At 36.1% G+C, this 51,668-nt stretch overlaps 1 protein-coding gene and 1 long non-coding RNA gene across 3 annotated transcripts; one reads left to right on the top strand and one right to left on the bottom strand.

The window, feature by feature from the left end:
* The first annotated feature begins 11,564 nt into the window (after window positions 1-11,564).
* On the top strand, window positions 11,565-14,076 carry LOC309483503. The gene is made up of 2 exons (XR_014200576.1): window positions 11,565-12,271; window positions 13,280-14,076. It is a non-coding gene; the product is annotated as an uncharacterized lncRNA (long non-coding RNA).
* A 1,544-nt stretch (window positions 14,077-15,620) lies between these two features.
* On the bottom strand, window positions 15,621-37,363 carry plekho1b (pleckstrin homology domain containing, family O member 1b). Of its 2 annotated transcripts, XM_082149351.1 has the most exons (7): window positions 36,968-37,363; window positions 35,569-35,715; window positions 35,310-35,414; window positions 26,019-26,159; window positions 23,265-23,369; window positions 18,771-18,872; window positions 15,621-18,021 (listed from the first exon to the last, which is right to left on the bottom strand). In XM_082149351.1, the coding sequence occupies exons 1-7, from the start codon at window positions 36,992-36,994 to the stop codon at window positions 17,338-17,340; spliced, it is 1,311 nt and encodes a 436-aa protein (XP_082005477.1). In that variant the 5' UTR covers window positions 36,995-37,363; the 3' UTR covers window positions 15,621-17,337. The 2 variants fall into 2 exon arrangements, with proteins under 2 accessions (XP_082005477.1, XP_082005478.1); XM_082149352.1 differs by lacking the exon at window positions 35,310-35,414 and having other exon boundaries at window positions 36,968-37,361.
* Window positions 37,364-51,668: the final 14,305 nt, after the last annotated feature.

Raw genomic sequence — 51,668 nt, forward strand, 5'->3', positions numbered from 1 at the left:
CTGCTAAATGATTAAATGTAAATAATAACAACATCTGTCTCTTATCCAGTTCTCAGTGATTTTAGCTTGCATATTTGTGTTCTTAAATGATTATTTTAGTACTTCATGAAGAATTTGTTAAATATATAAATAAAGTTCACACTTGGAGTTGGAAGTTGCAGACATGTAAATCAAACCAGCATATATTACAAATGATTTATTTCAAAAATTTTTGCAAAAGTGTGAGAATAAAGGTTACATTTGTTAGAAAAGCTCCTCAGATAATGAATAGACCCAATAAATCATATAAAACAAAACAGTATGCAATGAAATGATAATTTCAAGTTAGATATAAAAGTTTCAACCACACAGATGTTTAGTATAAAAGTTTCAACCACACAGATGTTTAGTATAAGGATGTTTTTTTTTTTTTTTTTTGTTGTTTTAAAGCTCCAGACTTTAATTCAGTGAAAAAGTCAATACTGATGCCACAGCGTGCAGACAGTGAAAGGATGTTCCGGTTCTTCCTCTTAGATAACATCCACTGCATAATATCTTTGAAATATAAAACAAAACATGTTATTGTGACACTGACATGTAGCACGATCATAAATTATCACACAGTTGTGCCTCTCTAGACTATTATGATATACTAACAGTGAAGAACGGTGCAATCAATAGAGATTTCCTAAATCCCAGCTTTGACTAAATATAGACTTTGTGCATGAACAATGCATTTCTTACTCCAGGTTGTGAATGTTCTGTAAAACGTCATAAAGGAGAGATGAATTTTGAAGTGACCTTGTGATTTGGCTGTTTCAACTTACTTTTGTTCGGTCCGTTGTCGACTGTCATTTTCATGTTTGCTAGCAGATCAGCAGCACCATCAATCCTACTAATATTCCATAGTGTCTATACACTGACACTGAATCCTAAAAAACAGCAAGAGTTCATTAAGGAGTCAGTAAGAATATTTTCTCCCAGTCAAGACAGTTTGCTCTTTGATTTCCTATTTGGCCTGCAGCATTCTTGGTAAATCAAAGCCATCAAGCAGTTGCGAGATATTCTAAAGTTTCTACCTCATCTTTCCTGTCATCCTTCCTTTTATGTGTCTGTTTAATTATTAATTCCTTCACTTTATGCAGTGACAGCAATAGCCAAATTAGTTCTATTTATTTCAATTGTCACAAGTACTTAATAGAGAGTGTATGACACTTTACCGTATTCCCTTGATTTCTTGGATTTCGAGTATCGAGTAGAATTTCAAATATATCATAATTAACAGTTTCGGTGACATCTGAAATGGAAACAAGCCATAAAAAACAGTTACATTTACAGCAATACACATATTTTGCGATTTTTTGCAACCTCTGATAACATTACACATTTTCTAGAAAAAAAAGACAATTTTATCCATTGGGAAATGTACAAGTTGTACAACTGGATCGAGCCAGACCAAATGTGAGTTCGCTAAAACAGCGTCTAAATATTGGTTAACAACATTATGCGTAGTTTTTATTACACATACCTCTGGAATGCTCGATTCTGATTGGTCAAAATTGTGGCATTGAGTGGTCAGATAGCCTATTTCATAATATTTGCCGTCTTCCATGGCAACGTTGTTTTTCATCCCATACTTTGTATCTCGAATCACACCGTGGACTCTCACTCTCAGATCGTATTGAAAATGACCTCAGAAGACTTCAGGAATATAATGGTAACTTACTGTACATATAGTAGTCGAAGGTAGAGTTATAGTCGTAGTCTGGTGTTGGTGTCACATCTTCATCGTCTTCACTGCTAAATGCAGTACCTGAGAGGATTTGACAAAATGATTTAATATTTCATTGGGATGTCTATCAGAAGAGCTTTAATTCTTTCTAATGCCTTTCTGATTCTTTTGAATGAATCATACAACAATAAGCATGTAAGGGATAATGTACAGTTACGCTGTACGCCCACGCAGTAGATTGTTTGAAAGGGGGCAGTTATATCATTGAGATACTATTATAGTTTTTATTATTTTTTGATTAATAAAATATTTTGAATTGTTTTTGTTTTCATAATTTTTCATACATTTTGATTAAAGTTTTAGTAAATTTGATGTGTGTTTTTTGTTATTTTTATCAGTTTTTGTGTTTTTAGTACATCAAGTTAAACTAATTGAAAATGAAAATGTTGCATTGGCAACTAGCTGACAAAATAGCTTTAAGGTTATTTTAATATATCTTATTTTAGTTAAAAGTGTAAAATAATAAAATAATAAAAACATCTTTGAATTTGAATGATGTTATTGCCGTTGTAACTTTCTTAATTAAAACTAGTTGAGTGTTGAGTAACTATTATTCATTGTGTTGATTGATAATATCATCTTTAACTTCATATCATCTTTAACTTCAGCAGCCAAGAATGGGAAATGTATGATTTGTCTGGGCTTGTGTTCCAGTGGTGCAATTATTCATTCCTCAGTATGATGTGTTCACTGAGAGAATGAGAGTCAGATAACAAAACAGCCAGAAGAAAGATGATCCAAACCTGTTTTAGTCCTGTTTTGGCCTAAGATGAATATCAAATGAACCTTTCTATTTGTATGGACTTTTCTGTGCTAATGAACACTTGTGTCCTTCTAATTTCAACATTCTTTCTTTCATTTATTGATGATTTTCCATTTTTAAGCATGCCATTGCAAGTCCATTTTTGTCGGATTCCATCACTCTCAACCATGCACAATGATTCAATCAAAAAGAAAATGTTTATTTCTTTATGCAATTTAAGTAGGAATGTGAAGCGATTAAAAGTTTTAATTGCATGATGTGCTGATTAATTAATCGAATTAATCGAATATCCAATTTGGCTGAGAAATTATATTATGTTAAAGTCATTATTGTGTTAAATTAGAAAAGCATCAAATATACATTACAAAAAGTAGCTTTAGAAATAAATATTTTATTTGATTCAACTTAAAATATATATTACACATAAACATTCATGATTTTTTTCAGAAGCTGAACAACGTAGGCCTGGGGCAGGTGCGTTAAATTATTATAAAACGTTACTTCTCCATAACTAATAAATGCATTAAAACGACAGCCCTAATTTCAAGTTGTCTGTAATTTCATAAAGACTGCATTATTCCTGGAAAGACAAATACCACAAAAGTTGAATGGGTTTTGTTATTGCAACATTAATGGTACTGGCCTTTACAGAATAGACCTCTTCATAACATCTGTCAAAAACAAATGAGACTGGCCTTGGCAAACTATCTATCGATTTGGCAGGCTCATTTTTGCCTACATTTTACAACAGGCAGAAACACGATATAGATGTGCTCTAACCTTAAAGAAGACTAAACAACAATTTCTTCCCCCCTAAAATCCTGTCCTTTCCTCCCTCCCTCGCTTTCTTTTGTTAATGAGACACACTACCTTGGGCTATAGTTTGTTGAGTGTAAGATGAACCCAGTGTGGATATGTTTCTTCATGTTTTCTTGGTTAAATCATGGTTATGCAATTTACTTAAAAAACTGTCTGCCTTTATAACATCATTTAAAGGAATAGTTAGAAAGAATTCTGTCATCATTAACTCACCCTCATGTCACTCCAAATTCACCATTCACATTTATTTAATTATTTTTATTTTATATTTTATTTTATTTACAAAACTTCTTTCAGAAAGTCATACAGGTTTGGAATAATGGATAAACACAATGATATAGTGTGTGTGTGTGTGTGTGTGTGTGTGTGTGTGTGTGTGTGTGTGTGTGTGTGTGTGTGTGTGTGTGTGTGTGTGTGTGTGTGTGTGTGTGTGTGTGTGTGTGTGTGTGTGTGTGTGTGTGTGTGTGTGTGTGTGTGTGTGTGTGTGTGTGTGTGTGTTTATGCTTAGGCTCTCTTGAGTGCTGTTGGCATATTGGCTTCAGTGCTATTCTGGATGTTAAACAGGGTTTAAGCCTTCTCAAATTCTTTCGGATGAAGATAATGTCCGCAATATTGCGGTGGAAATTCCCAGCAAAATAATGCCATCTATGTGAACCATGCCAGTCATGCCCCCCCCACCACAGATAAGGCCCAATGCTGGCTCGCTTGTGATGCCCTCTGATGGGCATCAACGCAAACTAAATCTACGGTAAATTTTTTGATCACATCAGTGGCAACTGTAGCATATAACTGCTCATATAAATAAAAATATTTAATTTATTGTTTATGCAGCAATGTTCAAAAGTTTTGGGTAAGTAAGATTTCAGTAAGGTTTTTTAAAAAGCTCACCAAGGCTGCATTTATTTGATCAAAAATATTCAAAAATATTATTAACATTTAAAATGACTGATTTCTATCTTAATATATTTTAAATGTAATTTATTCCTGTCATGGAAAAGCTGAATTTTCAGTCTTCAGTGTCACATGATCCTTCTGAAATCATTTGGTGCTCAAGAAACATTTCTTCTTTTAGTTATCATTGTAAACAGTTGTGCTGCTTCATTTTTTTGTGGGAAATGTGACACTTTTTTTAGGATCCTTAAAGGATTAGTTCACTTCCAAATGAAAATTCGGTCATAATTTACTCACCCTCAAGTCGTTTCAAACCTGTATGCATTTCTTTCTTCTGATGAATACAAAAGAAGATATTTTGAAGAATGTCGGTAACCAAACATGGACCCCATTGACTTCCATAGTATTTTTTTTTTTCCTACTATGGAAGTCAACTGTCTGGTTACCCACAGTCTTCAAAATATCTTCCTTTGTGTTCAGCAGAAGAAAGAAATTCATACAGGTTTGAAACAACATTTCTCAGTCATGACTGACATAAATAATGTGTTCTTGGCTAACCACATGTTTTCAGATCACCCTGTCACATGTTGTTCCTCAAATTGCCAAGAGAAACAGTAAAACAGCATAAAAGCATTCTGACATTTCTTCGGTGGCCTACTTTTCTGCTAAATAAACCCAAGTTAAGGCAAATAAAAACAAATAAAGTTGAAGAGCTACAAAGGGAAAGACACATTTTCCTGTGCGGAAGAAATGTATAGACACAATGGCATCTTATAATATGCATGAATGTCTGTGACAGGTTAAGGGGGGTCCGTTTTTTACTTACCCCAGTTCAGGGGCAGCAGCAAAGCCCCAGTCAGCCAGAGAAAGAGCAGCCGTGTGAACATGCTGGAGGAGAGAGGAGAACTGAGTGCTTTGTCTCTTACTATCTATATATATGAGCGTGTGCTGAAGTGAAACAGAGTGGGAGACAAGACTGGGAAGGGCTTAAAACAGTTACATGAAAACTCCTGTTTAACAGTACAGTATTGCTACAAGGGTCATTCGCTTTCAGTTGCATAACATTTCAGGCCAAAAGTGTTAATTTATTTTCTTTGCTATTTTCCCTTCAAGTATGAAGAGCATAGGCCCTATTTTAAAATTCTTTATAGATGACTTAAGGTTAAAATAATGTCCATTGGTTTAGTTTTTATGTTCTTTATTGTTATAGTCTTAAGAGCTTTTGTAGCAAGCAACCACTAAAAGAATATGAAGCTATGAGTTTCGCATACAGACAAATCCAGACATGCTCTAGACATTTATCGGCAGTTTCAATTTGACATGTTTCGCTTGATTTAAATGAGCTTTCAGACTTTTATGGACTGAACGTTACTGTTTTAACACAAACATTAGATTCACCCATTGGAATGAAAACAAATGATTCTGGGAAGGTAAGATAGCTTACTCGGGTGGCTTATGTATTACTTTGTAAGGATTGTTTTCACAATCTCACAAAAGATAAACACTTCTAATTTTCCTTTATATTCTATTTTTAAAAGGATTTGGTTACGTTTTAAATGTAAGAAGATTTTTTCTTATTCCCGTTTTATCATCGCCACTTTCCCAAATACAACTGTGTTCAAATGTGGATGCAATCTAGCCTATTTGTTTTTCAAGTTTCATAGCTGTGAGCAGTTACACGGTGAACCTGTTAGCCAAATCATGATGCATCCGAGGAATTATTACGGAATAAGTTCTGACAAGTATCTGGAAGTCACCACTTTCCCTTGCCAACCACGACTTCAGGTGGTGATCGATTAGGCCTACATTTAAATACGGCAAACAACCAAAACTGTCATTCTGACTGAACAGGTTTCATATGTTGAGTACACTTTGTTCTTTAGCCCCAAGGACAGGATTCTGTTATGCAAGTTATAAAAACAATGTTCAAATGTGCTAATCAAAAATAATCAGGTGAATTCAAATTCTGAAGTGTCTACCATTTCTAAAAACATGTCTGTGTTGGCTTGTCAAGGAAGAATCTTTCCACAAGATGGCGCTAAATACTACAATTTAATGCAGAAACAGCTAAAACACCCTCTGTAGTTTCCTCAAGCTCCCCCAAATGTTTTAATCAGACAACAATATAAGAAAATAGGATATATAAGAAAATGTTTAATGTCTTTGCTTTGTTCATTATTATTAACAAATGGACAGGATTGCTTTCAATGAATCGTTCGCACGTTATCAAAACGGTCTGAATCGATTCGTGAATGATTCACTTTTGCGAGTCAATTGCATCAATGAATCAGTGACCGGTTATCAAAATAATCTGAATCGATTCGGGAATGATTTATTCTTACGAGTCGATTGCTTTAAATTAATTGGGTTCACGGGTAATCAAGGTTCGGACAAAAAATTACCCAAAAAGAACATACAACAACTGCAAGCACGTCCAGTAAGTTACTGCAGGTAAAACATTTCCCAGCCAGAAGAAAATTAAAAAACTAACAGTAAATGGCGTGCTATTGAAGCAGGTAATCATTCAGTGCACACACAGCATCAGTAATGTTGTTTATTTTTCGGGTTTTAATTTTATTGGTGATGTTTAAAACACGAATTTGGTCAAATTACATCTGGTTATTTTTAATATTCCATATTTTTACAATTATGAAGTTGTGTGTTGCAGTAACTAGCTGCTAGCTGTTATACTTGTTTTTGACTTTAGCTAATATTATTTTTTCTCTGTAGCTTGCACCATCACTGTCCAAGTGGCAATTGTTCTGTTTTCAGAAGTAGCACGGCTTTGAAGTACTTAATCTGTATGAATAATAATGCTTTTGCATGAATACAATACTTTGACATAGTAAACCAGTTGTTGTCAACAAGGCATAACTTAAACTAAACTCATTGCAGGGCCAATAAACTGTCAGATTTGGCTGTCAAAGTTCGAATGCTGGCTCCTCATTTACAGACTATCAATCTTCCTGTTTTATATCATATAATAAGGGATGTGTAGGGCTGGCTGTTAAGCAGTCAATGTATTTATAACATCTCTCAAAATGGGCCTGTAACGTTACTATTAAAGATAAACATGTATTTAATGATGTGGAAGTATCCTCATACATCTTTTACCATATACAAAAAGACAGAAGTATAAGCATATGATGTCCTAGTGTCACCGCCAGTGTTGGGGAAAGTAACTTTTAAAAGCAATTTGTTACAATATGTTTTACTCCCTTAAAAAGTAGTCTAACTAACAAGTGGTGCTCACTGTAATGGAGCCAAATATCACCTAGCTCCCCCTCTCTGGACATCATCTTAATGGGTGGAGCTTGACCTAATTAGGTTTAGATCCTGCGTCCGAATTTGCCTACTTATACTATGCCCTAAAACAAAGTATGTACTCTTTTTGTGAAGAAAAAGTACTACTTTTGTTTTGAGTGTGCAGTAGAAGAGTAGACAAGCTTTGGGACATACTATCACGTCATAAAATTGCGTCTTTAAAGGGCCCCTATTATGCTATTTTAAAGTTTCCTAATGTTGTTTTGGAGTCTCCTACAACGTTTACATGCATCAAAGGTAAAAAAAAAAAAAAAAAAACTGTTTAATTTCCTTTCCTACTCTGCTCTGATTGGCCAGACAGCTCAGTCTGTTGTGATTGGCCTACCGTGTACAGCGCGTCGAAAACAAAAACGCCCATTACCAAAACAACGCCAGCCAGTGTTGCCAGATGTACGATAATTATCTTATTTGTACGATAATTTTGACCTCTGTACGATGTACGATCAATAATGGAAAAAATCCTATAATGGACGATAATTTCATACGATAATCCCCCCCCCCCCCCCGTTGGAGATTTCTTGACTGTCTGTCATTTTCATTATGTATTTTGTACAGGTTTGACTCGTGTACGATCATTTTCTTCCAAATACGATAATTTTGAGCTTCTGGTACGATACTTGAACATTTCCAATCTGGCAACACTGACGCCAGCTGTCCTGAGGCTTCCTACACTGTAAACTAAACACAGTAACGAACAATGACTTCGATTTGACCAGATCAATGCAAGCGCGAGTGCGATGATGAAACATTGGAAGAACTATTCATTCAACCCGAACCTCCATCGCAAGGACGACTCGACTGTTTCTCAGTATTACACTACACAGTACACTACTCAGTTTGAGGTACATTATGAGATGTTGCAACTGTAATTCCTCACCATCCGCATTAACAAGTGCATGTCCATCAACAAACCGATTATTTTACTTGTACTATTTTATTTACCGAGTATTTTTCTAATATATTGCGGTGAACATGTGGAAACTGTAACAGTGCATGTATGCAACATTAGATGAGCTCTAGAGTGAATGATCTGTTGTAACATAAACGTTGGTAAAACAAATATTTCCTCAAAGTAGTGAGAATGACAGACAAACTGCATTAATAGACACAGTTATAGGTAACCGTGGTCCACAACTGATTAGCAGAAGTATTTCAGTAAGACAGTGATAACGTGAATTAGCCAAGACCTACACAATATAGGCTAAAACTCAAAGTTTTTTGAACACCATCTTTCAAGCGGTTTGTGAATCCTGCATCGAACTCCGAGATTTGAGAAGCAGTAAAAGAAAGGGAACACAGCAAAAGTTTAGGATTATACTGCTGTGATATCGTGGTGAAGATGAATTTTAACCACTGATTCTTCACATGCTCGTCCTTGGGCAGTGAAAAAAAACTGGCTTTACCTTCACATTATAGAGCACTGCGCCATCTTCTTAACATGATGCTGTCCAGTATCCACAGGAATCAGCTGCAGGTTTGAGGTTCAAGTCTTCCCTGGTGTCTGCGCGCGCAGTAAGTGGGCGGGCAATATGCTAATGTTTCGTCTTGACGTCACAACGAAACGGCTTATGATTCGTTTGAAAAACAATTAATTTAATTGACTCCGAGTCGACTCTTACTATTGAAAGACAATGGGTCTCATTCATGAAACATTCGTAAATATATGAGTAAATATGCGAGTGATTTGCGCGTAAAGAGACATTCCCGAAAATTCTTCTCCTGATTCACAAATACTTCGTAAACGTCAGATTTGATAGTGAAATGTGTGTGTGGGTTAATGAATTCCAATCAGTCATAAATGGGACACGCGTGCACGTTCATTCTCTCAATTACCATAAATCCCGCCCATTAAAACCGACTGACAACTATATATGGGCATTATATAATGACACGAAACGAAGGATTTCATATGTCTTCTCAAAAACGAATGAAGAAGATAAATTTCTCAGATGCAGAAGTTTTATTATCAGAAGTTCATTCAAAACGCCACATTTTATTTTCAAGCGTACATAGTGGCGTATCAGGTCCTAAAAAAAATTATTTTTTAGGTAATAATGCTTTTACCTAAATGCTTTAGGTAAAAATGCTTGGCAGATGCAGTTAATGGAGTTTCATCTGTTAATCGAACAGTCCCAGAAGTGAAAAGAAAATGGTTCGACATGAAGCTTGACTGCAACACTTGTGACTTGCGGACTTAAAAATGAATAAACAGCTTGAATATAAAAAAATTAAAAAAGACTTGCGGACTTGTGTTCCGTTTGCAGATGCCATTACTGGCTCTCGTAATAAAAGTAAAAAGAAAACGTATGTAATTACTATATATAATATTTTTTCAAAATGCTGTGTAAATATGTACCCGATTAAGGTGAATTAAAATGCAGCCTTATTAATGAGCAAAACGTTCGGATGTTAAACGCACTATTTACGCGTGGCTGGGAGCAGGTGTAGATTTCTTTCGTACCAACTAACATTTGGAAAATACGAACATTTTAATGAATCCGAAAATTTACGCCAGAACCACTTTACACACGATTTACACAAAAATTCGTTCTGCTCGTGTTTCATGAATGAGACCCAATAACTTTATATACGGTGCACTTTCAGATTTAAAACTTTGCAGGATGTCATTCACTTAGAGCTATGTTATACACACTACATGAAAGGTCATTTTCAAAAATCCATAATAGGGGCCCTTTAACCGATGCTCTGTCGCATAGTCACGTGCATCCTGTCACCGTAAACTGGCCTGTCAATCATCCTCCACCACATTATTTTTATTTTATATATTTTTTTCTACCGTATTGGAGAGAAAAAAAGTAGCACGTTGATCTGACTGCCAGTTGTGGGTCTTTCATGTGGAGATCTTTCCTCATATTTTTGCATAATGATGGATTTAAAAGTTAGTGGACAAACTGATCTTTATAAAAGTTCACGTTGTTGAGACTGAATTATAACACGGATAAGATTAAATAAATATTTTATCAGGTTAAATGTTGATTATTAGTTACCCAAACCCCTTTATTTAACCTCTCTAGTCTCTACTTAACCGTAGGTTGCACACATCCGCCATGTTTGTAGTTTTTTAAACATTTTTTATTCGTGTTTGTAGTTCTGACCATAAACCTCCTCCAAATCGCAGTGGGTTGTGAGCAATATTAGCCGTTATTATACTCTTTTCAACTTACTATCCTTTGTTTAGGACATCTCTCATACTATTTGGATAGTATGCACATTGGGATGCAGGGAGAGGTAGGGTCTCAAATAATTTTTCATAGATGAATATAATAATAAACGACCTCTAATGTGGACAAAAAAGCATCATAATTGCTTTGACGTTATCTCCTCTTTCTGTGTGTTGATGTCCTCCTCCAGCAGCCCCCTGTAGTGTATGGGAACATATGGACAAGCTCAACAGCTGTGGGGTTCAGCCCTACAGGACCCTTGAGATTAATTATTGCTTGGTACCACCAATGTATCCCTTCCCATGGAAGTCGCCATGGAAACCCTTCTCGCCAGATTCAAAGTGCTTTTTTGCATTGCTTGATTAGCTGTGTTTTAGAACATGTTAGCTGTTATCTAGCTGGTCTGAGAAGGTCATTAGCAGGTCCAAGCTGATTTTTGGAACATGTTTGATGGTCATCAAGCTATTGGAGCAACTAAGGACCAGTTTAGACCAGCTAGAAACCAGCTACCAAACTTTAAAAAAATAAACTACTAGTTTAAGCTGAATTTTAGATCTGTAAACTGCTTTCACAAATCTATAACAGGAGTAGTTTGGAATACGTTGCATCAGCACAGCATGAGATATTTGTCTGAGACAGTGTTATTTTAATATTAGATATACAGCATATATAAATGTCTATAATTTAATTTCCGTGTTATTTTTTATTTTTTTATTTTTTTACTATTTATCAAATTAAACTAAATGGAATAGAAAAATCTTGTTTTGACAACTATAGTTGAAATAAAATAACTAGTTAACTAAGCTTTTTCAGTTAATGTTTATTATGTATGGTTTTAGTTAATAACCCCGGTCTGAGATGAAGCACTCCTGGGGCTCATCCTTCAGCTTCAGACAGCCTGATTAGGAAGATCCTGGTAACACCTTCTCATTTCTGTTCGGGGTGTGAGGAATGCATTGACACCTCTTGACACAGTCCTAACCAGGTGGAACGTTTCTATACTGCCATGGCAACACGCCCTACTTGGCTCATAACCAATCAGTGGCTTCTCCTGTCTCCTGTCAGTCAGACTGCTTACGTTTCAGGCCACATGCGGTTTGGCACACGCAGCACCTGCTGAGTTTTGTTGTGTTCTTACAGCTCCCTCAGTACAGTGTATTTGCACCAATTGATTTATTTCAGTGTAAATGTGCAAACCACACACTGACACAGAATATTTATGGTTCATTTGACAATAGTATTTAATTATTAATTTAATGAATAATAAATAAATATTCAATTAAAGTTTAATTTAATATATAATTGATTCATTTCTAGGTTGGCTTGAATACAAGAATAGTCTAGAATATATTTATGGATTAAAAATATGCATTTGGAGTGAATTTATTCCTTATAGTGTGATAGACTGATATGCCTTTTGAGATGAAAACTCTGCCCATTTCTGATGAACAATTCTTGCTAATTTAATGATGGCAAATGAGACAAGAGGTCGACCAATAGTGGATTTTTACCGATAACTAGGTTGGTCTGATAACTATGGAAGCTTGTTTCCGCCACTGAATAATAAATAAATAATAATAATTGCGACTTTTTATCTCACAATTCTGAGTTTTTTTCTCACAATTGCGATATATCAAGTCAGAATTGTGAAATTTTTTCTCAGAATTGCGAGATATGAAGTCAGAATTGTGAGAAATAAAGTCGCAATTCTGAAAAATAAAGTCGCAATTGCGAGATATAAAGTCAGAATTGCGAGATATAAAGTCAGAATTCTGAGAAATAAAGTCGCAATTGCGAGATATAAAGTCAGAATTGCGAGATATAAAGTCAGAATTCTGAGAAATAAAGTCGCAATTGTGAGATATAGCCTAAAGTCGCAATTCTGAGAAATAAAGTCGCAATTGCGACATATAAAGTCAGAATTCTGAGAAAAAAAGTCAGAATTGTGAGATATAAAGTCAGAATTGCGAGATATAAAGTCAGAATTGTGAGATATAAACTATTCTAAAAAAAAAAAAAAAAAGTCCCGTCTTTTTTTCCCCTTAGAATTGTTTATATCTCACTATTGTGAGTTTATATCTCACAATTCTGAGAAAAGATGTCAGAATTGCGAGATATAAACTCGCAATTGCGTGTTATAAAGTCAGAATTGCGTGATATAAAGTCGCAATTGTGAGAAAAAAGTCAAAAAGTCGTAGACTTTATAACACTCAATTCTGACTTTATAGGCCTATCTCGCAATTCTGACTTTATAACACGCAATTGCGACTATTTCACGCAATTCTGACTTTATATCTCGCAATTCTGACTTTATAACACGTAATTGCGACTTTATTTCACGCAATTCTGACTTTATATCTCGCAATTCTGACTTTATAACACGTAATTGCGACTTTATTTCACGCAATTCTGACTTTATATCTCGCAATTCTGAGAAATAAAGTCAGAATTGTGAGCTGTAAACTCGCAATTGTGAGATAAAAAGTCGCAATTATCTTTTAAAATGTTTTATTCTGTGGCGGAAACAAGCTTCCATAGATAACTGATTAATCAACAAATAGTTTTTAAACTGGATACTGAATGAAACCAAACATAACATGTAAAATAGTGCTGAACTTTATTACAAAAATTGCAAAACAGCACTGAACCATGAAAATGTACTGTCCTTTTAAAATATAAAAAATTATATATGAATTATACCTTGATCATTAATGTTAGTTCATAGTGCATTAATTAATATTAAGAAATACAGCTTTAAAATGTAAAAATGTATTAGTAAATGTTGAAATTAACAAACAATACTTTTATCAACCTTAGTTAATGTTACATATGGACTCTTACGTTACCATTTCATATAAATCCAAAAAGTCATGCTTAAAGATAGCCATCTTTAAATATCTACACAAAGGCCACAGCATTGAAATGTACCTATGTATAGTGTATGTGTTTTATGTTTCTGTCGGCTACATGAGCGAGGATACAATTTGCTTACTCTCGTCACTAGTCTCGTGTGTCAAAACAAACTCCACGAGGCGTCAGTGATAGTTTTTATTTCGTCTCTAGAGGCCGCTCTCGTACTGTATAATGACAACAGACTCTTCTCAGCCGTCCAGCAATGGACGCAACCTGGAAAAACTAAATAGAAATTTTGCTATGATATGAACACTCAGAATTCAGGGACGTTACATGAGGATCACTTTAATTGCACAAGTGGTTGTGTCTCAAGTACATCAGAGATTCGCCGGTCCTGAGCTTACAAACACCCACAGGGTTCTGCTCTCTCTTCACACTGCAAACTGACCCCCATTTACAATTAGCTACAGAAATGTGAAATAATGTACAGAGAGATTTACAGTTTTCCATATAAATGTGATTAGCTAGAGCAGAAAAGACAATTGAGTATCTAAGTTGTTTACCAGCAGCTTGTAATGATTTGTCCATCTGAGAGATTGTGTGTTTGTGAGGATGATGGAATTGAAAAATTCCAAAAACATTCAGATTTTCTTCTGTATAAATGTGCATTTCAAACCTTAAAATAGCCAGAGTCTGTCATTTGAAGTAGGTAAAATCGATTGTCCGTTCCTTTCTGATTGCATAAGTCCTTTTTCCAGTGGCAGTCTAGCACTGACGCACTAGCTTACACAAATTCAACATCCCTATGCAAAATTACTAGTCTGACCACAATTACACAGTCAAGAACCAAATGAGAGGTTTTCCTCTTCATTCACATTCACATTTTATCAAAGGTCTGCAGAAAAATAGAGACAGCAGATGAACAATGTTATGGCATACATAAAGAGTTCAAAAAAGCATGAAGGAAACATCAGCTCTAGGCAGTCACATGGTTTATGATGTCAACATAAAGTAAACGTGTCATAAATGAGAAATTTAATGTATGACGATCAAAGTACAGGAGCAATTTGGCTGGGTTTCTGTTATCCTTTGCATTAGGATCTATGGGATATGGGAAAGATGTCAGGATCGGTTTTGATGTAATCTAATATGAGCCCTGCTGATCAGATGACCTGACAGATACCTGACAGATGCTCTGTTAATTAGATTCACCTTCCGCTGGCACTGTCAGAAAAATCAGATCATAACACAGCCAGCTGACCAAACAAAACCAGTTCATCTGATTAAACCTGAAAAGATCACTCAACATAGCTCTGTTTGAGATACGAATGAATGTATGAGGTACAGAAAACCTTTGGCATCTGTGTGGCGATAATATGATAAGAATAGAACTTAAAATGTGAGGGGTAGTGAATAAAACCTTTGAGTCATTCACCTGTACTTTTTTAAAAAGCTAAGGACTGCCATAGGCTTTGTGCTTTATTACCTTTGGAAATGGAGATTTACAGTTGTTATTTTTTAGGTTTTTTTTCTGACAAGATTCCAGAAGCGAGGAATGTCCGGTCGAGTTGCGTTTCCAGGGAAGTGTTTTTTTAAATCAAGCGTTTTAAAAGCAAAAACTCTCCTCGATGTCTTTCTCTACAAAAAAGCACTTTACAATAAAATGTACAAAAAAATATAACACTGTTTATAATCAAGTCTTCGTAACAGAACAGGTTGACCTGTACCCATAGAATTGTGCAAACACATTTATTTAGCTACTAACTGTAAAACAAGGTGTTTTATACTGGCAAGACATACCCTTTGGTCGTTTAACGCAATACCGTACTGCACACTGCCAGTGAATCCTGATACCAGTGGATTATTTCAAGCTTATATGTAGGGGAATCTCATGAAACATACCCAAGTCACATTTTAAGCCAAAATTAAGAGAGAGAAAATAAATTATATTTTGCATAAATAAAATGAATACAAGACTTTTTGTCTTCATGCCAATTATGAACATTTTCCAACAAACAATTGAATAACAATAAAATAAAAAATATCAGCATAAATGGATGCATTATGATGTTTGAAGGGATAGTTCACCCAAAAATTATAATTGTGTCATTAATTACACACCCATGTTGCAATTACACATACATGTTGTCAACACTTGCATTCATCTGCGGAACACAAATTAAGATATTTTTAATGAAATCTGAAAGTTTTCTGTCCCTCCATTGAAAGTCTATTAACCCAAAACTCTTGATGGTTCAAATTGTTCATAAAGAAATTGCAAAAGAAATCCGTATGATTTGAGCAGTTTAATCCAAGTCTCCTTAAGAGACTCGGTCGCTTTATATGATGAACAGATTTAATTTAGGCTTTTATTCACATATAAACATTGATCAGTCAACATGCATAGAGCACTCAAATATGGCAAAAGGAAGCTCAATCGTACTTGACAATTTGTTGCATTACGGTAATGAGAATTGGGTGGGGATATGCGCACATATTGGGGGGGATGATTAATTGTCATAAAAATAAAGTCACAATACAAAAAATAAGCTTAATTTTCCTTTAAGCATAATATAATTTCTTGTTTCTTTCAAAGAAATTTTGGAGAGAAATGTGACGCGTTCATGTTCTTGACTGGTTTCGTGAGATTCACCCATGCAACCTTGCATAGTTCCCCAAAGACAAAAATCAAAGCAAAGCAAAATAAAATCATGCTTCAAAAGCTTCTCTTGAGGTGCAGGCAACTTGTTGGCGAACTTTTCGAAAATTTTAATATACAAGCGTTCAGAGTCTTTGAAATGCAGTTTGCATGTGCCCTTATGAAAATACGCTAAGGCAGCTTTTGATTTTGAAAGATACCAACATTTTCGGAAATACCACTTAGGTGTAAAGACTTGGAGCTACACGACCCATATTTCCCTGCCTACAGTAGATTGTCTGTTCTGCCTCTTAGGTTTGAAAAGATAGCTTGCCAGTGTCACTCTCGTTTTACAGCATTCTCCATAGTGCAAATGTGTAATTATTATTAATCGTTTCCTTTACTGCATGGAGTCTCGTCTTTAATGGCAGCTGTTTCTTCCTCCACTTTCCGCAGCAACTCTGGCACCAGACGTCATCTGTGTTCATGTTCATGGCTTTGTTCACAATTGGAGCCCATCTGATGGGATACAGAGCACCGCCGGACACAGCACATGTTCCACTATCCGTGAGCTTTCCGCCAATCGCCTTTGGCTGCACCCTGATTGCATCTTATTATGAGCAATGGTTTGTGTTAACAGCAGAGCAAGTATGCTGGGAATTATTATTATTATTATTACGTACAAAAATGACCCAGGGAGTAAAATAGACCTGGGGGTCTGTGACCATTTTGAAACAAAGCTCCTCCAGTGTAACATTCACATTGTGATAGGCTAGTGATGACAACAACATCACCGCCATCTGGTGCTTCTTCACCCTGTCTCGAGACCGCTTGGTGACTCCGTGGTTTTACTATCCCTGTTGACATCACTGTGAAAAATGATACTGCAGGGTATAGCGCAACAGCTTGTGTTTGGTAAAACCACCGGTCCCTCGTACTTTTGTTCTGACGCTGATATTAGGGAGTGGAAGCTCTTTAACGATTCATACATACACGTATAGCTCATGTTATTTGATTCCAGCGATACTAAAGCAGTCAACAAGAAGAGTCCATTGAAAAACGACGCCATTAAACCGTTAGAGGACTTTCCGTGTCCTCACATCATGCTTTTCCGGTGGTTTGCTTGTTGAGGGCTGTTTAGTTTGCCGTTCTGTGAAGGACTGAGTGGGGCGGAGTCAAGCTGCTTGTATAAAGCTCTGAGTTCTTTCACTTCTTCCAGTACGTCACGAGCCTGACCCCAAGTGGACGCTGCTTCCTCCAGAAGCCGCTCCGCCTCTATCCGTTGAACCTCTGGGCTGGAGCTCTTTCCAGCCGGCGATCCCTTCCCCTTGCCCTGTGCCCGCACCTCTGTCAGCAGTTCTTGAGTTCTCTCCAGCTTCTGGGTGATGAGGTCCTGGAGCTGGCTGATGGGCTGCACTGGCGCTGAAGTCGAGCAGTGTGGAAGGGCCCGCGTCTCGCAGTGCGTGAGGATCTCGTCCATGGAAGCACAGCGGTTCTTCTCGGATGTAGGCGTTTTTTTGCGGAGTTGCGGCGTCCGATGGTTTTCCGACCAGTCAAAGGCGCTCTCGCTTTTCCGCGGCAGACTCTGGGACTTTCCGGGGGTCTCGTTACATGTTGAGAGCTTCAAGGTGTCTGGGTTGGAGCGCTGGGAATCTAGGGTATGCTGAGAAGCGGCTTTATCGAGGGTATCCTCATGAGAGTCCTGACCCTGCTCTGCAAGGACGTCTTCTTCCTGGATGAGGTCAAGTGTCAGCATGCCATCCGAGTTTGTGGTAGAAGCCTGAAAAGGGTGGGGAGATTTTAGACAAAAGTCTTTCTGTAGGTTAAATGCAAAAATGTTACCGCTTCATTCATTGTGATGGCATTTGAAATTACATTTTAAGATGAAGTACTTCATGCTGCTTATGTTCTCAGAGTTTAGAGTTTAGCAGGGCTCAACAAGAAGAAGATGTAAAATGATTAATCTGACTGACACAGATGATGTATATATAAAAAATTCCACTATGTATTTGTAATAGTCTTGGGTACATCAGTAAAAATGGGTTTAAAATTACAAAACGATTATTAATCTTTTACTATATATGCATTGTTTTGCAGCAAAAGTAATTATAATTTATGTATAATTCTCAGCTATTATTGCCAATTTTATTTGTAAAGAAAGTTTAACATTTGATGAAAAAAAATCTATATTTTATAATATATATCATTATAATAAATGTAAAATATAAGCATTTTGAATAATAAATAAATAAAAATCAGATTTTCTAAAAAAAATTAAAATAATTGTATTGGGGCTAGTGAAAATGTTGGCAGAGCAAGTAGACATCTGAACCACTGGCCTGACCTGGAAAGCAGAAAAAAATCCATACAGTTGGGCCCTAAATTGTCTTAGAAATTGATAGCATAAAGTAGAAAGTATTTCATCACTGGAAAAAAAAAGGTACATACTATTATGGATCATTATACCCTTTTCCCAGCAGGCTGTTTATGTTTTAATGAGGTGACATTCAAAGCGAATGGACTGCTTACCACAGCCATGAGGTGCCCGCGGGTGGGCAGACGGCGTGTGTGAGGTATCTTAGCTCTGTCACGCGTCGGATGGGCCAACAAGCTGTCCTCTTCCACCGTCACCTAAAGGGGTCAGACAAAAAGCACTGGAATAAAGCCCAACTGAATAAATCAGTCACATGGAAACTATCAGCAGCTACATATTTCACACAAGCCTGCAGGAGGAGCAGAATTATGTCTGTTTATTATTTGTTTGTGATGTACAAATAATGATACATGACCACTTGGGAAGAGTGGATGAATGTTTGAGTTCTGGGCAAAATGCTTGTCCAAGCTAGAGGGAATAATCTGAGAATCTGTTACACTGAAAAATAACAACATGCATCAAACGTGTCGACACAAGTCTGTTGTTTACGAGAAAGCTTAAGCTGTAAATGTTAACAACCAAGACTTTGTGTTCTGAGATGGCTTGTGTTTGTTGGCCAATGGAGTGTATGTCTAATCTCACTGTGTTTGGTCAGGAACACAATGAAAGGGTAGTACACAACGAAACAAAATATTTGTTTAGAAGATTACCTTTGTTTCTTAGCATCTCTAGCATCTTGTTTCTTCATCTAGCAACAGCATGGTGACTGCTTCATGCACCCTACCCTACTTGTGGTGGTGAGTTTCGCGAAGTTAAGCTCAGGAATATATAAAATCTAGTATATATTTGTGCATGGTGATGTTTGTGGCTAGTTAAAGCATATTCTCATTGTCTAGTAGGCACTAAACCTGCCTACACATTTCCCACACTTGCAGCTTGCAGCAGTGCTTGGCAACGGATAAGCAGTGCATTGATTTTCTGAAATTAGAAAAACCAAACCATCCAGATCAGAAAAAGAACATGTCTGATGTTGAGAAAACAACTGTGAGTGACGCATCCAGCAGTGGAACCTGCTTCTTTCAGTTCCACGACCACAAATAATCGATGTGTGCCAGTTGACATTATAAGTGAAATCATCACAAATTAAGTATTATCGAAACACATAAAAATCAAATAGAGTCGAAAGCTTGTCAATTGGAATCGAACTGACTGAATAGATACCCAGCCTTGGTAAAAAATAGAAAGTGCAAAAGACCTTTTTATTGTTGTTTGTTCTGTTTTGTTTTTTTTTCTGTTGTTTTAAAGGGATAGTTCACTCAAAAATGAAAATTCTGTCTTTACTCTCCCTCATGTTGTTCCAAACCCGTAAGAATTTGATCATCTTCGGAACACAAATGAAGATATTTTTCATGAAATCGGAGTCTTTTCTGTCACTCCGTTGACAGATACGCAACTACCACATTGATGCTTCATAAATTCATGAAGAGATCGTAAAGCTAATCCGTATCAATTGAGCGTTTAGTCCAATTTTCGATCGTTTGAGCTTCTGCAAAAAACAAATTTGTGCTCGTGCGTCAAGCAGTTTCGTTTGAGCCTCTATTTATGTTCGCTGATCCTAAATTGAATCTGTTCATTATATAAAGTGAACGAGTCTCTTCAGAAAATTTGGACAAACCGCTAGATTCATATGGATTCGTTTTACGATCTCTTTATGAACTTAGATTTCATCAAAAAGATCTTCATTTGTGTTTCGAAGATGAAATTAATGAAGATGATGACTACGAAATTAACGAAGATGAAACTGGTTTGGAATGATGTGGGTGAGTAATTAATGACAGAATTTTCATTTTTGGGTAAACTATCCCTTTAATTGATTTATGTTGGTATCGTGACTGACAACCGTAAAAAGAACAATGTGATACAGTACCATTCTGTCATTTTAAACTGGTACTGAATGGCTATAAGAACAGTCTAGTTATGAGTAAGGTTCAACAGAAGCACTCTCAACATAACCGGCTGTTATCGTGTGCTGACTCAGTCTGTTTCCTCTCCTGTTGAGTGGTATGGGAGACCTTGCCTGTTTAACTCAACTAGATGTAGGGTATGAATCACACCACAATCGCATGTGAAAGGGAAAGCACACGCTCTGCTCTCTCTGATTTATTTAAATGAATCTCTAGAACATTGACTGTGTCACAGTCAGGCATCCTCATCTGCCTGTGTGTATGTTTATGGTCCTAATGGTCCCCATGACATGTCAAGTGTTGATCTGGAAAAAGCAGACAGCATGCATGGTTAGGCCAGATTATATCTCGTTCATTAGCGGAAGCTGAAGGTGCAGATAAGCTCTGATATGGCTGCTTTAACGCTGAAAGTCGTGACTGCCGTCTATTTTTGGTGGAGTGATTCATTTTCTCCCACTGTGTGTCGAGCGTGATTATAGACCCGCTTTTAAATTGAGCAAATCCCTTTCGCAAACAAACTGTGAAAAGATCAGGGAATGAGAGTGCAGGAAACTTTGCCATTTAAAAGTTTTTATTAAAGTGGCTTCTCCATGGACCTGCGAATGACAATCTGTATTCAGTTTTTTTAATTTTTTGAAGAAAGACTGCTAGGGTGTTGTGGATGGTTGCCTGGCATTATTTGGGTTGCTGTTTGGTTGCTAGGGTGTTTTGGGTGGTTGCTAGGTGAATGCTCACTGACCCAAGTAAAAAAAGTCCTTGCAACCACCATTCTGGGGTGTTGGCAGTAGTTGCCTGAGCATTGCTATGCATTTACAAAGGTGTTCATAATGTTGTTAGCACATTGTTATGTGGTTGCTATAGGGTGTTTTGAGTGGTTGCTAGGTGAATGCATACTTTATGATATTCCCATCCCTATTGTCAATCAATTTCTTGAAAAACTAATGCTGTGTTCGAAATCGCCCCCTATACCCTCATATATCCCTACATTTCTCCCCTAATTTTGTCCACTGAAGGAGTGAATGAAAACGAGTCAGTGAATTCGGACATGCACTGAGTGTGGCGGAAGCATGCTGCTTAATAATCATTTAAAACGTAGCAAACTGGCAGCTCCATTAGTAATGAAAAGATTTATCTTGAACTCTATGCAAACTAGCAAACATAAACCGTAGTTAAACAATCTAATAATCAATTAAAAAGGAATTAATACCTGTATGATAATGCTAACCACATTGGATGATAACCACATTGGACCAGTGGTTTGGAAAATGGATGGATGATTCAGTTGCGGCACCATCTTCTAATCAGACGTGGAAATTCATTCGACGCGCGACTCTTACACTGCATTATGGGTATTATCTAGCCATTGAGCATACATCAGTTGTACACTCGTTATTGCGGTGTACTGTGGGATTGAATGAGTGCACTCAGTAACGTCCACTATGGTTTCGGACACCACTACAAATGGCTGTCCCCTCAAATAGTGCCCTATTTAAGGGTATAGTTTTGGATGCAGCCTAAAGGCCCGTTCACACCAAGCACGATAACTATAAAGATAACGATAAAGATATAATTCTAAAAATCGTTCTCCATATTAAAGAATAACAGAGTTCACACCACAACTATAACGATAAAGATAGGAGGAACGATATCGTTGGGATCACTTTCAGAACGATTTTTTTTTCCAGCTGTCCAACGATAAAACACTGACAGCCAATCAGAATCCATTCTAATTTAAAGGTCTCGCACATTTAAAATGGCAGATGACATTGCAGAGAAGTTAATCGTCGAGGTACAAAAAAATCCTCCACTGTTTGACAAGTCAAACCCCCTTTTCAAGGATACGTTAAAAAATATGGATATATGGAAAGCAATCGGTCGTATCCTGGGAATAAATGGTGAGAAGTATTAACGATGAGATATTATGCAGTTTAGCATAGTGTAACAAAATTACCTCAGGTAGGCTATCCAGCGCTAGTTTTGACAACATTGCTGAAGTTGCAGTGAAAAAGGCATTGTATACATAAAGTATGACTAGGCGATGTTTTTATCCCATCATTGACAGCGCGGGCGCGCGCATGCTTAGAATAAAAAGACCGTTATCGGTCATTGGTGTGGACGCATATATAGTTATCTTTATCGTTATCTTTATAGTTATCGTGCTTGGTGTGAACGGGCCTTAAGCCTAGCACTTTTCTTCAACAAACCACACGATTGGAGGTGTCATTGATATCTGTAGCACAAACAATGTTGGATGAATTTATAACTTGTTTAGGGGCTAGTTCACATCCTTAATCCTACGTCAAGAAACATAACTATTGGAAGTATGCTGTCATATGGTCAGTGCATTACTAACTTTCGCTCTGGTTGAAAATGCTTAACTCTTTTCCTGCCATTGATGGGATTTTCTTTCAAAACACATTCGAAAAAGAAGCAGAAACAAACGATAAAAGCATTGTTTATGAATGCTGTAGTCTTTGAAAAAATTTGATTTTTCTCAGGTTTTTTTTTTTTTTATGAAACATGCATTCAACTGTTAATTATTAAAGAATACATGAAGCTAGAATAAAAGTATTTTGATTCAATTGCATGGTAAGAAATTTATTAAACAAAATATTGTGGGGGCCATGAAAGTTTTGTGAAAATGCAAATATGCAATATACAAAGACATAAGAATGTTTAGCTTACCTCATCCAATATGCGATTCTTGGCCCTGGTGATCGCTGCATTTAAAGCATTGATCCATGACTCCTTCTCTTCTGGACTGACGGCCAAAAACACCAGATTTGGAACCTGCATTTTGAGGATGAAAAATACTTTAAAACATATATTTTTTGAGAAGATCATTTATCCAAATACAAACATAAAGGCCAGTGCAGTTTATAGAGTAACTGTATAGTTTGATGTATGACCAGTGTTGCCCTGAACCCTGCTGGCTTTTCATTTTTACGCCTACAAACATGGTGAAAATTTCTTCAGTCTTGTGCTAGGTGGACACAAACATGTAGTGAGCCAAGCATAAATGAGCAGGTACAGCCATATGGCTCTGTCTATAGACAGCTGATGCAGCAACAGTGTGAGGCAGAAACCACCATATTAGGCAACAACACTGCAAGTCTTCCCAACACAGTCTGCTGGAGCCGTGACAGACAGGCGGCCCTTCTGTTGATGCTGCAGCTGTGTAGATAAGACTCTGCTATGCACCCAATGCTACGTATTTGTACTGTTGTTGACACAACACTTTGACAATTAAAAAAAGACATATCATTTGAAATCATCGCTGATAAAAATAAATAAATAAATTAGTGCAGCCTTAGTGAGCATAAGAGACTTATGTCTGTTACACTTTATTTTAATGATCCGCTTTAGACATTCTGTTAACTATAAGAAGTAACTCTGCACCTATATGTCAACTAACTCTCATTAGAGTTTTAGTTCAGTATTAATAGACTGTTAGGGTTAAGGTGAGTAGATTAAGGAGTTCAGGTTAGTAGAACAAGTTGACCTGCAAAGTTACTTATAGTCAGTGTATGTTGGTGGAGCAGAACATTAAGTGTTAGCAGATATTAAGAAGACAGTCTACTAATACACTACTACTGTAATACTTTAATGAGAGTGAATAAATGTTACTTATAGTCAACAGTGTTACAGAGACTTATTTTAAAAACATAAATTATTTAAGTTGCAAAAACACAAAATAATCTAGATTTGTTTATATTGGTGGTACTTTTCCAGGGCAAAACTTGCTGTCACTATGCAGATTGTTGGCATTGATCCTCAGGCATTGTTATGTGATTTTTAAGGTGTTCAGAATATTGTAGTCTGTTGTCATGGGTGTTTTGGATGGTTGCTAGGTGAATGCTAACAGCAGCAAAAACAGCTTGGTTAATTCAGCTTGGTGTCAGGGAGGGTGCAAAGATGTCATTTTAAATAATTGTAACTATGACTAGCTATATATAATATAATGCTGCAATGTGCATTATACTACAAAAGTGCACAAAGAATACGGTTCCTGTAAGGCTTTTGAATTATTTGGTAATAATTCAAATTAGGTGCTGAATCTTACTTGTGGAAGCAAGTTTTTAAGGGTGCAAAAAAAGAGGCAGGCGAGAGAAAAAAGCAGAAAGATGATGATTTTCATGAGGTCATGTAGTAGGGTGTCTCCCCTGTTGAGCTGCATATGGAACAGCTGTTGTATGTGGGGCAGAAGGACTTATTAACCATGTAGTGGTGTGTTTCTGTGTGTGAAGGGGTGTGTTTGGGAGGTTGGGTGCTGCTGGATTTTCCTAAGACCCTCCATGTTTTTTCCTAGGGATTAACCCCTTGTCTCGGTGCTGGATTTTAAAGGATTGATCAGACGTAACCCCTTACAGTCTGTTTCTCCTAGCTGTCAGAAATCCTGCAAATGTGCTGCAGAGTCTAGACTGGCAGAAAAAATCAAAAATCAATAACTAAAGCAGACTTCTAAAAGGAAACTTCCTTTTACTGATAAAATGTATTTTAGAAGAGGTTAAATTTAAATATAAAGAGATGGATGGATGGATGGATGGATGGATGGATGGATGGATGGATGGATGGATGGATGGATGGATGGATGGATGGATGGATGGATGGATGGGTGGATGGATGGATGGATGGATGGATGGATAGACAGATAGATAGATATAGGTAGAGGGATAGATGGGTAGGTGGATAGATAGATAGATAGATAGATAGATAGATAGATAGATAGATAGATAGATAGATAGATAGATAGATAGATAGATAGATAGATAGATAGATAGATAGATAGATAGATAGATAGATAGATAGATAGATAGATAGATAGATAGATAGATGGGTGGATGGATAGACACACTTCACCTTTAAGAAACTTGGAGCTTTAACTCAATTGGTAAGATGTACTATTTGTGTTGGTCTAAAGGATAAAGGATATTTGTGGTGGCCTATGGTTTGCTAGTGAAAGCAATAAGCTGAGCCGTTCTTACTGAAAGCCAATTACACAGGATTGAATGACTACAGAGGTCGGGCCAAGTTTGTGCTTGGAGACTAACATGCTGGAGTATGATTTATTGTCTAATATTTTCTTAGACTAACATCGACATGTCTTAGACTCGAGTCTGAATGGCTGCATTAACAAAAATCTGTGTTCTAACCGCATTTAGAAACAGGAGTGACTCTTGAATTGTCCTATTCATATAATAGATTACAGAAGCAGTTTGAACACTCTCTGTATGGCTGAAAAACCAGTTAAGAGCACCTAGTCTCACTCTGTTACTTCTCCTTTTTCTCATATATGTGAATGTAGAGACACATATCTGAGTTGTGCAACATATGATTGCTTTTCATGACTGCAAACTGACTAATAAACCAGCCCTGACTGGGCTAAACCCATTAGCTATTATCCTCTACTGACAAACCCTACTTCCTGTAGTGACTGACCGTGTTGCCTGGCTGCCGTGAACGCAGAAGCGTGAACTTGCTGTGGTTCTTTTTGCTCCTGCTTTTGGCCTTGCGAAGTTCCTCAGACCTCTCGTAGTCGGTGAGATCCACCACCTCCTGGATTTTCTTCTCATCTTTGACCTGTGGGATAAAGTACAGATTTGGTGTCAATATTGAGCTTTAAATATATATTCGATACAAATATCTCAATATTTAAGTATTTGTTCGGAAATAAATTAAAAGGGTGATTTTTTTATTATTATTATTATTATTATTTTTCAGAAGAACCATCATTATAATAGCTATTTTAGTAGTTTTAAAATGTTTCCTGTAATGTCTAAAAACATTATTGTTAATAATTGTTTTATATATATATATATATATATATATATATATATATATATATATATATATATAAAAGTTTCAGTACATTTCATAATTATGAATGGATGATAAATTGACAAAGGTTGCGCTTACAGATGTGACATACTGTCTCTGTATGTGCAGTGGTGTGCTTTCCATAAATCATTCAAACATATTTGCTTACAAAGGCAAATTTAAAATGACCATTTTACTTTTGGTTTCGGCACAGGATGTCCAGATGTCTTGTTTCAAACAAGAATTGTCATTTTGGTGCATCATCACTCAAAATGTACTGATTATATTGTCAATCCCTACAGTATTTACAGCTTAAGTCACTTTACAAAATGGCACAGCATTTGAAAAGTATACAATGATTGAGCTCAGTGTTTCGGTCTAGTTGGTGAAGCCACAAAAGTTAAGGACATCTGGATGACCAATCTGACTTTTAACTGGGACAGACGTCAAAACGTAGCTCGAAAACATCATTAGGCGTGGAAGAACCTTTTAACCCAGATTCACAGTGAACACCATGGTCTGATTTGGTATCACCTGCCAAACGATCTCATTAAGTCACAATCAATTTCCATTAGTGCTCTTCTAAAGACAAATAAAGCTCTGTCCACGCAAGGCCACATCTGGTAGTGTGCTGTACTACAGAGCCGCTCTACAGTGCAGTACTTAAGAGTATTGGCATCACACCCAGTGCACTATGGGGTGTCACGACAGGGAATGGCTGTACAAATAGTACATCTACTGTTCCAGCAGTACAAAGGCGGCAATTAACTAGCAATCTGATCCAATCCTTTTTTCCAGGAGAGGACAGTCGGGGCACAGTACATTTGCACTCAATACCGGACATTGAAAACTTTTAAATACAACTAGATTCAAGATCATTCTGCAGTTTGCTGTAGTGACTTCTGATGCACTATATAGTGAATTAAAAGGAGGTATAGAAGAAAGGTGGAAAATATGTATTTGGAGTAAAAAAAAGAAAAGAAAGTGTGATGCCACATTAAAGCACATTTATTTCACAAAGATTGCGTGTAAAATGACCCTGATATATCTGACAACACATCTGGCTCAGTAAAAGACTGTAATCCGAGATCCTACAGAAACAAAAAACTTCACTGGTCAAATTCATTGAATGAATGTGAACTAGAATACTACTTTTGTTGTTTTGCTCTTTGCTCCTTTAAACCGAGTAGGCGTATCTCTCCTGAGTCTAATTGAGTGATTGTATATGAATCTAACACCATGTCTTTATGCCCTATTTGGACTTCATAGCATTTGAAACCGCCACTTTAAAAAGGAACTGGCAGATGCACCGGCAGCAAGCCAATTTTTGTATTAGTGACCATTTTAACTGTAAATAAAGAACGTCATCTATATTTAATACTTGTGTGCATTACGCTTTTTAAAAAGATGCATCCCTTTGCAGAGGAGACACAGAGTGTGAATAGCCAAAAATGGCATCCTAAACAACCAAAAAACAGACCCAACAGAGAACGAAGGGAGGAAAAAGTAGTAGTCTTGCCAGGCTGTCTGAAATGTTCTCTGTAATCAAGCAAGCTACTTTCTGTTGTGTTAACTAAAGCTGTAGCTGTAAACAATATTTTTGTTGTGTGTGATGTTAGAGAAATGTTCCGGGCTCAAAAAAAAGTAAGCTATACAAACAACATCTGTGGCGTGCTGTTGAATACCACAGAAAATCATTTTGACGCATTCGTGTTTACATTGATGCATGATAGGTATACAAATGTTTCAGAGAGAAATTTTATGAAAACAATGTAGGAAGGAAATTGATTACATCAAGAAAAAAAGGATGATTAACAACTTTACATCTCATATAATACATTTTTTAAACTAAACAAAAATTCTCCTCTGACCATAGAATTTCATTATTGTCCATTTTAAAATAAAAAATATACATACACTACCAATCAAAAGTTTGGGGTCAGCACCCATAACTCACATGATCCTCAAGAAATCACTCTTAATATGCTGATTTGGTGCTCAAGAAATATTTCTTGTTATTATCAGTGTTGACAACAATTGTCTTGCTTAGTATTTTTGTGCAAACTGTAATACATTTTTTCAGGATTTCAGAAAGTTGGAATAGAATAAATCAAATGTTTTAACAATATAAAAGTATTTACCATCACTTTTGTTTTCTTTTTTTGATTGAGGGATGAGTCAAAATTATTTTCTGTTTATCGACAACATGGCAGAAAGTTAGAACTTAACTTGTATTGAACCTGGAAAAAATCTTTTAAAGTTTGCTGTTCATTTGTTATGTGAAACATTTGCTCACCAGCATCGTTTCCAAAGTGTATTCATAGTCATGTTATTCAACAAATAAACTGTATTATGGAGCTTTTCAGGTGTCCTTTCGTTTCGATTTGAGGGCAGGTGGACAATTCAGAGACAAACAGTCATCATCTCATATATCATGTCATTCAAAGGACTGTCTGAATTGAATTTAGCCATTTACTTTCTTTATTAACCGGTCGTACCTTTCATAAACGTCCATTAGGGTCACAAAACATTGCAGCTGAGAGGGTGTATAAGAGAAGCCAAATACCCTGAAGAGGAATTTGAAATGAATACTCCCTGGCAATGTGTCCCATCGGCCCACACATGAAAAATTCATTGCAAAGTGTTTAAGTGGAACTATGTGAATGATACAGCCAATCCTGCTTTATATGATATAAAAGCTGCTGGAGAGATCTCGAAGGGTTAAATCCAGCATGTTGGCTTAGTCAGGTGAGAGGAGGGGAAGTTGGCATCAGCAACTGCAAAAAACTTTGCAAAACTTTTTATGACTTCTAGATAAGTTGTTTTCAACTGGTTTTGCTTCACAAGTGGCGACCCAGCGCGAAATTGCCAAAATTGTTTACGCTCTTAAAAATAAAGGTTCTTAATTGGCATAGATGGTTCCATGAAGATCCATGGAACATTCCCAATGCACAAAAGGTTCTTTAGGGTTCTTTAGATTATTCAAATGTTCTTCACACTAAGAAAAACATGGTTCTTTGGGGAACCAAAAATCGATTTCTATGCAAAACACCCCTTTTGAAGCCTTTATTTTTAACAGTGTACCACATACAAAAGTAAACAAAACATTAACATTTATTCATATCACCATTACACCAAACAAAATTGCAAGGCCTTTGACATGAACAACAAAAGACCTGTTCTGTCTTTTCTGTCTTCGCTATCTGTCCTGTTCTGGTCTCCATAGGAACCCATTGTTAAAAAGGGGTAAAAAGAGCAAATTAATTAATTAAACAGAAACTTTTTGAACATAAAAAAAAAAAAAAATGTGTGCAGGGTTAGACTGTGCTGTTGTTGGCTGCCACAAAAAACAGCAATAACCTGAAGAAATTCCTGGGAAGTATTTGTTTTGAGAACCTGAAAATCTGAAAAGAATGTCCGTATACGGCGCCGTATGCCTTGCATTTTATGCCAAAGACTGGCAAGAGAAAACGGGCATGGCTTGCAGAACTTAAGTTAAAAAAATCCCCATAAAAATATATGTGCACACTTATCATTTTGACGACAAAACCTCCTGAACAGGAGCTGTTTGTAGGATATGAGCGCCCATCTGTTTTCAGTGTAGTTAATTTTGGGCAGCTTCATGTCATCTACACAGTCATTAAACTTTGACGGGTGAGGCACTGACAAAAGTCAAAAGTAAAGTCATGACGCTATGGAGCCATGTGGTTTAAAACCCATTTTCATAGGTTTAACGCTGCATTATCAGCTTGGAAAATATGCTAATTTGACTAGAAACACCAAAGACTGGAAACGTAAAGGATAATTCCGCTATGAGGAAAAAGTTTCAACAATCGTGTTTCATTTTTCCTAAATATTTTTTATTCTGATCACAACAGATTTTGGGGTCAAGACCCATCAGTTGAGAACCACTGTTGTAGAGTTTATCATTTCAGTCCAACAAGCTTCTGATGCTATTTAGCACACTGGAAAACCAGCCAGCAACAGGAATTTCTCCCTGACACCCATTCAAAATCTTTGAAGTACATGCAATTACAGTGATAATCATCTGACACAATGTGACCAAGATCCCTTAAAGAAACCACCTAAATCAGACAAAGAATAAATGCTTTGATGACTATACAGGGCATGACAACCTCCAACGATCTCACTTTCCAGTAAGTGAGTCAGAGCCGTGCCAGGCCCTGACGTGTGAAATGATTCATCCTTCGATTTCATTTGCGACTCCACTTGTGTTAATGTAGCTGAACGACTGCACCCCATTACCTTAGAGAACGATGACTGACCACAATTGTAAAAGGAAAACTTCACAAATCTTTCCCTGAGTATTTACATACGTATGACAATGTCTGCAGACTTGCTTACTTTTTTACTTAGTTACTTTTACTATTGCACTGCATGATCTCATCATTTCATGACGTTTTCTATTTGCATCAATTCACAGTGCTAGAATAATGCAGCCCATCTGCAGATCTCTTTATTAGGAAAAGCAATACATATGTACAAATATGACAAGTAAACTGAATTTAGATAAATGCGATGCATTAACTAATTCAAGCATTTGATTAAGTGAAGTGCTTGAATCAAACTGTAAATGCAATATAACATGATCTGTTTCTTTTTAGGGTGGAGACTGAGTGTGAATCACCTAAATGGAAGGGCTATGATTTCAATGCAGCTTCAGTGGCGTCTTCTAAAGGTACAATATGTACGATTTTTGCAATAAAATATCCAAAAATCACTTGCATAGTGTGATATATTTCCTGCAGTGTGTACTTACAATATCCCAAAAGTTCCCAAAGATTTTTAATTTCAGAGAAATTCCAATTTTAAATACTGGTTCGTCCCTGGTCATTGTCGCCTGTCAATGATGTAATATCCGCGATATCCCTGGTTTCCGCTCGTACTGTCAGCTGTTGTTGTTTCGTTCAAACATTATAGACCATGGCAAGCAGACTTTGGGACAAAAGGAGAACTAAAACGAGGATCAATATCGGCGTGGCATTTTCGAGATGCCGAGAGCTCCACATCTACGACAAACTTCGACTTGACAGAGACGCCGCTCTTGCATACTTTATTAGACAGGTGAGCAAATGTACATAAAACTAATCAATGTTATATAGCTCAACATCATGAAATGTCAGAATATGATCAGTATGTTATACTTTCAACTTTCAACATTCCTGATAGTGTAGACCAAGTGAAACAGCGCTGCGTTACCTCACAAGTTTCATTCGTCTAATAAACTGACCTGTGTGAGTAGTAATTCTGCACTTGCAGGTAGTTTGGTAGAATGAAATATCCTTATTACTTAATATCCGCGGGACTCGTGTGTGGCGCTGATATCTGTCTCTCATTAGCAATCGCACCCTGCTTCATACCACAGTCATGTTAAAAACATCAATGTATTCACTTATCCATAAACATTATTAGATCCATCAGCATGACGACAAGTTCCATAGTTCTGCTTATGCGTCATCAACCTACGCCTTTGTTATTGTAAGAGGTTAGCGACCCTTAGCGGCGAAAAAAATGACATATTGTTGCTTTAAGGAAAGCAAAGGGGAAAATAACTTTGTGAAAGAGGAAGTGTCAAGTCCAGAACAGGTTATGACCACTATACCCACGTCTATCATCTATACTTGTGACTCCAAAAAGCAGAAGAGCAATATATGTCAAAGATCACAACTTCCTTATTTAGGCTTGAGTGGGCAAACAGAAGACACAGGCAGCTCTTATCTTTTTCTTTTTTTGTGTTGAAGCTCTGGTTGATGCCATTTAGGGTAATCGGAAGAAACAGTTTTACAGAGACATGAAATTGTGCTTTGTTGAAACTGCAAAATCAGAGTTTGTGTTGATTGGCTGTCTTAGGCAATCGTGAGAGAGAAATGTACCAGGATAAGTGTGTGAATGTGAAGACAGCCCAGGGTGAGTGGGACAAATCTCTCCTAGTATCTGTGCACTCTCCCTACATCTGCCACATCGACGCCCAGGAATCTGACCCCAAACAACACTCGCATGACATCTGTTCTGGGAGAGTTTTGCAGGACACATTCTCAGCTTACTGCCACCCTTCAGTCTACTATCATCTGACTGAAATATGTCAATTTGATTTAAGCAGAATCCCATACAATGAATGGCCAGTGGTGCTTGCTATTACAATTTCTCATACTTAGGTTTAGGGATTTCAACAAAACCTCTAACTCTGCAGATATCTCAAATTGTGCAGTTAACTTGTGCTTATACTTTTCAAATCAATTTGACTTAAATTTATACCTGGTACACTGTTAAAAAAATTAATAATAATAATTGCTGCCTTTTTTAAAGAATTTTTAAGTACAATTAACTTGAATGTTTAAGTCATTTTAACTTAAATTACATTAAACTGACTTAAATTAGGCTAGTTGAATCTTGTTGAATCAGTGTCAGGTAAGAGTAGGATACTTGACAGCGCTGTTAGTCCTGTCCGAATCGGAACATGAATCTCAGATTTCAAATGTTTTTTGAAAACAGTCTCCATGTAAACAACAAAAACGCAAATCTGTGAAAACGAAGATGTTTTGTACATGCGTTTTCCATATTCAGTCTATAATATTTCATCGCATCTAATGGCCTTGGCAGCAAAATACAGCGTTTTTAGTCGTTTCCGCGGATCCGTGTGAATGGGGATTGTTTTGACAAGGTGTTGTCTGTATGCGGAAAACAAACAAAAAAACGTCTCCGTTTTAAGCATATTGTTGTTGTGTAAACGTACCCTAAATGTAAGATGGTAACCATAGTTTCTAAAGTTACTGTTACTACTGTAAAACTATACTATATTAATAGGGGCACTTTCAGAATCTTTCTGTCAGTTTAATTAATTTTTTGCTGAGGAAAGTAGTATTATTACCACAACTTTGTTGTAGCTAACTGTGGTATTTTGACAAAAACTAGTTTCCATGATACATTTTTGAAAATTAATTTACAATTAACCCTTTTCTGATATTTTTTGGGGTACTTTTGATGTCTTAATTCCTATTCACTGACAAAATACAAAGTTCAATCATGAAACTCTAGATGGTGCATGCTGATATATCCTTCACTCAACCTGCTAGCAATCACATCATTCTCTAGAGGACACAGCTGATTGGTTCCTGCTGTATCAGTAGACAATGAGCTCGCTGATCAACTTTCAAATACTTGGCATATGCTGTAGCAGTTTGTAGTGTGCTTCCAAAAACCCTCCACCTTCCCCAGCTCCACCTGTATAAATCTGCTACGGGTAATTTATGTATGTTATATTGCACAGTTGCAAAATGTCTTACTTGCTCACAGCAGCGTCACGCATGTATTGGCAGTAGCAAGTCCTGTACTTGCTCTGCAGCAGCAACGTAGCAGATCTATTCCACCAAGACCAAACATATCAACAATGTCATAGCCATTACCATGCAAAACACTCCGAGAGTTGCCATGACATAACTATTATTATTGAAACTATTCATTACAATTTCTTCAAATATTCTCCTATTGTGTTCTGCAGAAGAAAAAGTCATATGCTTTTGGAATGAAATGAAGACAGCATTTTCATTTTTGGGGGAGCTCAAGCTCAATATTCAGATTACCATATAAACATGGGAATCATTTTGGCATTTATCTTTCAGGAAACATGATACCAAAAACAACAACATCAGATCATTAAAATCTGTTGTCTGTCTAGACAGCTGGAGAGAAACATCTAGACGACAGCATGATGAAACCTCAGTCTGTTAAGCACTAAAAGGGTCAATCCTCCCTCTGAGCTGTGAGCCACAGCCCATATGCTGCCTCGGCATTGTTTGATCTGATGCTGAGCACAGCAAAGAAGTCTTCTGCGTGACCATGACTCAACCTCAATCCTGCTTTCCTTCCCTTCGTCCTCCCACACTGCAGTAAATCAGCCTCGCTCCAGAATAAAGGGCCTTTATTTTCCTGTTCCTTCATGCTTACTGAACTTGTTAAACCTCTAACATGCTGACATGCACATGCTGACAGTCTGTGTTGCATGGAACTTGGAAATGACAGTCTGCTAATTGAATGTTAACATGTTTGTATTGTCATGCTTGGCCTTTCATCACAATCACAGCTCTAATTCCAGAACAATGTCTGCAATTGGATGTAGCCCTGACCTGAATAGAGCAGGATATTAAAGGATAGTTCACCCAAAAATCACAGTTCTATCATTTACTTCCCCTCATGTCTTTCCAAATCTGTGTGACTTTTTCCTTCCGTGGAACACAAAAGGAGTTTGTTTATAGTGTAGAAAGTTCAAACTGCTGCTTTTCATACAGTGAAATATAATGAGTTGTATGGACTAATTTTATAATCTTTTATGGTGCTTTTTGCAGCTTGACAGCCCCTGGTTCCCATCTACTTTCATTCTGCTAAACTTCTCATTTCCAATGAAGAAAGAAAGCCACACGGGTTTCGAAAGACATGAGCAAATGATGACAGAACTTTTTATTTTTGGCCGAACTATCTATATATTTCTGTGCAGCTCATGTGAGGAACAAACCGGAGGAACTCATGTGATTTCATTAATAGAACTAGAGGCAAATAACTTCCTCTATGTCACAACATACCATCACCAGAACATTCATCATTATAATCAGGGCAATCAATATGATGTTTTACCTCTGCATATGTTATGCTAAAGACCTCATGCGGTTTGACTTGAATCACACTAGATATTTGTGAATAATTTGTTAACATTATATGCTTGCATTTGAATAGCCTGACTCTCTAGTTGAAAAAAAAAGAATGATCACAGACCCATTATACACATGAACTCAAAGTTATGTAATCTGCCTAGTTTCATCATTAATCGGAAAACAATAACATTTATTATTAATACATTGTGGTCAGTACAAACCATGTTTATCTGCATTGGAAGTATACCCTTATATTGTAGTCTGGATCATATTTTCTTTTACGTTGTGTAGTTTTGTTCATGGTTTTCGAGGATGAGGGCATGTCATGTAACTCGTCCATGCCTCCAAGCAACTGGAACACATTTTACACACTTTCTCACACACACTATACTGAAAGCAGTACTGAATATCATTGTAAGAATGTTACACAAGTAGCATCTCATCAGTCAAATGATGATGATGTGGAGAAAAGCATGAACAGGAAAAAGGTTTTGTCCAAAACATACCTCTTTTTCAGAAATGTAGAGTTGGTCTCCTTTCAGTAAAACAAATCTGTTTTTCCAAATTTCCCTGAAAATTCCTTTGCCACAGAACTTGCGAATCCAGCCAGTTTTGTCAGGCTGCATGGGCTGTTGATTGGCTTCCTGAGGGCCCTGCGTTTGCAGAGAGAAAACAGAAGCATGCCAGTGAGACTTTACGTTCCCATTGAGTTATGGTCTAATTGTCTGTTTCAAAGCATTTTTGGGCCTTCATAAATCTATGATGCACATAATGCCGTCTAGGAAGGCAGTTCACAAGTTTTTGAGACCGCCGTAATCTCTAGCAAGGGGGATACTTTCTTAAAGACATTGTCTTTGTCATGTAGATCATATCACATTCCTGACGCTTACTCGCTTTTCTCACACAGCACAAGCACATACACACACCAGTGTTTCCTCGATATTTTGCCTGAGTTGGGATCTTGCCATCTGAACTGAGTATGATAAGATTAAAAGGCTGTGTACATGCAAAATAATGGAAAGAAAAAGCTTTTGTCTGTTGTGTTAAACTCAAAGAGTGCAAAAACAAACATAACATCCATAATTTGGTTATGCATTTATTTAAAAAAAATTAATAGCTCCTCAGCTGTATGCTATCAGCATATTACCTTAATGTATTTAAAATACATTTATTTCATACTTAGTACAAATCCATCAACATATTTACTGACACATCACTTGAGACTTACTGATATAAATATTATAATTAAACTTTATTTGGAGTTCTTCTTTATCACACAATGCACATTTCTTAATATTAAGGCTAAAATGTGTTCTAATCTCATTATTAGTAAGGATAGTATGATCACTGCAGCTACTTCAGATGAAACATGCCCATTCTTTGCCTGCTATTCTAGTCTGGAAATATTGGAGGCGCCATTTATTATGCTTTTTAGTCGTTTTGGACAGTAATTTAATCGACTCATTAATAGTGCATGTTAAGTGTTCAGTTTGTAGATCTAAAACCCAGAAGAGAATTAGCATTTGCAAGCCATGCTTCCCTTGGGAATTTTCTTTCGGGTTTTTAGAATGGATGATTTGTTAATATATATATATATATATATATATATATATATATATATATATATATATATATATATACATTCCGAAGAATTAAAACAAAAAACTTACTCCTTTCACTATTATAAGCCTGGTCAACAACTTCCAAAAAGGGCGTGCAGAAGAATTTCATGTCGACTTAAAAATGTACAACCAGAATCAAATCATTACAATGCATGTGCAACGTTGGAAAATGTTTTTAAACGTTGTGTTTTAGTAAACTGAAGTGTTCGTGCTGCAGTGTTTCACACTAGTGCACAAAGGCTCGGCGCTCCTCACTGACAATAGAGTGGACTCAATGTCTTACCCGCTTTGTTGAACTGTTCTTCTTCATGGCTCAATAAAACGGAGCTTTCCGACTCTCCCTCCGCTAAATCCAGATCCTTCCGTGCACAATGTGCTGTCTACAACGAAACAAAATCCTGGTGTGGACTCGAAACGTTACACTCAAAGAAAAGCACGGCGCTGCTGAATGAGTCGCTCCCCCGTTTGTTTCTTACGCCTCTTGTCTATTTACTCCCATTCAGTGTCCTCCGGATCCGCGCAGATTATCATCCAATGGCTTTTTCTCAGTGGTCACGAAGACAGATCTGAGAAATGTGCTTTCTACAGCAGCATATAAGTCTGTGATGGTGGCATCAACATCATGATCGTTTCGTATGGGTTGATCTCCTGCCGTCATGTGTGTCTTTCGTGGAGTTGTGTGAGTGGAGAACTTGAGGCTGTGTGGTCCCTCTCTTTGTCCTCGACAGCTCCACCTATGGACACCACAGTGATGTCACTGGAAAGAGAGAGGGGGACTCACTGTACTGAAAGGAATGTGCAATATTTTGCTATCATTTTACATTGTGTAACACAGTATTTGCCTATATTGTAGGCTAGCTAAAATATTATGCATATAGCATTATATTATCATTAGTTGTAGTATTATAAAAATATCAATAATTAAGAAATAATTATAGGCCTACTAAGTATAATTTAACTTTTTTTATTAAGGAGCAATATTTGCCTCATGGATTTGTTGAACTAATTGACATGACAAAAAAATGGATGACATGGTGATAGAGGCCGGAGGTTAGAGAAAAATCTAACTATATCTTTCTTGGGTCACCGTGTCAATTAAGAGGAAAGAAAATCAATCTGAGCAATTATGATTGGTACACAGCAGCAATTTATATTTTGAAGGATTTTCTTCACATTCATTGTTTCAGAGTGTTTCTACATGCTGTGGTAATATCTAAATGAATGGTTTTATGGTTTTATAAGTCATAAATGTGTTTTTTCCACATTAAGCAGTATTATGTCATCTATAATTACATTGATAAAATGTGGGTAACACAAAAAAATGTGGTAAAAAAAAAAAATTAAGCTTTTACAAGTCAATACTTACATATTAATATTATTATTTAATATGACTGAAGCAACTTTACTGCATTAGGTTTCAATTGACAGAAGTCATTTTTAAGGGTCAGGTAAGATATAGCCTATTCTATTTCAGTTTTTACAATTTTAGGATACACTTTATTTTAAGGTGATATAGTTACATTGTACTTACTCAAATTTGTAATATTAATTAACTACATGTAGGCTATTTAAAGAGAAAGGGTTAAGGTTTGGGTTTAGGGTTAGTTGCTTGTAATTATGCATTATTTATGTTATTACCTTAGTAAGTACATGTGTAACTATGTCACCTTAAAATAAAGTGTTATCCAATTTTAATATGTATATGTTAAAAATAAATGTAATGATTTCATATATTTATATTTTTAATTTCTTTAATCCCATTTGATATAAAATATACCGTAAATGATGAATGCTTTCACATACAGATTAAAAGGAACATTTTGCAGTTCCAATGGCAAGCAGCCCGTGAGGTGTTGGGATAAGGCTCCCATAAAGTGATGTAACTCAGCAGCAATATAAACATGTCCACCTGTCGTCTTAAAACCATCATAGTCCTTCTTAAGAGTTTAAAAATAGTATATAGTAATGAATACTGCTTTGATAAGCTTGGGTCTGAAATGCCCCTATCCTTATATATTATTTTCTTCATTACTTCAACAGTAAGGAATTCACTGCTAAATGTTTTTTGTCGTTAAGCCAGGAGAGATTAGGCTACCTGAAAAGGTAATAACTGGATTAACGTTCTATATATAATCACAAATGCATACACAAACATGTTATACAGCGCCAGGACTGAGATATTATGATCCAAAATTTAAGTCAAGCTGAGAATATGGTTATCATATCACGGATTACAGTTTAGGGCATTTAAGGGGTCAAAATGGGTCAGTCAGAGCGTCTGTTTGTCAGGCGTATGACACAGGGTGAACGGCTGATTATCTGTTAAACAGAGTCTGACACATTTATGTAAGTCCCCTTATAAAAAAATCCACATATTAAGTCAGTAATGAGAGCAAAAAGCTGTAACAAAACAGAAAGCTAAGGCAGCTTGTATACCAGGCCATGTTCATCTCTTCTTATTTATTGGCTGGTGAGACTTGTAAGTGTAAAGATAATTCACTCTAGTCTGTGCTGAATTCTCAATGCTGTCATTTGCCATTTAGTAAATGAATGTCCTTTTTGTGAGCATTGCTGTAAGAGTTTATTCCTTAAGATCGGTATTCACCACACAATCCTTCTGCTTGGCCAAAACAAGAGGCTTTCAGCAAATCCATCTAGGAATGGGCTGAAAACAACAAAATGGTGCAATCTTTCTGTCTTTCTTTCTTTCGAGTATGTAGGCCTAATGCTTTTAACGCAATAAACTTTCTTTCTGCATTTCGCCATTTTATGTGAAATAGTTTTCTAATCCTTGCATGTACAGTATAAATGCCCATTTTTTAGTTAATGCTGGTCTTCATAAACCCAGGTAATCTTACAGTGGCATCATTGTAATGACACACGCTAATCCAGCACTGAAGTAGAATTAAGCAGCGCCGCTGTCCCAGTTTAAACAGAGCTCTTGCACAACCGCAGCGGAAATCAGCTTATACAGTTGCTTCTCGTAAGGCTTTCAACTGCTGCCGAAAATAAGAGGAAACATAAACAGCCAGACTTGAGGTCACTTTTCTCATCAGGCTAAATTGTCCATGTGAAGAACTAGACATTTTGTACTGCTAATCATCTCTGTCCTAAAATGAATGTCACTTTATTTTATCATACTTGATCAGTTCAAGTGTTCTGTTCTGACACACACTCAGACTTTGTCCCTCTATATTGTGATTGAACACATTTATAGTTTATAGAGGCTTGCGTTTCAGAATAGCATTCTCATTTGCCATAGAGTGCTAAAATCTATATTGATTTCAAGTTTAAATTTGTGTAATTAGCTGGTTTTTATATCGATCTTTATTGGACAGCAGTGTATTGACCATCAGATGTCATGTTGGGAAGAGACACAACATGGGCACTATTGCTCCGCTGGATATTCTTGGGTGGAGATGAACAGTCGTTTGTACAGTAGATTATGGCCTTGGTTTATCCACCAAAGTATAGGCCACAATACAGACATCATTTATAATTGGTGGAGTGACTTTTAAACAGCTAATATTTAAAGGTTATGGTCTTCATTGGTGTAGAAAGCAACAACAACAAAAATCTATAGAGAGTAGAAGAAGAATCCAACCTGTCTCCAGATTTGAGAAGAAACGGATGAGTGTGTAGTAATGTAGTCTTAGTGGAATCACATGACAGATGCTGCAAAGAAATTGATCTAAGCGACCAACTGTATAATGACCAGATGTTGCTATGCTGCTTGAAGTAGAGATAATGTTTCAGTTTGACCTCAGCAATGAGAGACCAATTAAATAGCACAAAATACCATTAAAGACACTGGAATGACATGAGACAGAGTTAAAACAAAATCTGTCAAATCTGGTCTTAACAGTTATATTCAAATTATATATTCAACAATGTTCATTGAACTGATGAAAAAAAAATGTAACTGTATAAACTGTGTGAGCTGTTAATTTGCCATTCTTTCATTCTTAATGTATTTTTATGTGCACGTTGTTGTTACTTTGTTTGCCCTTGTTCTTGTTTTTAACATCATTCTGTGTATGTAAAAGTGATTTTAAAATGACCAAGATATCTGGTTTTAATTTCCAACCCATTTTGGGTTAATCTTTAGTAAAAGCACCATTTTGGGCTAAACTTTTAACCCAAAACAACCCAGTGCTGGGTTGCCAAAATGACCCAAATTGGGTTGTTTTTAACCCAGTATTTTTTAGGTTTGGGGGTGAGTAAATTCTAACAGAATTTTCATTTTTAGGTGAACTATCCCTTTAATTCTTTAATCACAGGTGCTTGAAATATAATTGCATAGCTGTGTTGCTTATGAGGAGACAATTGGCTCCTGTCCTGTGATTATGTCGTTCTCATACGTTATATTCATCCAAATGAAGCTAAATGTTTGGTAACTCTAACCACGTCTCATTGGCCATTTGCACAGGACAGAAACATATACTTAAGTTTGAAGGCATGAGTTTTGGGGATGGTTTTAGAAGGTTTATTGCGGGCCAGAGTGAATGTGGAATGTGAAATAAAAGCCTTAAATTTTGAAGTGGCGTTTCAACTGTGCTGACACAATCAGACAATCAAGACACACCATCCCACATCCTCATACCACGGGGGCTGATTCGACAGAAAAGTAGCCGCAATAATAAAAGCCGTTCCAACCTAATTATCTTGTTGTTTCAGTCTGGACAGGACAACATGCATTCTTTGCTTTGAAAAGTAAAAGCACACCACTCCGCAACAGTTATGGCCTCACGATTCATTTTTAGACTTTGAACAAACATGGGTTTGTTCAAATTCCTAACTAAGTGCAATAATAATTGTGATGCTACATTCATTCTTCATTTGTTTTTAAATCATACAAAGTCAGGTGAAAGTCAAGTCCTTGTTTTGCATATTCGTTTGAGAAGATGTGATGCCACCACAGCAAAAACAAAGCTATACCCATCAGTTCACTGTTGGCTCTCTGTCGTTTGTATTGTTACCTTACACTAGTCAATAAAACATTCAGTGAAACCTCATCTCCTTCACACTGATGAATCTACTCGTCAACCTTTGAGTGACCAAGTAGTAAAATGTTAGTGTAGAGTGAGTTGTGGAACTGTATCCGTTCTCAGACGTGTCGTCCCACTAACATTTTCAGGAAATATCAGGCACAGAGGATCTGATTTCACTACTTTAAAATGCTCCGCAAACCAGGAGCACTTTATTATTGAAAACATAACCAGGGTCAGGGTTAAGTCCGTTTCTTATTCTCTTTTCCGCCAGGCACTTGAATTGATGGATTGAATTGATTCCAAATTGCACAGAGAAGGAACAATATGACTGATGTTGCATACAAAAGAGCAGCTGCTTCAACATTTAGTTCCAGAATGTACCACAACAGCATGTTGTTTCACTCCATTCATTACATCAGCGGGTCATGCAATGCTAATCTCATGGAGAATGGACTCTTGAGCAAATGTCCCAGCTTCATTGGGATTATAAATGAAAACAGGTGGATTTGGGAGGGCATAACAGTCTACTGTGCTATAAAAGCTGATGCTCTCTTTCAGAGGCACAGAGCATTCTTTCTGTGTTTGGCTTCCAGTGTTGGGCAAAGTTACTTTTAAAAGTAATGCATTACAATACGTTACTCCTTAAAAAAAAGTAACTAATTGTGTTACTTAGTTACTTTTTACAAAGTAATGCTTTACATTACTTTTGTGTTACTTGCTCACTTGGGCAGGGCTTGCTTGTTTGTTTTTAATAACAAAAAAACAATCTTCAGAAAAAGAAAAAAAAATGAAACAAATTTGTGACCCTGGATCACAAAAGTCGCACGGGTATATTTGTGGCAAGAGCCAACAATACATTGAATGGGTCAAAATTATCGATTTTTCTTTTATGTCAAAAATCAATAGGATATTAAGTACAGAACATGTTCCATTTTGTGAATTTCCTACCGAAAATATATAAAACATTTATTTTTGTGAGTGAATGCAGCACAATCGCATACATAAATGGACAACTTTAAAGGCGATTTTCTCAATGTTTCGATTTTCTTGCAGCCTCAGATTCCAGATTTTCAAATAGTTTGTATCTCGGCCAAATATTGTTCTATCATATTATTTATTCAGCTTTCAGATGATGCATACATCTCAATTTCAAAAAATGTACCCATGTGACTGGTTTTGTGGTCCAGGGTCACATATGATGTTTATATAGGCCTAAATCAGCTTATTTATGGTTCAATTGGATCTTTGAAGTTCAGCAGCTAAGACAAGATTTAATAAAGTATATGTGTTATTTAACATATTTGCACAATCTTCTGAGTTTGCATTTCACTGTTTTTCTATTTTTATTCCTTTTGAGGAATACCGAATCTGTTTTTGTGCAAGTGAGATGCCTGCTCACATTTAGAACTACAATAGCCATCATGTTTTACCCAGCGCACACAACGCCTCTGCACTTACTGATTTCTCTCAACATGGGACTGGAGAGGTGTCAGTCAATAAAAGGCAAAACTGTAAGTTGCATTACTTTTTTGAAAAAGTAACTCAGATATTTTGTTGTAAGTTTAAAATTAATGCGTTACTTTGTTACTTGAAAAAAAGTAATCTGATTACATAACTTGCGTTACTTGTATTGCATTACCCACAACACTGTTGACTTCATAAATCAAGCCAATAATGCAACCATATTTACTGCTCTGTGTGCCCTGAAATCGCAATGGTACACTTTTTACCTTGTTTATAAAATGTGTAAGAAAATTCTAGATAAAATGATGCAGCATTTTATTCATTGTGGGATTTTAAACTATTAAAAATAATAATTTATTTTTAAAAATGTTAACCTATTTGTAATTTGTAATCTGTAAACTATTTTATTTAATTTTTTTGTGCTGATTTTCTTTTGGGCCTCCAAGCTGTATAAAATAACAAATGCGGTAACACTTTAGAATAATTGTCCGTCATTAATAGGTAACTATGCAGGAAGTAATGCATGACTAATAAGTAGTTCTAACACTTTAACTACTATTTACTAATATGTAACTAATATGGTCCATATCACTATAGTTTCTGCAAAGTGGCTACTTGACTAACTAGTGATGCATTGTATGACCATGTTCATTGTAAAAAATAAAATTTAAAAAAGTCAATTGCTTACGTCTCAAACACATTAATATTGTGATTAATTAATTAATAATTCTTTAAAATTTGTCATAGCAAATAGTTATTAATGAGAGTAATCTCATTCAGTAAATATTGATTACCTAATAAGGAACTATCTCAGTCCTTAATGTGCGATTACTTACTTATTGGTTAATCATGCTTCACTATTAGTTAATACAGTAGCTGAGGTGTTAAAGAATTACTAATCACAATTTTTATTTTTTATTTTTTATGAACATGGTCATTAAATGCATCACTAATCAACTAGCCACTCTGCAGGAAGATATTAGTTCCATATTATTTAATAGTAGAAGTTGAAGTGTTAATGTAGAACTACTCATCTCTTCCTGCATAGTTATTTACCTATTAATGACGGACCATTATTCTAAAGCAAGGATGGGCAACTTTGGTTCTTGGAGGGCCACTGTCCTGCAGAGTTTAACTCTAACCCTGATCAAAACTAACCTGCCTGTAGCTTTCTAGTAATCATGAGGAAAATAATAAGCTTGTTCATGTGACAGTAGGAACAATAGTTGTATATTTTGTTGTAGTAGGGACTTTAAAAATAGGAACACACCTGGGGTTAACCACATCTGAGATGTGCCTATAGGGCTCATATAAGTTCATTAAAAAAGAGTGAAGTTAGTTTCAGATGCTTGTCTTTATTGAATATAAAATTTGCATACATTATTTCAGGAGTGTTTGATTTAGATTTGGAACTAAACTCTGATTGCCCATCCCTGATCTAAAGTGTTACCACAAATGCTATTATTTTATTTAGTTTTTAAGTAACTAAAACTTTTTGCACAAAGAAACGTTACTGTAATACCTAATTCCAGGTAAAACGAAAACCTGCAAAGAGCACTTCTGAGGACAAAGTGTCATTAGCAATGTAAAGTGTCACATTACGACGGACAGTCCAGATATATCAGAATGTTCAAAAACAAGCCCAATCTGTTGTTAATTAAATTTTCTAATGATAAATGTTCGAGATATTAAATTTTGGTGCAAGAGAAGCTTTTAGTATCTTTTAGAGAGAATGTTTTGGACAAAAGATGGATTGCTTCTGCTCTGACAATAGCTGAAGGAGATACAACCGGGTCTTGTAATGCTAGCTGTGAAATTCAACTCTGGAGACCTATCAATTATAAAGCACATCAACGTCAGGGACCTTTAGTGACACTCTCTCCTGCCTGCTATCTTTCTTTAAAATATGTCTGCGCCATTCAGAACAACAGAAGAATAGCTGCAGTTTCATTTTCCAAGTCTCACTGTGGTTTCAGGAAATAGCGGAAATGCACACAGGTGTGTTGATTCTCTCTCTTAACCATCCAGATTTCTGCATGCTTTGCATCACTGAACAGTGCGTACTATCAAGGAATTATTGAACCTTTGACAGATCATGTGGTATTCTAGAAATAATATCACCTTTCCTGCATACAAGCACATTTGCATTTCTCGTGAAAGGTTTATCAAAACTTTATGACATCGGCATCAGATTTATTTAGCCTATTTTGAAACCCATTTTCTGCATAACAACATTATTTTTTGTAAAATGTCTATCAACATTTTATGACATCAGCATCCGGTTTATTTATTTTATGGTTCTCTGCATTTTCTATTATATTTTCTTTAGGCTTTAATGAGGATGTGGAGTCAAAATCCACAGTGCATCCTTGAGTGTCATTTTAGGACTGTATTTTAGCATTACAGGTTGGTCTGAGGTTTATGTGTGATCTGAGTGCCCTCATTCATTATTTAAGCATCTTTTATTGGATAGCACATTATTTATAAGCTTTAAAAAGGCAGCGGTGTCCTCTCACTCATCCTTTAGAGATCCCGTCTTGTCATTAGACCAATCCATCATATACCAGAAATAAAATATAGCATTTAGAGCAGGGGGTTTCAACCTTTACAGATCCATGGACACAGACTCTGAACAAGTCAAATATCAGAAAGCAAGACACTCTATGATCAATTTCAGATCATTTATTTATTTACAGATAGTTCAACCAAAAAAATATATTTTGTCATCATTAACTCACCTTCAAGTTCCCAGTTTCTTTCTTCTGTTGAACACAAAAGAAGATATTTTGAAGAATGTTGGTAATCAAACAGTTGGCAATAGCCATTGACCTACATAGTAGGAAACAACACTATGGAAGTCAATGGCTTCCATCAACTGTCTGGTTAGTGGTTACCAACATTCTTCAGAATATCTTCTTTTGTATTCAACAGAAGAAAGAAACTCATACAGGTTTGGAACTACTTGAGGGCGAGTAAATGAAGACAGAATTTTCATCTTTGGTTGAACTATCCCTTTAATGTCATGAAAATGTAAGAATTTGTTGATTATCTTCACAGACCCCTTCACGTGCCACCATGGAACGCTGGATTTAGCCAGGCATCTGTTTTACAATTGGCTAAAGGTAATAAAAATCATTTTAATTTACTCAACATGCAATGTTTTGTATATCCAAACACAAAACGTAACTTGACTCTGCCAGTTATGCAATAATATTAGACACCACCATGTCCAGTCAGTTCAAACCGGGTCAGTGGGTTTTAGATATTGACCTGCTCCACTGCAGCACAGCGCTGTTGTGTGCCATATGATCTTTCTCCATCACACACAGACACTGTTTTGTGTTTTTCCATTTAGAGCACAGTGTGGTCACTTGAAAATGTCTGCCGGCTACATTAGGTTAGATAACGCAATCGAAGCTCTCCAGATCAATACAGCCTTCTCTCTCACTCATTACAAGGCCTGTGATCATGCATCAATGTCACAGTGACTTTCAGCGAACATCTGATGTTGTAATGAAACATAAAATGTAACATTTCAGATCGATTTTTTTATGATTCTGGAAAAATATGGACGAGAAAGCATTATTTTGATTCAGTTTGTAATTATAAATGCACTATTTTTAGTGTCTGTAGTTTTTAGTCACTTGTTTGGTACAAAGGAAATATGTAAAAGAAAAATGTCATTTAAATGTCTATGTGGATTGATCATTAATTTGAAAATTTGTATGTACAGGTACTAATCCTTATTTTTAAAAATATGTTAAAATGTTAATAAATTAATGAGAGCCTCAGATCCCTAGCAATTATATCTTTCTTCCTCAGTTTTTCAATGAAAAGGTGAAAGAAAACTGAATGGCATTTTAGATGATCTGAAGTATATACAGTAGGCTACAGGTCAAAAGTTTGGAAACATTAAGTTTTTTTTATATTTTTGAAAGAAGTCTAATGCTTATCAAGGCTGCGTTTATTTGATCAAAAATACAGAAAAAAACAATAATATTGTGAAATATTATTACAACTTAAAATAATAGTTTTCTATTTGAATATACTTAAAAAAATAATTGATTCCTGTGATGCAAAGCTGAATAATCAGCATCATTACTCCAGTCTTCAGTGTCACATGTGACATACGTCTATCACATGATCCTTTAGAAATCATTCTAATATTCTGATTTATTATGCGTGTTGGAAACAGTTCTGCTGCCTAATATATTTGATGAATAAAAGGTTCAAAAGAACTGCTTTTATTCAAAATAAAAAAATATTTTCTAATAATATAAATCTTCTTTACTATCACTTTTTATCAATTTAACACATCCTTGCTGAATAAAAGTATTGATTTATTTCAAAAAAAGAAAGAAAAAAATACTGACCCCAAATTACTGACCAGTAGTGAATATTGTTGTTACAAAAGATTTCTATTTTTTTTAAAATTGCTTCTTTTTTTTTTTTTACTTTTTATTCATCAAAGTATCCTAAAAAAGTATCACAGGTTATGAAAAAATATTAGGCAGCAGAACTGTTTCCAATTTTGATAATGAATCATCATATTATGATTATTTCTAAAGGATCATGTGATAGACTGGAGTAATGATCCTGAAAATTCAGCTTTGCATCACAGAAATAAATGATCATTTAAAATATAATAAATTGAAAACCAATTATTTTAAATTGTAATAATATATCACAATATATATTTTTTTTTTAATCTGTATTTTTGATCAAATAAATGCAGGCTTGATGAGCAGAAGAAACTTCTTTCAAAAACATTAAAAATAGTAATGTTTCCAAACTTTTGACCTGTACTGTATGTGTTTGCCCGTGTCAGCTGACAGGGAACATTGTTTGGCTAACATTCTGGAAAGGTTCTCTCAGAGTTATGAACAAACATTATTCAAGTAATGTTAATAGAACATTTGTTCAAAGTCATCTGGTCTTTAATAATGTTCTCAAAACTTTAGACCGAAAACATTATGAATAATGTTTTTAAGAACATGTTAGCTGGGTGGTTGTTAATGTGTTTTGAGTCTGTTAGCATGTTGCTATGGTTGCTAGCAATGCTAGTCGGTCACTAGTTCTGGTCCCTAAGCTCAGTCTACAAGATTTCTTACCTGTTTTACTGACCACAAGGTGAAATTCATAAATCTGATAACTTGTATAGGCTAAGTGATGGCATTCCTCCCCTGAACAATCCACATGGTTTAAGGTTTCATTAATTTAAACAGTGGGAAAACTTGCACTTAAGTTTCATAATTAGGGCTAGTCAAGTGGTGCAGCTCATACAGCTCTAATTGAGCAATCAGCATTACTTAAAAAGCCACAGCACTGATTTTAATAGTTAAATTGGTAGTTACTATAGTAGCTAGTGGTTACAATATTATTGTAAGGATTGGTCTCCTAATTATCACAATAAAGGAATGTAAATTTACAGTCAGGAGGTTTTCTTCCTGTTCCATTTGAAAGATGTCTGTGGGGTTGATTAGGTCTAAATGGATAGGATTAAAAATGCATCAGTATTGATCATAATGCCGGGAAAAATAAAGCACATTTACCAGGCCGTTATAAATGAAGATCACTCATCCAAAACAACAATAGTCAGCATACAGTAATCTCAAAAACAAAAAATTATGAAATGCAAAAAAAATCGTTAACATAATGTGAATAATGTAATAATATTATAAAAATATGAAATTATTTTAATTGTAAAGGACCTTTGTTAAGTATAATCTTCTAAAAGTATACTATAATAGAATTCGCTGTATGATGTTTTTAATAAAAAAAAATATTTTATGTTACAGATTGAGAATTTGAATGGAAAATGTACTTAATTATCATGAAAATGTCACAATGCAAATATAATTATTATAGAAAAACTGTTTCACCGTTTCCACAACTGTTTTCAACATTGATAATAATAAGAAAAGTTTTTTTTTGAGCAGCAAATCAGCATATTATAATAATTTCAGAAGGATCATGTGACACTGAAGACTGGAGTTTGATGCTGAAAATTCAGCTTTGACCTCAGAGACATCATATAAATTACATTTTAAATTATTAACACATTAACATTATTAATGTTAAGACATTAACAAACTGTTTTTTTACTGTAATTTGATTAAATAAATGTAGCATTGGTGAGCATAAGCATTTTTCAAAGCATTAAAAAGTCATGCACCTCAAACTCAGAAAACAGCTGAATAGTAAAAGTGATTATTTCTTTCAAAAACATTAAAGTATTCTGTGTCTTGTGAGTTCAGTGCCTTACACTTGCCATGTGTCTGAGACAGCTGGTCGTGGGACATCAGTAAGTTTCATCAAGGAGTTCAAAAGTTCAACAGCGCAACACCCAGATATCCTGAAACCTTGTGTGTATATGTGTCAAGGCTTACTGACCTGCATTTATAAAAGCAGCCAGCTGTTTCTATATCACTCACACGATATTTGTGAGCATGTCCATGTATCTGTATAACAGAAAGCAGTCTGCAGCGATTACTGTACCCAAGCAGCTGCAAGCTTCCGTTAGAGATCAGCATTAATTACACACAGCCCTGATGTGCCGAGCAGCTTAAACTCCCATCAGACCAATGCAGATTCAGGGCATGTGAGAAGCTGCTGTGGTGCTTGGTATGATTACGCTCTTGTTCTGTGTAGGAACAGCACAGAAGAAGGACGTTTGAGGAAGATCCCTCTCATCTGGAAGTTTTCAGTTTTAACAGCTTATATATACCATACCATAGTAGTATTTCAAATATTTGACCATATTGGTTTTTTTTTTATTCAGTCGATAGAGTGGATATTTCGATGGTCCACTTTAGACATTCTACTAAGTAACTTTGCAACTACATGTCAACTTATTCTACTAACCTGAACCCTAAAACCAAACCCTAACCCTAACAGTCTACAAATACTCTAATGATAGTTAGTTGACATGCAGTTTAGTAGAATGTCTAAAGTGGACCATCGAAAGTCCGGTTGAAACAGCTGTTTGTTTTTGACGTATAAACAAATCCTCAAATTTGCATGTTATATGTAAAAAATTACAACCATGCAATGCCAATGAACCTTGTTTTAACAGGGGCGTAGACTTTTTATATCCACTGTATTATGCAGACACACAATCAACCTTGTTTGCATATTGAGAACCTCCTACTACAAATATTTATTTGTTAAACTTTGTTTTATGCATTTGGCATTTTATCTAAAGCAACGTACATTGCATTAATTTTGAAAGTTTATAAAATGCCACAATAGTCAATGTTAAGGAGGTATAGTTTATGTGAGGACATTTTCAGAGATTTTGGCCCTGAGTGACAACTATAGCAAAACAAGTACAAACACGCGCATGCACACACACACACACATCAGTAACCTCACAAGACTTAAAATCCCTACATGTGTGTTTGTAGGGGGTGTCGTGCTGAGTAAGCAGACTGGGAACGACTGCGGTATCCCATCAGCTGTTGATGATAACTGGTGGCCTCAGATTTCACTCTCCCTCACCTGTTCTCGCCCCTGGCCCACTGCCCCTCCACATCTCCACCTTCTCTCACAGTTGCAGCATGTTTACTGCGGTCGAATCCAAGATCAGGGAGATGAGCTCTCAAGTTTCAATGGACTGTTATGCATGGCAGTTCTCGCTGAACTGATTATCTCTCGAGATAAAAACAGTTAATCTGTGAGTAAAAGAGTGATATTCTTCATGCCTCCCTCTTGTCCCTAGGCTATTTCTGTTAGTAGTTCCCTTTGTGCTGGCACCCCATGATTCAAATAGCTGCAGAGGTAGCATGTGTGCGTGTGTGTGTGTGTGTGTGTGTGTGTACTGGGAGACAATAACCCCTAAGGGACTGCAAATCAAACTGGCTAGCCCGGAATGGAGTCCTGTACACTAGTCCATTCTTTCAAATGAAAGACCTCTTCATGTACCATTATTATTGGGTCTGCTGCATTCCAACACTAAGTTGGCCAGAAAACCACGGCGGTTAAGCTGAATCAAATTCCCTCAGAGCTAGTGAAGGGCTTTTTTGACTTTAATGGGGCCCCTAACAGTCGAGTCAAGCGAACGGGTCAGCAGTTGCCGTGACCCCTAAGCTCTTGGAGCCAAGCACACTGACTCAGGAAGATGTAGCTTTTATGATCTTTTCAAAGCTCAGCTGGTCTCCAATGAGGTTTTACTACGGCCCTCCCATTTCCCACAAATCCTCCCAAAAGCCTCATCAAGGCACAATGGATAGGGGGTTGAGCACAACATTAACCCCTGGGGCAAAACAAATAGAGATTGTCACGATGACGTACTTTACACAGCCATTTTGACTTGAAGTGCATCAGAATTTTGACTTACGTAAAAAAAATAAAAAAAAATAAATTATATTAAGCCTAAAATGTGTTTTTATATCTTTATTAGTAAGGATAGTATGATCACTGTATATTATCAGTCTTTAAATGCAAGATAATTAAAGTGTGCCTAAAGTATACTTGCAATAGTTCCACTTTAGCACAATCAAATATACTTATTTATATCTTTAGTTGCAC

The sequence above is a fragment of the Leuciscus leuciscus genome, assembly GCF_965113295.1.
Source record: "Leuciscus leuciscus genome assembly, chromosome: 20".
NCBI lineage: Eukaryota > Metazoa > Chordata > Actinopteri > Cypriniformes > Leuciscidae > Leuciscus > Leuciscus leuciscus.

Bases quoted from the DNA above. Each gene is read 5' to 3' on its own strand.
- plekho1b (XM_082149351.1), bottom strand. From the start codon at position 36,994: ATGAAGAAGAACAGTTCAACAAAGCGG. The intron at 26,160-35,309 runs GTATACTTCCAA...TTTATCCCACAG, and splicing joins ATCCAGACTACAATATAAGG to GTCAAAGATGAGAAGAAAAT. The intron at 23,370-26,018 runs GTCAGTCACTAC...CTCAAAATGCAG, and splicing joins CACGGCAGCCAGGCAACACG to GTTCCAAATCTGGTGTTTTT.